Here is a 72,089-nt window from a genome sequence, read left to right as displayed (position 1 = left end):
AAATATAGGTGGTATAGTCTTTACAGGGAGTAGTGCATTAACTAGTAGACTTTCAAGATAAAAAGATAGGCTACATTAATGGAGTCTTGGAAAAGTTAGAGGAAAATCACCTAATGATTGTATTTTGTGGTTAAATTCTTACCATTTTTGGAGGTTTCTTGAGGTAAAACAAGGTTATAGACTTTAGAAAAGGCTCTATTCTTTCTACTTTTTACAAAAGATATTTTACTTTTTTTTCTCTTCAAGCTTCCTCTCACCATATCCATGAGGGGGAAGGATTCTATCATTCTTTGATGACTTCTATCTTGGAAATGGAAAATTGCCTTGGATTCTTCAGGTCATATAGAAGCTAATAACCACCATTATGCATCATCTTGAAACCACATGGGCTGTTGTAGAGTTAGCATGATTTGCACTATTTTCCTAGTGTGTTTGAGATCTACACATTTTTTGGTTTCCTTCCATCTGAAGAGGCAAATGATCAATATCTTCATGAAAGGCTATGACAAGTTTCTTATAGCCATTAATGAAGGTTCTTCTTCTACCATTGGAGCATCAATGAGTCTCTTTTGTTGAAATAACGAGTGCACCCATAGTTTGCATGAGATTTTGTCAAGGATTCCAGCCTTTTGTCAAGGACTTGAGCTCTACAATCATCCAATCAAGTGTTGTGGTACATTTGGAGCTTATACATTGAAGATTGAAGATTTCTCTTCTTCCATTGAAGCAAATTGTGTCTCTCTTGTTGAATAAACCCGGGCAGTATTAAGTATTCTTCTCCTCTTCAAGATTTGGAGCATCAAGAGGACATTTCTAATGTCAAATGTTGACTCAAACCATAGCTACAAGTTCAACACTCCATTACTCCTATCTAAGGAAAGTAATCTCTCCATATTTTGAAACAACAGGAGCCATTGATTCTTCACCAAGAATTACTTCAAGGTAGAGGGTTTTTATGTCTTTAATATCAAGCATCTTACCTATAGTAAGGCTCTTTAATCTTGGTAAGATTTGGAGATCATGGAGCTATGGGATTCAATCTAGAAGTAATAGATTGGGGACTTTGATGGCAACAAGCTAGAAAGCCATTATTCTTTTCTAACGTCTTAGATGATAAAGCATTGCTTGGTACATTGGTTATGGTGATGACATGCTTGTAATGGCATGTAATCATTTATGAAGACACTTAAATGCTTATGCTAATATGTCTATAGCAATGTCTTTCTTCTGTTGAAAATGGTGGTAAGGTGATGCTCATGTTGGAATGCAAACGATCATGTTGGAAATTGTTGATTCATCTTGGCTCAATCCATATAGTGAAATTAGGACATTACTCACTCATTGCAGTCATTAAAATGGATGGTAGGGGTATTTGATTATTTTCTATAGATCGTAAATTGGTGCCTTGGTATCCTAAATAGTGACCTTAGCTATATCAATGAGTCTATAGGGTTAAAGATGGTCAAAGTTGGCTAACTTTGGGCTATCATATCTTTTATGCCTAATCCAAAATTTACTATTAAGTCCTTTGATCAAAGAGGAAAGTGTCAGCTTTGATTCAAATCAAGAAATCTATTGGTGGAAGCTTTCAATCAGAAGTTATAGTTGATTTAGTAACTATAGATACTGTAGGATTGCACTCTCCACAAGCAGGAAAAAATAGTATCATGAGTCTCATTAGAGATATAGATTCTTATAGGATGGATATTCATTTGGTAAACATTATGGGTACTTTGGCACATGTGTTCATGACTTATGATGACTCTAAAATGGCAGTACAGGTGGTAGGTATGAGTTTGATTAAGTAATTTTCCATTATCTAAAACCTCATGCATCCCAATTGGTTCAATAAGGTGTCATGTAGGCTCTTATCAATATTTATGATAACAATTTCTTACAAGGATGTATATGTAATATGAAAGTTAAAAGAATATTGTTGGGATTACTAAGCATGGACAAACTGGAGGTTCAAGTTGATTTATGGGCATCAGTGAAGTATTTTTGCAGTAGTGGTACTACTCTTCTATAGTCTCTTCAAGGCACAGATGTATTACATAGGTTTGTGACATTGCTTAGTTAGTCATCTCAAGAGCACTTAGAATATGTGTTGGTATTGATTTCCACTCCCTTTTCTGAGATTAATGCTAATTAATGATCTATGATAGTTTGTACATCTCCATTAGTTAGGAAGGGTCATCAGCTTCATTAGAAGGATAGCTAGCATGGAAAATTTTGGATGTCGGAATGCTTTCATTGGTCAAACTTCTAGGGAAATGTTTTGCCAAGATAGGGGAAAATGCTACTTTCATGTTGATTTATCTTTGTATCTACCATGATGATCTTTGTGCTTGTGTAGAGATGGCTATAGATGTTTTTCTAAAGCATGCTAAATGGTAAAATAAAATGCTTGCATTGATTGCTACTTGGTGTAGTCACTTCGAGGGTAATGTTCAGCCTACTCTACAAGATGTGATCACTTATTTGAAGCATTACAATGCTAGTCATATATCTCAATCTGTAGAATTAAACCATGGACCACAAGTATACTTTGTACAAAGCCATGATGAGGAGGATTATTCCATTGATCTTGATCATCATGTCAATGGGAATCAATTGAATGCAATGCTGAATTCTTTGTTTCTTCAAGGTAATCATGATCTTGAAGTGAACAATGGGTTTTGTGATGGGCAAGAGGAAGAACAAGAAGAGGCCAATGAGCAAGATAAAGAAGATGAAGACCAACCATATGAAGAAAAAGACCAAGATGATCAACAAGAGGATCATCTAAAAAAAGACAATGTATGTGAGGATCATCCAGAAGAGGGCAATGTATGTGAAGATCACTTAGTAAGTGAGTAGCTTTATGGACCATTTGTGGAAGGATATGAGTATGCTAACAATGAAGAATTTGAAGCTTTTGATCATGCTTATGATGGATCAATTGAGGACATGTATCAACTCACACTCAACTAGGGTCTACATCAACTAGAAGAAGAGTAGTATGCATATGATTATGGTTATGAAGACTTTAGTAATGACTATGATGATTGATATATTACTAATGAGAATGTACATGAGATTCATGATAGCTATGATTTGATGGATGATGGCTATGATTATGGTTGTGATTATGGGGATTTTCATTTCTACCCATTTGAGTTGAGTGGTCAAGATTATGAGTTTGATTACAGTTTTCTTATTCTTGATCATTATTATGGTGGTATACCTTTTGGTCTAGGAGATTATGGGATGGATTTGGCATAGATAGCTTATTATTTTGGCTCAATTTAAATTTTGATTTGATTAAAGAGGAGAACCACCTATATGGATGGAAGTATGTCCAACGAGATTTTTTAACAAAAACTTATAGCACACTTGATTTAGATGTGCCCATTAAAATATATCTCAACTTTACTATAGGAGGATATGTAGTAGACAACAAGCTACCTATTGTTTGCATGTGTCTTTTCTTGGAGTTATGGTGGTCTGGTTCTCAATTTTATTATTTAGAATGGGTGCTCATATGTTCTATTTGATTTTCCACTTCTAATTTCATCCATTACTTAGTACATACTAGTGATTTTCCTATTTTTAAAACCACTTGTAACAAATTAGTACTCTAAATCCCTTTACATTCAACTATTGTAAATAGTTCCCCAATGTTTTTAATGATAAAAACTTATTTTGAGTGGGTATGGAATGTAAGAGATTGGAAATAGAGTACATAGGGGTAGGTATAAAAGGTGAAGGTACTAATCATTTTAAACTAGTTTTGACATAGTACAAGTCTTCTCTTGCTTCATCTCTCCTTGTAGCTTTCATGCTGTCATCTTCTTTTCGTTTCTATGTTTCTCTCTCTTCTTCTAGTGTTTCTCACACCTCTTCCTTCTTTCTCTCTCTTCTTGTAATATTTCTCTCTCCTAGTTCACTTCATGATAATAGCATCTTCCTTCTATTGTCTACAATGCAATCTAAATTTCTAAAACGTTTTCTTGAATCAAGAAATTTATGGCTAAATTATGAGTAGTTAGGGCATATTTCTCTATTGCACATTTTTCTTGTTTATGCTATGATATAACAGACTAGTATACTTGGTTCACCTGGAAGGAAGAAATTTGTAGGAGCAACATATGAAAGCATAGGACTATATTATTTGAAGATCTAGTGTAGGAGAGGATTTAGATCAATTCAAAAAATATTTTAGTCATGTCTATAAGACAAATCATTCCAATTGCATCTTCCTTCTTGAAGTTCTTGTTGTAAGTTCTATTCTGATGCTCTTATTGCAAGATTCATGCAATCATTCCAGTTGCATCTTCCTTCTTGAAGTTCTTGTTGTAAGTTCTATTCTGATGCTCTTATTGCAAGATTCATGCAATGGAAGCAACATAGTGTTGCAATGGTTTGATCGATAGCATGAATAACTCAATCTATTCAAGATTTTTTAATGCTGTGGATTAAAAGTAGTCTAATTCAAGTTAAAATTTTAGATTTATGATACCAAATAGTTTCAAGGATTCATTTTGGGAGTTTCAAGATGAATCCCTAATTTCAAGGCTTCAAGTTTCTTATTAAAATTTGAAATTTCAGTAGAAGAAGATAGAGTAGTAGAAGAAGGTGCAGTCTGTTGAGAGGCAATTGGAGATGATGAGAGAAAAATGACCTTTTTCTAAAAAGATATTATGGTTCATTTCTATAAATGGAGGGTATCATGTTATCCCTTCATAAAAATGTATTGCATTCAAGTTATTTCAAAGCAAATAGAGATCTACACTTAGGCAGATTCTTGCAATTTAGGTAGATTGTTTCAACTTAGATAGTTTCTTGCAATTCAATCAAAATCTTGCAACTCAAGTAGTTTCTTGGAATTTAGAAAGTTTCCTACAATTCACAAAATTGCTTCCAGTTTAATTTATTTGATTTCCTAAAAAATAGATGTTTAGGAGATGGTGGAAAAGAATATGAAGAAAACTAGGAAAAAACTACTACCAACGATGAAGGAGATTAGAAGTAGCTTCAAGAAAATGTTACAATGAGAAATGGATTGGCAAGAAATACTACATAGGCTAATATGATGAATAGGAAGATCTAGAGAATATAAGATAAAGAAGAAGAATAGGAAATTATTTTTCTTTATTGAAATCAATCCGAATGAAATAATCTAAAGTGCAAAAGTATCAAGGATTTGCAAAAAATGATAGGAATAACATGAAATGCAACAATTTCATGTAGAGCTTGAAGTACAAAAGTGTTAGGGAGTTGTAGAAATGACATGAATAACCTATGTTATGGAAGACCTATTGGAGACATCTTGATAAGGTTGAGAAGACTAACCAAAGAATTTTTAATACCTATAAAAGAGTAATTCATGTAGTTTTAACTACAAAAATTACAAGGATAATTTGAATATCATGGGATGAATACTTGCTACTTCATCATTGCAAAGCTAAAGATATTGGTTGAAAGAAAAGTAGATCATTTTCAAACTATAGGCATGTTTTATCATGGATAAATCTAAGAAGAAGGAAAAGAATTGCAAAATCTTTTTTGAGCGTGCATATATTTCAAAATGATATCAATATATTCATGAGTCTTTTGGAAGAGGGAAGTCTTGTAAACAATTCTGTATGATTGATTTATGTAAGTAGTTCAATAGTATCTAGAATAAGTTTTCTTTTCCAAAGAAAGGTTTAGTTTCAAGGATGGATAGAGAATGGAAAAGGTTTTCTTTTGAGAATGTTTTTAATGATGCTTATGAGTGGCAATTCTTATGTATGGTTCGATGTAAAACAACCTATAGACTTCAATAGAATTGCAGTTTTCTTGATGTAAAAGATGTGGATCATGCCATTTGGAGTTTTTACATATAAAAAATTTCAAGATGGATGCTTTTGGCTCTCTATGATGTGACCTAAATCCCTATGCTAGTTTCTTGAAAATTGAATGCCATTTTCAATCATTTTCTCATTCAGGAAGAATGTAGGTTGTTGTACTTTTAGGACAACATCTTCATTCTATTGCTCACAATGCAACCTAAATTTCTATATCATTTTCTTGAAGATTATTTACTATTTTCCATCACTTTTTGGATCAAGAACTTTATGGTTAAATTATGAGTAGTTAGGGTAGATTTATGTATTTAATGTTATTCTTGTTTATGTTGTGATAGAATATTCCAATACACATAACATATGTATTCATGTGTGCATGTGTCTATATGCATATATTGTTCTTGTATTTTTAGGGTCTATGTCCATTTTTGTATGGTTTCAGAATATGTATATATTTCAAGAACATGTTCAACCATTAAAATTATCATCTCATTCCATATATTCAATACAAAAAGAAATTCAACTCTTTTTTAGTGTATATGCATTTGTGGATATTTGTAGAGTATGTACACATTGCATGCACATGTTCAACCATGATTAAAATATCATATCATTTCATATGTCTAATTAAAAAAGATATATATCTCTCTCTTTATCCCCTCTAGAGAGAGGGCCACATATAATTATTTAAAGACTCACATTCCCCTTTCCATGATCATATCATACATTCAATATAGATAGATAGATAGATAGATAGATAGATAGATAGATAGATAGATAGATAGATAGATAGATAGATAGATAGATAGATAGATAGATAGATAGATAGATAGATAGATAGATAGATAGATAGATAGATAGATGGATAGATGGATAGATAGATAGATAGATAGATAGATGGATAGATGGATAGATGGATAGATGGATAGATCGATCGATCGATCGATCGATCGATAGATAGATGGATAGATGGATAGATGGATAGATGGATAGATGGATAGATAGATAGATAGATAGATGGATAGATCGATAGATCGATAGATCGATAGATGGATAGATGGATCGATCGATCGATCGATCGATCGATAGATAGATAGATAGATAGATAGATAGATAGATAGATAGATAGATAGATAGATAGATAGATAGATAGATAGATAGATAGATAGATAGATAGATAGATAGATAGATAGATAGATAGATAGATAGATAGATAGATAGATAGATAGATAGATAGATAGATAGATAGATAGATAGATAGATAGATAGATAGATAGATAGATAGATAGATAGATAGATAGATAGATAGATAGATAGATAGATAGATAGATAGATAGATAGATAGATAGATAGATAGATAGATAGATAGATAGATAGATAGATAGATAGATAGATAGATAGATAGATAGATAGATAGATAGATAGATAGATAGATAGATAGATAGATAGATAGATAGATAGATAGATAGATAGATAGATAGATAGATAGATAGATAGATAGATAGATAGATAGATAGATAGATAGATAGATAGATAGATAGATAGATAGATAGATAGATAGATAGATAGATAGATAGATAGATAGATAGATAGATAGATAGATAGATAGATAGATAGATAGATAGATAGATAGATAGATAGATAGATAGATAGATAGATAGATAGATAGATAGATAGATAGATAGATAGATAGATAGATAGATAGATAGATAGATAGATAGATAGATAGATAGATAGATAGATAGATAGATAGATAGATAGATAGATAGATAGATAGATAGATAGATAGATAGATAGATAGATAGATAGATAGAAAGAATATAAAATAAATATAACCCCTACTCACCCTTCAAGAAAAATCCCTCTTTATTCTTGAATACCGAACTTGTTCTCCTTGTGCCGCATAGGCATGAAGCCTTCTCGTTTGTTTGGGATTCCCAAGGGAAAGATCTAAATAACATATATAATAGATGCTTGTGCAGTGGACCTAAAATGAACATGCGCTTTCCCACATCAAACACTTTCTTATATTACCATATAGTTGGTTATATAAGACAGTTCACATGATGCCTTTGGATACACAACCATCATGTCCTCTCACACTAGGTGGTTGGACATACTCAAGCGATGTACATGCCACAACATTATCGAAGGGGATATTTCCCTTTGATTATTAAAAAAATGATAATCAATGTGTATTGCCTAAAGATTGCTAAGCATAAAGCAAGATAAGTAAGAAACTTGAGTATCTGCGTAACATCAAACCTTCCAAAGCTTGCCAAGATTAAAATTTAGGACAATTTGCACCAAATTAGAGGATAACCTTAAGGCAAGCAAAGAAATGTCAGTGTTATGTTTTTTTGCTTAATAGAACATTAACACAAGAAACATTGTAAATAAAGATAGTTAAGAAAATCTAGGTATTTTATTGCATAGCCTAGAACCTGCCAAGCTAAAAAATAATAATGCAAAATGATATTTTAGTTAAGATAAATTAAGGGGACCAACTATAGAGCACCTAATGAGAAAGATGTAAAACTAGGGGATTTTCATATTTTCCATTTCATTAAAGATATAAATATCCAAGCATATAAGGGGAACTAAGAGGAATTGAATGAGTCTAATGTTAAAATTTTTATCTTTACAATATTTAATACAATTTAAGGTTTATAATTTTGAGAGGTTTCTCAAGGTAGTGCTGCATATGAGCATGTAATGGGACACTTTTAAGAAAATTTAAAACTAATATCTAGGAAAGATTCTTAGTATATTCCAAAAATATGGCCAACATTACCCCCTTGCCCAAGTTTAGTATGTGGAGGAAACATGGACATAAGATATTGAGCCTACACCACCTTGATTACTTTGATGACTCTTTAACCAACTAACCAATCAAATTTTGTTGAATACTACTTTAATAAAATCAAACATTGCTCATCCAGATTGTGTAAATGAGGCATTCTATTTTGAAAGGAAGTTTCCCCCACATCTAAATGGGCCTAAGAATCATGGCCAAAGTCAATTGTGAAAGTGGAGATGGAAAATGGTAGGAGTGATGTAGAGAGAGATGGATCAATCCATAGTCTCCTCATTATGGGAGGATCAGACTAGGAGCATGTTTTGTGGAAAGGACAGAATGAGAAGTGAAGGGCAAGCTAGCTTCAAATGTGAAAGATTGCTATCAATGGCTATTAACCCCAGTGCAAGAAAGCAAAAAGAAAATTAAAAATATGCAGGGCAAAGCGGAAAAAGGCAGCCTACCTGAAGACATAGGAGGTAAAAAGGCCAAAAGCACAAGGACACAGGCAAGCACAAAAGAGGAAAGACACATTTTAAATATAAAAGCTCACTCTAAATCCTTGTAAAAAAGTGTAAGGCTCCCTCTTGTGCAAATTGTAAATGTAGACAGCGGGCATGGGTGAAGGTACAATGCAAATAGGAAGGAAATAGAAAAAGAGAACCTAAGCTAAAATGGCCGGGCATGTAAAAGAGGAATGGACGCTCAAAGGGGATTAGGGTTTTGTATAAAAAGGAAAAAAGTGAATAAAGAAACTCATTCTTGTGTGTGGCCAAAACTAGCTCTCCTCTTCTTCTTTGTCTTCTTCTTGTTCTTGCTTGCTTGAGCTTGTGCTTGAGAGAGGGAGTGTGAGGGAGTGAGTGTGTGTGAGGGTGAGGGACTGTGGTGGAGAAGCTCTCCATCTTCTCTTCTCTTCTCTATTCCTGTCTCACACATGGCAATGGAGCATGGAGATTGGAGCTTGAGGATCAAGCTTGAGCTTGCACCTTGGATTGTGGAGCTACCGGAGTGCTTGAGGGAGGCTCGATCAAGCATGGAGATAAGCTCACTACATCGTAGGTGTGTGTAAACGCCCCGAACAACGTAGTATGCTTAACAATTATGATATTCGCTTGTTTTCGAGATTTAATATAAAAGAGAATGAACACTTAAAGCTGAAAATGAAAATTACTCACAAAATTACAGCCATGAAAATGTAAAAGTAATGGAGACAATATTGAGGGTTGAAGATGGGCAACCCCCCCCCCCCCCCCCCCCCCCCCCGAAGGAATGCATTTCTGCTCAACCCAAGTCCCTTAGGGAAGAGCTCAGTTACAATCAACCTGAGAGTGAGAAGAAGTAATTCTCACTCTCACAAGATCATGCAAAGATGTACAAACACACATGCATTATCTATTATGCAATGATAAGAACTGATTTCTTTACAGTATGAGAGAAGAAAAAGGGAAATTCAGCCTTTCTCCATCGTTGATCAGCAGTACATGGATAGGGCTTGCTTCTTGTAGCTAAAATGGAAGAAAGAGCTCGAGGAGGAGGTGTTGTAATGAATTTACAGGCTTGCTGTCCTGTAAAACAACAGTGATAGAAGAGGGAATATGGAGGAATTTGATAATGGAGAAGTGGGGGATGATGATGGGGATGGATGGGGCCAGTTTCTGGCTATCTACGGGAGCTGTACATGAGTTTACAGCAAAGAAAAATGATGATGAATGAAGAAAAACGAGCTCTTATTTATAGGAGAGGGGAGAGCTAGTACAAAAGGGGAAAGTGGAGTAGCACAAGACAAGTGTCCAGCCACATGTCATGAGATGTGACAAGTGGTGGGACACTTGGAAACTTGTGTGACAAGTGTCTTGACACTTGTCTCTTCTCTATGGCCTTCCTTTTTGGGTTGAATACTGTCAAGAATAGAAACAACCAAATTTAGTAAGCACAGTCAGAGTACAGAACTTACTATTTTTAGAATGACAACCCTATTTTTTAGGACTAGCATTTTTAGGCTAATTCGAGGCTCCTAAAATTTAGGGACCTCCTAAAATTTAGGGATCTCCTAAAATTTAGGGACCCCCCCAATATGGGTATCATATGAAAGCTTTTTCCGTGTACATCGCAAAAATGGTATCCGAATCTTCATGTGACTTTCCTATGCAAAGAAATGTGCATTTCAAGCTTTCAGCCCACACATGCACATTATACAAGCATTTCATGATCATGCCATCTTGTTGATTGTAACTGTCTGTTCTGGTGGATCTAGCCCACACTTCAAGGCATCAATCCTTTCTGTGTGCGAGTCTAACCCTGATATGCGTGAGTTCTAGTCACAGGCGCCCAATCGGGTCATATAGGTGGAAGTGTGAACTATCTTTTCTCTAACCCACGGCGTGGGTCCACCATAACCTGTGACCACTCATCAGTGGCCAACTCCAATGCACTTTTGTTTATATCTAATTAGTGCAAAGGAAATAAATTTAATAAATCATTATATAGACAAATTAATGAAAAAGGATACAAATTCTGTTTCTATAGAGTTGTGACAGCCCTCTGGCTTTTATTCAGCTGTCCTCAGCTGAAAAGCTTCTTGATATTGCTGTAGAATATTTGGGTAATCCTTCATGAATTTTTCATCTACCCACTGTGCATCTGTTGTGGGTAGATTCTTGAATTTTAGTAAGAATTTTCGTGTCACAAGGCCACTTCTCGTGGTTCGATCCTTGAGAAACAAAATCTTTTCAGGTTCCAAGAGTTGCTCTGTTTCTTCAACTTCTGGGGGATCTTCAGTAATGGGTTCCTTTGGTTCTGGTCCTATGTAAGGTTTTAGTAAACTTACATGAAAAGCATTGTGTATTTTCCAATTAGTAGGAAGCTCAAGTCGATAAGAAACTTCATTTATTTTCTCAATCACTTTGAAGGGTCCAAAGTATCTACTGGAGAGCTTTGGAAAAGATGAATTTTGACCAGAACCTTGTTTGAGCCTGCTTTTATCAAACTTTAGCAAGACATATTGACCTTTTTCAAAAGCCAAAGGTCTTCTTCGTTTATCTGCTTGCTTCTTTTGTCGCTCTTGGGAAACTTTGATAGTGGCTCGAACTTGATCCATTGTGGTTTTTAAATCTGAAGCAAACTCATCAGCAGCAAAAATCTTATCTTTAGTGCGAATAATTGGAGGAGGAATCACTTTACCCTGTACTATTTCATTTGGAGCTTTCCCTGTGGATGAGTGCACTGTATTGTTGTAAGCAAACTCCAATAATGGAAGATATTTCTCCCATTGTGACTTATGTTCACTAACATAAGCTTTCAACATATCCAAAAGAGTGAGATTCATCACCTCTGTTTGGCCGTCAGTTTGAGGATGAAAAGCTGAGGAGAACTTTAAAGTGGTTCCCAAATTCTCAAATAAAGCACGCCAAAAGTTACTTGTGAATTTGGAGTCTCTATCTGAAATGATCTCAGAAGGCATACCATGTAATCTGAAGATATGTTGAATGAAAAGTCTTGCAGCTTGTGTGGATTTCAATGTTTTATGACATGGAATAAAATGTGATTGTCTGCTGAATCTATCAATTACGACCCAAATCATATCATGACCTTGAGGTGTTCTTGGAATACCTGAGATGAAATCCATTGTGATAGATTCCCATGGATCTTTGGGCACTGGAAGAGGTTGCAACAATCCTGGAATCTTCTGCCTATCATATTTGGATTTTTGGCATACCAGACAAGCCTCAATGAAGTTATGTGTATCTTTTCGTAATGTTGGCCAATAAAAGTAGCGCTCAATTGCACTTAGAGTGGCTGCCCTCCCTCTATGCCCTGCATAAGGGGGTTCATGACTTTCTTTAAGCACCTTTTGTCGAACAGGAAGAGTGACACAAAGGCGATTGTTCATGAGAAGGTAACTGTCTTTGATGGAATAATCTGGATGAGAATCTCCTTGTTGTAAATTTGACCAAATTGCTGCAAAATCAGTATCTTCATCATAAGTATTCTTCATCATTTGAAAATCTTCATGATGAGCCACTGTAATAGTTGCAATGCGAGGCACTCTAGAAAGTGCATCAGCAACTACATTTTGTTTCCCTGGAGTGTACATAATTTGAAAATGAAACATAGACAAGAAATTTTCCCATCTTGCATGTTTCTCCTGCAAATGCTTTTGAGTCTTGAAATACTTCAAGCTTTGATGATCGGTTTTAATAAGGAATTCATTGCCTAAAAGATAATGTTTCCATATCTTTAAAGCATGAACCACTGCTAAGAGCTCCTTTTCATAAATGTCATACCTTTTCTCCACATCATTTAGACGGCGGCTTTCAAAGGCTACGGCATGGCCTTCTTGATTTAGCACTGCACAAATACAATCACCGCAAGCATCTGCTTCCACCACAAATGGTTTTATCATATCTAGAATGATAAGAACAGGTCCAGAAGTAAGAGCTGTTTTCAGCCTTGTGAAGGCTGCCTTCTCTTTTTCCTTCCATTGGAAATAGATCTTCTTCTTTGTAAGGTCATGAAGTGGAGAAGCCATATGTGCAAAATGCTTGATGAAGCGGCAGTAATAAGAACATAAGCCAAGAAACGATCGCACCTCATGTACATCACGAAGATGAGGCCATTCTTGGATTATCCTGATCTTTTCAGGATCCATCTGAATCCCTTCAGAAGAGATGACATGCCCAAGGTAATTTATTTTATGCATGAAAAATTCACTCTTTTTACCATTTACCAAGAGTTGATTTTGTTGTAGTAATTGTAGAACAATTTTCAAGTGTTGATGATGCTCCTCTTCATTCTTGCTAAAGACAAGACTATCATCAAAGAAAGTACCGACATATTGTCGATGCTCTCTAAAGATGCGCTCCATCATTCGATTAAAGGTGGCTGGTGCATTGGTTAATCCGAAAGGAACCACCAAGAATTCATAAAAATCGTATGAAGTGCGGAAAGCAGTTTTGTGTACATCTTGTGGTATTACCCTAATTTGATGATAACCATTCTTTAGATCAATGCGGCTAAAAACCTTTGAGCCTCCTAGACGATCCAAAATGTCGTCAATTCTGGGAATAGGAAACCGATTCTTCACAGTGATTTTGTTGAGGGCTCGATAATCAATGCACATCCTAAATGTGCCATCTTTCTTTTGAACAAGAAGAACCGGTGAACAAAATGGTGAGCTACTTGGTCTAATTAGCCCACGGTTGAGTAGGTCTTCGACTTGCTTTCTGATTTCTTCTTGTTGAGGACGGCTCACATGGTATGGTGCTATATTAGGAGGAGAACTGCCCGGGATAATATCAATATGATGGTCTTCTGGCCTTTCTGGGGGAAGCTGATAAGGAAGATCTTCCGAAAAACAATCTTTATACTTTTCCAAGAGCTGAAGTTGCTCTTGGTTTTCAGCATTCATATTATCTTTTACATCAGTGACATAAAGCAGACAACATTGAACACAATCCTTAATTGCTCTAGAGACTTGCATATGGCTTACCATAGGTATGGTGTCTCCAGAAACTCCAGCTTGGATCTCGTACTTCTTGCCTTTGTTGGTGAGTTCTACCTTCTTTTTCTGAGAGAAGATGGTTGAATCTACTCTATGATTCCAGGGCATGCCAAGAATCACATCGCAACCATCAAGGTCTCCGATACAGAAGGTATCTTCATCACTGTAGCCTTGAATTTGGAACTTGAGCTTGCCAATGTAGGGTATCACAGTCTTCACTGTGTCACCTTCATCAGCATTTAAAGCTTGGCGAACTTCTGCCGGAGTGTCCATCTCTTCATTCTTTAATCCAAGCTCTTTAGCTAATTGCAAGGAAATGATATTTTCATTCGCCCCAAGATCTATCAAGAATAGTGCTTGCTTACCTTGCAACTGTCCCCAAGCTTTTAATAATTTGCGCGTCTCTGGAGTGTGAGTTGTGTTTGCAACTACATCACTAATAGCATTGATTTTCACTGGCGACTTAGGCTTGTCAGAAACCTTGCTTTGTCCCTTGTTTGGACATTGCTTCGCTATGTGGCCGGTTTGTCCACATTTAAAGCACTTCCCTTCTTTCATGAAGCATTGCTTTTCTTCTTCGGAAAGCTGCTTTGCTTGTGGATATAGATTGGAGCGAAATTGAGGAGCATTAGGAGGTGCATAGGGCTTCATCTTCTTTTGATTTGATGGCTGCTTTTGCCACTGTTTTTGTCCATTTGGGGCTGAATACTCCTCATCATCAGCTACTCTCTTCTTATCATTCTTTTGGAATGATTTGTTGCCATTGTGCTCCATTTCCCATGTCTCAGCATGGTCAATGAGTTCCGTGAGACTAGAACAATGATAATGATTAAGAGCAGTACGAAGTTTAAAATGCAAACCTCCTTGAAACTTCCTAAGCTTTTCCGAACTGGTGATCTTCTTGAAATGTTGGACCTTCAAAAGTAGCTCCCAAAATCTCTTGGTATAGTCACCAAGTGACTCATTTTTCCTTTGCCAAAGCCGATCCCATTCCATTTTTACATCTCTTTTGAAATGAACAGGAAGAAATTGGCTTTGTATCAGGCGAACAAAGGACCGCCATGATTTTGGGGCAGCATGATCATATTCCAACCCCGTCCACCAAGTATGGGCTAAGTCGGTTAAATGTAAAGTTGCAAACTTAATCTTTTCTTTTTCTTTATACTTGTCACGACCATACAAAATTTGAAATTGACGAATAAACTTCAGAAGAAGATCAGGATTTCGGAAACCATCATACATACTGAACTTGATCTTCTTTTCAAGTTGAGATAGTGACTTAGTCTTCTTCTTCTTCTTATGCCTTCGTCCATGCTCGGATCTTGAGGTTGAAGATGATGAAGTGCTTGATGGGGATGGAGATGGAGACAAGGGTGAAGAATGTCGACGCCTTTGACGATGATGAGGTCTTCCACGAGAAGGGTGTGACTCTTCATTACTAGAAGAAGATCCATCAGAATAGGCGCCAGATGACTTTGAAGAAGAGGATGAGCTTCGACGCGATCTCTTTTTTTGTCTTGAAGTAGAATGGGACTGCCTCTTAGAAGTAGTTGGACTTCTTGATCGGCTCCTTTCATTGGTATGGCTTTGTCTCCTTGAAGTAGAGGGGCTTCTTTCCTTGAATTCTTTGGGATTCTCAACTTTTTCTAGTTTGAGAAGTTGCTCACGAATTTGCTGATTCTCCTCTCTAAGACTTTGAATGGCTTGAAGGATAGCACTCGATTGATCCATTGAGACTAAAGAAAAAAAAAAAGCTCAAGCACTCAATGCAAGGGCTGAAAACAAACAAACTTATAGTTGTAAGCACTACCAGTGTTGGGGGTGAGGACCGAGCCAAAGCTCTGATACCATTGTAAAACGCCCCGAACAACGTAGTATGCTTAACAATTATGATATTCGCTTGTTTTCGAGATTTAATATAAAAGAGAATGAACACTTAAAGCTGAAAATGAAAATTACTCACAAAATTACAGCCATGAAAATGTAAAAGTAATGGAGACAATATTGAGGGTTGAAGATGGGCAACCCCCCCCCCCCCCGAAGGAATGCATTTCTGCTCAACCCAAGTCCCTTAGGGAAGAGCTCAGTTACAATCAACCTGAGAGTGAGAAGAAGTAATTCTCACTCTCACAAGATCATGCAAAGATGTACAAACACACATGCATTATCTATTATGCAATGATAAGAACTGATTTCTTTACAGTATGAGAGAAGAAAAAGGGAAATTCAGCCTTTCTCCATCGTTGATCAGCAGTACATGGATAGGGCTTGCTTCTTGTAGCTAAAATGGAAGAAAGAGCTCGAGGAGGAGGTGTTGTAATGAATTTACAGGCTTGCTGTCCTGTAAAACAACAGTGATAGAAGAGGGAATATGGAGGAATTTGATAATGGAGAAGTGGGGGATGATGATGGGGATGGATGGGGCCAGTTTCTGGCTATCTACGGGAGCTGTACATGAGTTTACAGCAAAGAAAAATGATGATGAATGAAGAAAAACGAGCTCTTATTTATAGGAGAGGGGAGAGCTAGTACAAAAGGGGAAAGTGGAGTAGCACAAGACAAGTGTCCAGCCACATGTCATGAGATGTGACAAGTGGTGGGACACTTGGAAACTTGTGTGACAAGTGTCTTGACACTTGTCTCTTCTCTATGGCCTTCCTTTTTGGGTTGAATACTATCAAGAATAGAAACAACCAAATTTAGTAAGCACAGTCAGAGTACAGAACTTACTATTTTTAGAATGACATCCCTATTTTTTAGGACTAGCATTTTTAGGCTAATTCGAGGCTCCTAAAATTTAGGGACCTCCTAAAATTTAGGGATCTCCTAAAATTTAGGGACCCCCCCAATATGGGTATCATATGAAAGCTTTTTCCGTGTACATCGCAAAAATGGTATCCGAATCTTCATGTGACTTTCCTATGCAAATAAATGTGCATTTCAAGCTTTCAGCCCACACATGCACATTATACAAGCATTTCATGATCATGCCATCTTGTTGATTGTAACTGTCTGTTCTGGTGGATCTAGCCCACACTTCAAGGCATCAATCCTTTCTGTGTGCGAGTCTAACCCTGATATGCGTGAGTTCTAGTCACAGGCGCCCAATCGGGTCATATAGGTGGAAGTGTGAACTATCTTTTCTCTAACCCACGGCGTGGGTCCACCATAACCTGTGACCACTCATCAGTGGCCAGCTCCAATGCACTTTTCTTTATATCTAATTAGTGCAAAGGAAATAAATTTAATAAATCATTATATAGACAAATTAATGAAAAAGGATACAAATTCTGTTTCTATAGAGTTGTGACAGTGTGAGAGCACGTACAACTATATGAGAGGTAGCCATTACACTTGGCTTAAAATGCTTGAAGAAATAAGCGGTCCATGGGTCTTGGCAATCGAGCAAGAAGCTCCCACATTTTGGTTTTTCACGACCAATGGATTCAAGCTTTGAGTACTTGCACGCTCCGAATCGAGCATTGAAGTAGGGTTTTCCCCAAACCGATGCTTGAGATAGGTAGAAAGTGAGGGAGTTGAAGAGGTATTTGATCTCCTTTGCAAGTTTTTTTTTTTGGTTTTTTGGATTTAGGTAAGTAGATTGGATTAGTGTAAGTGGTTGCTTGTGATTTGGAAGCATTTAGGTAAGAAAAAAACAAGGAAAATAGAGAAACTCGTAGTAGAGTTTATGTTGTAATAGCACGCCTAAAATAAGGGGAAAAAAAGAAAAAATAGAGCTTTAAGGCATTGGGATAGCAAAGAGAGAGAAGGGAAAAGTAGAGGACAAGAGAGAAAGGGTTCAAAAAGCCAAGAGGGCAAAGAGAGAGCTCATTTGTGTGCAGTCAGTTGAGAGAGACAGCTTGACAGAGAGAGAGAGAGAGCTGCATGGCTAAGGACCATTTTGTGCTTGGCAATCTTCACCACTGCATAAGCTCTAAGTATGTCTTTGTGTTGGATAATTGGTTCCAGGACCATAGTTGAGAGATTGATCAAGTTGCGTATTGTCATTCTGGAACTTTTGGTGCCACACTTGGATGGATTCCACAGATGTCCGAATCCCATTATCACTCGGATTGTTCGAGTCACAAGTCCATTTAGACAACCATAGAACTATGCGAGTCCTAGATCAAATTTAGACAATGTCACTTGGACACCCTAGATCTAATTCGGACTCAAACAAGCCACTCGAACTTAGACTGTCCACTTAGACTTGGATGTCCAAGTCTACAACTTGAACATTTGACCTCAGTCTCGGATGGCCAAATTTGGACACCCCAAAATAGTGCTCTCGGACTCAGACACTCCTATCAAATGGTCTAAGTTAGGCACTTGGATGTTGCAACTCGGGTAGTAGGACTCAAACGGGTACTCAACTCACACATCCGAGTCTGCAACTTGGACACTGTCACTCGAACGAGCTGTGCAGAACCCAGTTTTGGCAAATTGGACCCATCCTAATACATGCAAAGGCTAAACCCAATCTAGATAGCACCCCTGTAGGCCACCTCAAATGCATAGAATGGCTCTCATAAGACCACCAAACTCATGAATCACAATCTAACAGCCCAGGAAATAACCATGGTAGTGACCCTCAACCCTGTGTCCCAATAGAGACCTGGACTCATTGACCAAATATGCTACCCCTCACACCACATGTCTAGGGCATTATAGAGACCAGAATGAACCACCTAGAGTGGTCATCAAATGTACAAAAATATAAGAAAAAGTGTATGTTGCACTGTATTATTTTCATTTGTGAGGTGCCTCCCCCAACAAACCCAGAGGAGTCCTCTTAGTAGTGGACTGAAATTCATATCCATGCACAACATCATCCCATCTACCCAAGGGAAACCTCAGACTTAGTTGAAAATGGAAATCTCAACTCTACTTCACAGGGGAAGCATAGACAAGTCACCCCTAACAACAATCTAAGGCCAACCTAAGAAGGACTATTTTTAATCAATCAAAGGAAAAAGTGAGATTAACACCGTACTTGGTTCAAAGAGAGTGAGAGACGCGGGAGAGTGTAGCTCGATCCCCCTACCCATAAGGTAAAATCTTAGCTCCGGCCCCTAAAAACAATGTTAAACCTGGTAACTAAACCTACCGATATTGGGAGCGTCACAATTTAATCAACTCTAACTAGTGTTGGCCGACTTATCGGGTCCAACCACCTAGCCATAGGCATTCAATCGTCAGGATCAAAGCCTCCCACTTTTCTCGATGTGGTTTGCTTAGTTTTCTAATTAGCAAAGCATACTACCAAACTATTTGGACATATAAAATGAGCTTCCTTTTATTATTCCGTTAAACTAGGTTCGTTAAACTCAATCTTTAGCACATAACAAACAATTCGGAAATCAGATACTTTATTTCATCAATACTCCGCAGAGTGGTACAAAACCGTCTTTCCATAGAAAGACACTGTCTAGCCTAGGATAGGGCCTTCGAATCCCTTGAGATTGGGCTGTATGTGATCGCACTTCGCATTCACGGTCAATAGGGAATTTATTGGCTTAGAGCCCCTCTAAGCTTCCCTGAGCCTTAGGAGCCATCCTACATAACAAAGGCACTTATCACTCAGCCCTTTACCCTCTCGGGTGCTCAAGTGAACAAATCTCAAAAACTCCTATCTCCCTTAGGAGCATAGGACCCCCACCCACTGCAAGTGAGTTTTTTCAAAAACACCTACCTCCCTCAGGAGCGTAGGACCCCCACCCACAAGTGAGTTTTTCCACACTTCATGTTGAGATATTTGCAATCACACCTAGTTCAGTCCCTTTGTGAGAAGTAATGAGGGCTCAAGACCAAAATCCTATATGCACAGTAGGAGAAAGTACCAGCACTCAATTCCTATAAAGCATTGTACTTGCACTCTTTTTCTAATGCAATGATAGTACTCTTTTCTTTCCAATAAAGTGTCATGTCACTGTAAATACACAAGATTGTGTTTATGAGTCCAAGTCTCAATCTTAGAACCTAATTCACTTGTGTAACAATTTGTCGTTGTCAGGGTCAATGTCTTCATGAGTTTCCTTTTTCTCTTTCAACCTCCATAGATCCTGCATCTTCGATGCCCTAGATCCTACGTATTTTAACATGGTATCAAAGCTATGCTGAGCATGGATTAACATGTCTCAGGTCTCTTCTCTGCTTCTTCAGCTCCTCTTCACCCTTGGACAACTCAGGATCAGTGTATGGCCTCATTTTTCAAGTCCATCCTCACGCCAATCTTGTGGCAGCCATAGCCAGCCTGCACCCTGCCTCCTTGGATCTCTTCATGGAGACCATTTCAGCTCACGATGTCTTTTGGAGATCTCTTCATCACTTCATGGCACAGCTCTCTAGCACATTAAATAGTAACATTGATGATCACTAGCCTTAGCATTGCTGAAATTGATTGCGTTGTCCAAACTGTGATTCTGACTGGTCGTACTGCCCGTTCTCTCTCTCTATAGCGCAAATCTTCTTGTGAGCTTAGGGAATTTGAAGCCCTATATCCTAGCTCCCTCCCACTCAGAGGAATCACTGAATCCTCGCTTTTGCACACTGCTATGTTGGAAAAATTAAACAGGCATGTTTAACCCTAGCAGAAGCCATAGCCATTTTGAGCTCAAGCTCAAAACCACTTCATCTTTCTAACTATTCTTAGTCAAGTGGAGTTCCTGCCACTTGAATCAAAGTTCTTACTTAGTAACCGGCACACATTTGGGCAAGAAATCACTAAGGAGGAAAGATCTTGTAGACTTGAAGCAAGCAACAAATCTTAACATCAAGTTCAATCTCATAGTACCTACATAGTGTGTTTTCACACTACCATTGTTTGTGTCTTTTGACACATTAAAAATCAACTCTACTATTGAAAAATTTCAAAGTTTCAAGATTGAGTCTCGATGGAAATTATGAAGACTAAGGGTTGAAAGATCTTGAAGGATTTTCTGAAAGGTTGAAGATTTAAGGATATAGCATCCATTAACACTCACCTAGTTGCTTCTTGGCACTTATACTCAACTCTTCTACTAAAATCTAGTGCTGATTTGCTATTGCTCCAACCTTTAACATCGGAAAAGACTCTCCAATTGCTTGCTTCAAAGGAGTCGGGCTTCATACCTGGCATACCCGCATCAAACTCATCCTGATGAAGAAGGGCCTCTAGGCCATTACCACTGGATAAGAAAAGAAGCCCCGTGATGCGGATCTTGCTGTCACTTGGCAAAAGAATGATGATAAGGCTCATGCCATTATCAAATTGGAGCTAGACAATAGCTATATCCACCATGTGGATAACTGTGAGACCTCACAGGATACACGGAAGAGACTTGACACTCTGTTCGGTGCACAGTCTGAATCATCAAAGTATGATCTCATGATTGAGTTTTTCAGGCTTGAAATGAAGTCCAGCACATCACTTGCCACACATCTAAATTAAATGGAAGTACTTCTAACCCAACTTGTAGGAATCAACATTAAAATGGAAGAAGATATTTGCATCAGTGTTCTACTTAAGAGTTTGCCTCCTGAATACAATAATGTATCAACAACTCTAATCAATATGCAAAACCCTAAACTTGTTGATATCCAAGCATCACTGTTAGAGGAGGAAAAGAAGCTAAAAACTAAGGAAGAACCAAGTACCTCTAGAGATGAACATGCATTATATGTTGGCAACAAGTACAAAGGCAAGAAGGGTCAACTCTTCTATGACTTCTGCAAAAGGACCGGACACACCGAGAAGTTCTGCCACGCCAAAAAGAGGTTACAAAAGGCCTATCTAGTTGCAATCAAAGAAGAAGAAGAAAACAGAGTGAAGGAAGAAGAAGAAGAAGAAGACCACCAGGAGAAGGACAAACCTTATCAGTCCTTCTATTCAGATAGAATTTTTTAGTTTTGTATTTCCTAGCCCTAATGCCTCAAACATAAACTTGTAAACTCCTTAGTTATCCTTGTACTATAGCCTCTGTACACTTTGTGAGGCCCCTTCTATAGCTTCTGGATGTCCATCATGTCTATGGTACCCACATTTAGCCTTTTCTACAATAGTCTTTGGTGTTTTGCCATGTTTATGGTGTGCCCACACTTTGCAGGTGTTGCTTTCACAAAAACCTCTATACACTTTGTACTTTTGGTTGTGATTGAGGAGGGGTGTTGAGATATTTGCAATCACACCTACTTCAGTCCCTTTGTGAGAAGCAGTGAGGGATTAGGACCAAAATCCCATATGCACAGTAGGAGAAAGTACCACCACTCAATTCCTATAAAGCATTGTACTTGCACTCTTTTTCTAATGCAATGATAGTACTCTTTTCTTTCCAATAAAGTGTCATGTCACTGTCAATACACAAGACTGTGTTTATGAGTCCAAGTCTCAATCTTGGAACCTAATTCACTTGTGTAACAATTTGTCTTTGTCAGGGTCAATGTCTTCATGAGCTTCCTTTGTCTCTTTTAACCTCCATAGCTCCTGCATCTGCCATGCTCTAGATCCCACGTATTTAAACACTTTGCAAGGTGTTTAGGGAGCATTGGGTTGGGGACCCCAATGTCCCGAACCACCACAATCTACAACTCATTCGACTATGCAAGCGTGGAATCATAAGATCCATAACTCCTCATTCACAAATCCAAAAGCAGTCATAACCATAAAATGTTTTTAATACAGTTGTCAATGTATGTGATGCATAGAATCTATCCCCTTCATCAATTCCCATGTTCCTTCCTAAAAAGCATTACTAACATGCTTTTACAAGTTTAAGGAAGTTCTAACTAATCATGATCCTTTTCTTATGTACTAACTTTATTATCTCCATTTGGCCATCCATCGTGATTACAATTTATGGCCACAACTTCAGTTTGTTGTGGAATAACTCGTTCTTTGGGTTGAATGGATTCGGGGTTAACTTTCACTTGTGTTTTAGCAGTAACTACTTCCTCACATTGGGGAGCTCTCTAAGAGTGACCTCACTCAGCATCTCGACGTCTCTTGGGAGCCATGGAAGAAGCTTGATGGATTCAAGAAGCACTTCCACTACTTAGGGGGAGAGAGAGAGAGAGAGAGAGAGAGAGAGAGAGAGAGAGAGAGAGAGAGAGAGAGAGAGAGAGAGAGAGAGAGAGAGAGGCTTAGCTGATTGCAACAGAGCTTTGTCGCATCCACATCAAAGAGACTTTTGCATAGGTTCGTTGTGTGTTGTCTATGTATGTACCCTTGACATGACGCTCTATCCTTGCTTATATAGTAATCGAGGGAAGGGGGGGTAAAGAGAGGACACATGCTTTTTAGCGTTTTTGATTATGTCATTGATGATAAAGAGAGAATGATTTCTCTTAGCATTTTTGACGATGTTAGGGAGGGGGCTCCGTTTTTGTAGCGCGAAGATAAAAATTGATGAATACATGGGTGATCACCACACGTCACTCCAAGGCTCAGGAGACTAAGGCGACGACCAAGGAATAGACCTTGGCATACTTGGCAATGGGCTACAAAGGCTTCGTTAGCGATGTTGGATGTGCATGAGAAGCTCCCACTAGCTTGTAGGAAAATCTTCTTGGGATGTCACCCATCTCGATAGTGTCATCACCCAAGTGTACTTAACTGCCAAGTGACTATCCACTAGGCTAGTTCTTTTTGTTGTTCTATACTACAAACATAGTTTTAATAAGCTAGCGTTGGGAGGGTTTCTCAAGTCTTTCTTCCATGAGCTAGCATATAATACCACATTAATAATAACAATTATCTTCATATTTAGAGCTAGTTTTAAAAAATGTACAATTTTGTTTTCAACATAAATAAAAATTTGGAATGTATACACATTGTCTATTAAAATAAACTAAGTAATGGGGATATTACATCATTGGATTTTCACAATGCATCAATTAAACACTTGGACATGCACAAAAAAACTAATAACCTGATTTTGCACAACACACTTTGAAAAGCACACCACTAGTATTTGAGTGCTTGTAATATTGAGGATTGTTTTAAATAACAATGAACTCACCTAAGATGAGATAAGTTGAACAAACCCGCAAGTAGGAGAAGACCCCCGGACATCAAACATTAGCCAAAGACCCCAATCACTGAATATTGAGAGACTTGAATCATTGAGTTGCTTTAGGAGCAACAATGAGAGGCAGAATTAGGGACGTAGCTCTATCCAACTTGATCAGTCTAATCGATACCCTAGTTTCTCAAGAAATCGGCAACATGTCAAGAACCAACACTAACCTAGAGAATAACAAGCTTAACTTGGAAGAATTCCTAGTCAACATCTAGCAACCGATGACCCGATATGACTTGCAAATTAAAATGGAGCATCACAGTAGAAAAGTCGAGGATATCATAACTGATCTAGAGGAGGAGAGAAGGTTGGCAAGGAAAGTGTTGCAAAGCATGGCTGCTACAACCGAGAGCAATGAGCTCAAAAGCTGAGACAAGATATAGAAACACATGAGGTCCAACGTGTCTTATCTCTCACCAATAGGATAGGACCAAGGAACAAGGATAGGACCAAATGTTGAGAGGGAGAGAGTCTTAGTGGTTGATCTTACACTAAGCGAGCTTCTCTCATGAAGCAACTCTTAGACAACACCGCTATAGAATAGAGTGGACCAGCCTTGGTAGCTTTGTTGCTAACATGACTAGGAATCACACAGAGTTCTAGGACCCAGAAAACTTGACAAGTATTAGCTTGATAATGACCCATATAGATTTCTGGAGTAATTTGAGCAAGTATGCGAGGCTAATGGCCTCACGAACCTTGCTCAATGTGCACAAGCTTCAAAATTTTCCTAGGAGACCAAGGACAAATGTGGTACACTAGTCTAGACAATGCCAAACACAATGACTTTAATAACCTCAAGAGTTTCTTCATCAAGAGATTCTTTCAGGTAGGACACTCTAACAAACTCATCATTAAGTTGATGAACATTAGTCAAAAGGACAAGGAGGACATCCGAGACTACATCATCCATGTGCAAAGTCTCTTTAAGAGAATCCTAGCCATAGAGTGACCTAGCAAATGAGTAGTCTCCAACTGTGTTCATAAGCGGGATTTGAAGTGAAGAGCTTTACAAGGCCTTGGTGAGAAACTCAATATTGCAAAGGGATGTGCTAGCTAGGGTCTTTGAAGAATCCATATAAGTGGGTAACCTACTCAAGGAGAGGAGCTCAAGACCCACAACTGGAGACATCACTATCTCTAGAACCTAAGAAAGGGCTACGACCATTGGTGAAAGATCCAACTAGAGTACCCAAGACAAGGGAGTTAGCAGATGTGAAGCTAGAGTTGACTAGGCTTCAAGAGATGATGAGAAGGCCCACATGACCTCACATGCAATGCATGCATTGTGGAGGAAACCACCTTTCCATTGAGTGCATAGATCCTAGATCCAAACCCTGTGCAAATTGCGGTAGGTTTGGCCATGATGCAATGCATTGCCGATTACCGAGGCGGTTGCCATACCCACAACCGTACAGTCAGCCTTTCTACCTAGGGAATAGATCACAACCTTTTGAAAAGGGGGACTCCACTAACTCTCCTGGCACCCAATGATTCAAAGCCAACTATCCCTAGGATGGATATCAACCCCATAGGGATACCTAGACCACTTGGACCCATCATGACCCATCCACTGAGCAATGATCCTATACATTATGTAGAGGAGAAAAAGAAGGATGAAGCATACGTAAACCCTTACATCTCGTACGACAAAGAGGGAAATCCCATCTTAATGGATTTTTGACTAATATATCGGTGATGGTGTGGGCAAGGGAAGAAGTAGAGGTCTAGGAGGACAGAATGAAGAACCCATTGCATGTTGGACTTGTAGTCAAGTAGGCTGATATTTCATTACCATGACCTAGCAATCTCAACACAGCTTCAATAGGGAAGAAAAGCTGTAGAAGAAGGAAAAAGAGAGCTGAGATGAAGATTGTGCTTAAGATAGATAGTGCCACTACATTACCAAAGGGAAAGCAAGTCACGAACATAGAAGCAAAGACATCTGCTCCTAAGACAGCAGAAAAGGGAAGTGCCAAGGTTGGAGAATAACTTGATCCGAGGAACGAATTAGACGTAGTTGATAAGGTCAAGGAGTGGGTGAGAGAAGCCCAAGTGCACCTAAAGGATGCATAACCCATCATGGAAGATGATATTAATGAGCTCTCTAGTGTGAGCACACATCTTGCCTACTCGGTTAAGTTCAAGAGATGCATTTGCACCCCACATAGCACCGCATAGACATAGCCTAGATGCCATAGGTGGGCAGACTGCCCAATATCATTGGACCCTCATTGGTTAGCCCCAAATGTAGCCTATCAATGCTAAACTCAACCCATTTGGGGAAGAGTCCTACTCACAGCCGGAAAAGTGCAAAATAGCGGTCTCTATCAAGACTAAAAGCCTATCTATGATCTTCTATGTGATGCCTACTACCAAGCCCACTGGTAAGGAGTCACTGGTAGGATGCACATTTTAGAAAAAAGCACATTGCATTGTCAACTATGACTCATAGTGCATTCATCTCGCCATTGACAATGTTTGAACAGTGACGGCTTTTAGCAAGGGCAGTTGAGAATTCAATTTTAGGACCCGTTTTTGAAGCGTTTAAGCCCATTCTTGGAGTAGAGAAGTGGTTGGGAGGCGTCAAGGACCAAATTTTCATGCAAAATTGAATGGTGACATATGGCCAAAAAGCTAGAGTTTTCCTAAGTGGATGTCGATGCCAAAAATCCAATGCAAGTTTTTGTTTGTCAATCGGAGATTGTTTGACCCCCCATTTAATCCCCACAAGGTTTAACGCTCTAAAGCAACTATGTGATTCAAGAGCCAAACATTGCACAACGGGGTTAAGATTTATAGATTTCGGCGTCATGGAGCTAGCTGTCCAGATAGATCACAATTCCGAGTCTGTTTGCCCCTCTAAATAGGTTGAAAACCCTCGTGGAGCAATGTGAAAGTGGTTTTTTCAAAGTGGACATTTAATAAATTACATGAAAAGAAATGTAAATGAAAAAAAACATGCAAATTCTTCCCCAATAGGAGGGGGTGTTTTTTTTTTGTGCCCCATTTTTGGATGGATTCATGCCTCTTCAATACACCTCGATCAAGAGAGGGAGAGATAGAAGCATGATCTACATGCCAAGAGCAAGATTTTGACTGTAAGCATGTGAAATATGATCAAGGAAATGAAATTATGATTTCTTAGTCTTTCTCTCTCCTCTCTCCTCTCTCCTCTTGTTGCCCATTCGTATGCTTGATTTTATATGAGAAGGGGGTGGGGTTTGATGAAAGATGCTGATGGAGTGATGGTGTTGGAGCACAAAGGATCGTAGATCGAGCTGTGGAAGAGCATCAACGGTCTCCCAACCTTGAAACACGAGTCTCAAAAAGAGTATTTTTATGGCATAAGCGATCATTCTACTTGTTTTATGATAGATTTTGGTTGAAATTGTTTGGAAATGGTTGTCTTCGGTTGTTATACTGTGATCTATTAGAGATGCTAAAGAAAATAAGAAATTTTAGTCACATAATAATTTATATATAAATCAACAAAACCCGCAACTACGCAGTTTTAGGAAAATGGTCAATTTTGGGATTTTTGTGGTGTTTATGGGGTTCGTGTGGAATAAAAACATAAATTAATTCTTAGTACACATGATCAATCCAAGAAAATAAAAAAGTATCATATTTACGCATAAATAAATAAGAAAAAATAGAAAAATGGTTAAAAATGAGTTTTTTGCATTCGAAAAATAAGAAAAAATAAGATTTATTTGTGTGGATGTGTGACATGATTGGAGCATGAGGGATGAGCCTCAGTTTAGTCTTGTCTTTGTGTTAAAGTGGAGTTTTATCACTTTTATGAGGAAAAACACATTAAAAATGCTTCCTACACCTATCAATACATGCATAAGCTAAGCAGTAGGGAGAAGGAGCAGCTTTGAGGGTGACTAATTACTGATAAGATTCTAAATTGTGATCTTTTGTTGATGCATGGCATATAGGACATTTATGATTTAAGTTTAAGAGGGTCTAGTAGTAGAGAATGCTTGGTGTTGTCCCTCAGCAACACAGCATTACGTGTAGATTAAAATCATTGAAAGAAATATCTTTGCACCTCACAATGTTGATTTCTAAATGATAAAATGATTGAGCACTATGGTTTATACACAATTACATTGCACGCAACTCATGGTATCATTACTAGATGCATTGCAATTGTATTCATGCATATGACCTACATTGAGTATGTAAGACATCCTAAGCTATAGGTTTAGACATGATCGGTTCCCTTGTGGACTATTTAGTGAGGAAAATATCTATATCTCTTGGAACATTTGAAAAAAAGAGTGGAGTTGTGACGTACGTGCTATTTGTGTTAGCAGTGCATCGAGGGGCCAATCCGCGAAGTGTAGGAGAGTTGCAATGGGGCCGTGGGATTCAACGGAGGGGTGCCTCCTCTGTCTATGCTTACATGGTGTTTTACACTGATATGTGTAGGGACTCCCTTTGAGGAGTGTGGGGAAGGCTTAACCATTGGATTACAATCCAAAACAAACACGAAATTTATGGTAGAAGTCAAGGAGTAATTCCCTTAGACGCTCTTGGCCATGAGGCTGAGAGGGTGTGTTCTTTGAGTGTAGAGAGGCCTGGCTAGTGCCTAGAGAGTCAGTGTCAAACCCATTTTGAGTCCCGACAATAGTGTAGCTCCATCACAACAACATGTAGTACCATTGGTAGAGGAACCAAGTGCAACGTCTAAGGAGGGGGGTTGTAACTTGTCCTACCCTACCAAGAAAAACCGACTGCCACCTAAAAGAGCCACACCCAAGTGCACTGAACAATATCTCAAATGGATGCCCAAATGCCAACCATAGATGCTTAGAAGCCAAACCACGTGAACTCGTAACCACAAAGCATCATGCCCTAGCCTAGGAGACAAAGTCAGTAATATAGAAACAGACAAACAGTCAAGCTATGATGGGTGCCCAAAGACCTATTCTGCGCTCAAGGCTACTATGATGGCAACAACTAGATTCTATGAGCAGTACCACGTGCCCCTCAATCTAGGCCCTCTAGCCAATCTCTACCAAATGGTAAGATAGCAAGGACTAAGGAACTAATTAATCTAGAAGGTACCAAACCCATTGAGCCCCAACAAGTCTATCGACCAAAACCACAACCAGTTGTCCCTAGACCAACTCAACATGACACTTCCAGTATTCCCACTTCTCCACAAGTAGTGAGCAGTATATCATTTGAGCCACAAGACCAATCCATTGCACAAGTGGCTAACAAACACCCTATGAAACAGTCAAGGAGGTAAGCATTAGTAGTGGAGTTATCCAGTTCAACCAAACCCCAAACCCCAACCTCTCGCACGCCTTAGACAAGATCCATCCTTGTCTTGGCCTCAAACCTCACCATAAATATGGGGGACGACCTTATCACCTGTATTAGATACTTGGATGCCACGTTCACTATGCTAGTGAAGAGCTATAATGGTTGGGACTTAGGCCTCCTTGACGAGACATTAGCAATGGAAGTGCACCCCTTGCCATGCACTTAGGAGGAATATGAGTTTGTGTTCGTCAAGGTTCCCAAAATGACTGAAGTATTGATTGACAGAGCAAGATCTCTTGAGAGTAATCTTGCACATAACGGCTGATTACATCCTATTGCAGGAGCAAAGTCTTTGCAACACGCAAGAAGCTAGAAGGGCTGATAATGCTAGCCAAGTCTCACTCTTCCTTTATGCAAAAATGGTATGCTCTGTGTCTCCAATGATAACAAGAGGGTTGCCAAATCATGACCAATACTAAGCAAAGATGTGCAATCAAAACTGCTTAGTACAACCCTACCTATGCAGCTCTCCTGCCTCATTTAGAGTCTTGGGCCATCATGCACAAACAACCTTTAGAGGAATATTTCATGGCCCACCCCTATTTTGATCAAATCCTGACTAAGAAAGAACTGCATATTGCTAGTAGGATGAACTCTGATGACTTTCTCACTAATGTCCTAACCTACATTACACACATAGGCATTTGACCTCATGACATGGACCCTCATACCCACATGGAGTATAACCCAAACTTCTATGATTGGCTCATGATAAAGTAAAGCACAACACACATGCACATCGTGCCCTTCACCCTTCATCCTCCAATCCTAGGAAGGACTTTTATCACTCTCATGGGGGGGGGGGGGGGGGGGGGGGGGGGCGGGTAAGGCAGAAAATAAGATAGGCAAAAAGGAAGACATGACTTGAACCTTAACCAAACTTTTAAAAAAGCAAAAAGGACTTATAAAAGTAAATTTGTACTTAAGGGAAATTTTCATGAAATGCTAGGGATACTATGTGGACAGATTGAAGCAAAAGTTTTCATTTTGTACTTGAGCACTTCATCTTTCCATAGTGTATATTCATAACCCCCTCATCTTTTTGTAAAAAGTCGTTTCAAGTAAACTAATAGTGAGCTATCGCATCATGAGAGGAACTCAAGACAGCTGGGTACGACGACAAAGGTAGCAAGCTCCCATTCACGAAAGAAGAACATGACAAATATGACCTAACAATGGAAATAAGGGCCTTCAATTAGCTTAAATTTAGAAGCATTCAAAAGTTAGAGAGTGTGGTGATGAAAGAGTAAGTAGTAAAATAGATGGTCAACTAGGGTAACCTTGGTAAATATATGGAGAAGGTCGACCAAGCCATCAACTACAGCAAGTGTGTAGAATTCCTGCAAACTTTCTATGTGAATAGGAATAGTGGCACCATGACAGTGAGATAAGGAAAAAGAGATTCATAGAGTAGAAGTGGAGTTGAGGCCTGAAATGGTAGAAAGAGATCTAGGGCTGGTCAACAAGCCCAAGAGGCCGCCCAAAAGAGATGTTTACAATATGCTAGGGATGGACAAGGCCCAAGTGTACACAAATTATGGAGTTAGCTTAGTCGACATTCCCGACCCTAACATCAAGCTGCAAGCAAAGACAGTCCATGCTCTATTCTCTAGTTAGAGGTACAATGCCTTAATGAGTAGGATTGGAGTGCCACTGCTCAAGAGCCTCACGACCAAGTCTCTTGATGAGATCAATTGGAATGGCTACATATGCAAGACCATGGAATCCTCAGCAAAAGCACTAGCCATAGGAGCAAAGCAGCAAGTGCGGAGTCTCCAGCTTCCACAACCAAGAGAATAAGGAAAAACCTAGCAGCTAAGGCCTCCAATATAGGCTTTGGAGATGTACTCACCGCCAATATCCAAGAGGGCATTAGGAATTGGAAAGACAATAAGTAGTAGAAGAAAACCTCGAGTGCTCACACACCCACAAATTGCCCGTGTAGTCACCCAAAAAGAGGGAAGCTCCACCCCAAGTCTAGCAGCAATAAGAGGCCTCAAGCGAGAGACTATTAGTGGGGAAGGGAAGGAGGGCTCACTCCCATCGAGCCGAAATACAAAAATAAAAATCAAGTTGAGAATACCAAGGAAGAGGAAGAAACCCATGTAGGAGAAGACCAAGAAGTAGAAGCCGCATAAAAGGAATTGAGGGAATTAGAAGATGAATGGAGAAAGAAGTAGGAAGAAGAGGAAGAGGAACGAGTAAGAAAGGTGGAAGAGGATTCAAGAAGAAGGAAGAGGAATGAAGAAGAAAGAAAATAGAAAATGAGGAAAGGCTGAAAAGAGAAGAAGATGAGCAAATGGCCCTAGCTTTGTGGTTGTCGATAGAGCAAGCCTCCCAACTCAAAGAACTCACAAGGAGAAGCCCAGGTAATGAGTCAGGTTCGAGCACTACAATAGAATAAAGAGCTCAAGGGCCCATTATGCCATGCAAGGGAAAGGTCCCCCATGAACCCATCACCACCAGCTCTGATTGCCATGCGAGTCATCACCTAGGAGATCTCAGAAAGGGGGAGTGGAGCAAAGCAGAGTGGTAGTGTGGGTGTCTAGTGGGGCAAAGCTCCAATAATAGGAATAAAGAAACCTAGTGCCATGGATACAAAATATAGAAAGGACCCAAAGAATTCCAAGGTTGAAGCATCCACAACTTATATGCCATTGGCCATACCTACAATGACCAACTATGACGAGTACATGGAGGAGCTCCTAGGCCAACTTGAAAAGATGAAGGAAGATAGGAAGACTACCATGGCAGGATTGGAAGAGGGAAAGGACGCATTTGCCACCTACCAAAGCTAGAGAAGACAAAGCAAATAACCATCTATTAGAGGCATTTGAATGACCTAAAGAAGGAATTAGAAGCAAGAAAGAAAACGGAAGCAGAGAAGGAAGAAGAAAGTGCATAAGAGCTACAAGTGGAAAAGCTAAAGGGAGAAATGGAGCTAGATGTGGGCTTCTCAAGCCTCATATAGGGACAAAAGGATATGAAGGAGCAATTTTAACAATTAAAGAACCTAGGAGAGAAGCTCATTGAGGAACTAAAGAGGGTAAAGACACAATCCCATGCAAAATTCCAGAAGGAGAGGAGGCAAAAGGAACAACTACTGAAGGAATTGCAAGAGGTTAAGGCCCAAAAGGACACGAAATTAACAAAAAAGCTGCTGGAGATAGAGAATCGACGGGACCCTTCAAGAGCATGAATGGATAAAAGAAGAGTTGAAATATGATAAGAAAAAGATGCTATCAATATAGAAAGAACAAGAAGAGGTGGCGACAATACTATCATAAGAGCTATAGAGCCGAGTCAAGGCAAGCTAGAGGAGAAGGTTGAGGCCTAGGAAGAGAGGAACCTTGGAAGAATTAGGGACCTAGTCAAATGCCTTGCCCCAACAGAAATAAAGAGAATCATGGTGGAAGCAAGGGCCAAAGTAGTGAAGGCAGGGCTAAAGGTCCATCAATATGCCTTCCTCAATACTCTACTTCATGTAACTCAGGTTGAGGATGATGGGCTTGTGGAAGGGCTAAAGAGGAAGCTGGAGGTCTCAGGGAGAGCCATAAAATATGGGCTCCAAGAGCACACCCCAAGGACCAACACTAGCCCTAGCCTAGTGCAACGAAGGAAGCTTTTGCTGCAAGTGGGGCTCTTGATAGAGGAGTTAGAGTAGCTTGGAATTGGAAAACAAGAGCATCGAGAGCAGCCAACCATAGCAGCCCAAGTAGAACTACCAAGAGATGAAGGGCCCAATTTTGAGCAACCTACTAACACAAAGGCACAACCTGGTGAATAGAGCCCTCCTCCATCTTTGATCATAGAAGAAGAAGGCCAAGAAGAAGAAGATTCTACCACAGAAAAAGAATTGTTGAGGCAAAAAGGAAACACTAAGAGTTGGTTAACTTCACGAGGAGAAAGTTTAATGCAGACCACAAGACATGCTTGATGTCCAAATGGCACAAATCGAGGAAAAATTACCTATCAATTGGGCATTGGAATTAAACCATTGAGAGTAGTGGGAGAATGGGTGCACACCATTTGAATTTGAATTCTTGTACCCTTGTGCTGTAAATTGACTGTTACCCCCTCCAGTGGTTGAAGGAGACATCTAGGTCACAAAGAGGCTAGGGAAGCGATGGTTGTGGACTAGAAGCTAGGGAAATGATGGTTGAAATAGAGGGCACGACTAGAGAGCAAGAAAGCCCACATTATGGAGAAGAGAGCCTTTACGGTAGTGGGAGGATAATGTCACGAAAGAGCCAAGAAAGGTCAAAGGCTATGAAGCCCAACCTAAATGGCCTCGAAGAATTTGGGACACTAATTTTGAGACATGGATGGATTTTTGAAACACACTACCATATGAAAGGGATGACCTCACCTATATGTTGAGAAACACAAATCTTGAGCATGGTTGGTTATGGAGGTTGGAAGGCAAAGACTAGAACTATGATGACATAGATAAGAGACATACTATTACTCAAGTGAATTAGGTTCCAAGATTAAGTGCTTGGACTCATAAACACGATCTTGAGTAGGATATGACAAGGACACAGATTGGAAGTACAAAGTACAATAGCATTGCATTGAAATAAAAACCAAGTACATGCTTATGTAGCCTTTGGGTTGTTCCACTCACCTCACTATGCTTATGGGATACATAGCATCTCTTCCTAGAGTATACATCATTTTTCATATCTTTCAACACCCCCTCTCAAATGATGAGTTCCTACACATGCTAGCTTTCGCCCCCTAAGTGATGACATGGCCTAGGAGACTAGCTCATAGGTAGCTTAGTCAACTTAAAGGAAAACAAAATCCAAAATGGCAAAACGCCAGATCCAATATGGGAAAGGTACAACAAAAATTTCTTCAAAAAATTTTGTTAGAGGAGTTGTTGTCAAGAGCACAAGCATATTCTTTATTCATGAACTGATTTTGATGGTTACAATTCTGCACCTCGTGTTCTTGTTTCTTGTGTAAACATTCATTGGCCATATGCCTAGTCTTAATGTTGGCGGTAAAGGTACCTTTGCCTAGCCGCCCGTGTATTACTACATTGATAGTACCCACCATTGCACATTGCAGGTGGCAGGTGCCCATCACCGTCACTTTATTATTTATTCTTTTAGTGACAATTACAGATCCTTCTCACCTTTCAATTGGTATCAAAGCTTTGGATTAGAGCTTGATCATGGAGCTTGGCCCGGCATTACTTCAGCCCGGATTGAAGACCTAGAGCTTGGAGCTTTAATGCCAGCCATGGCTTCTCCCCCCGAGGTAAGATTTCATCTCTCCCGCCTCTCCCCGGTCCTCATAGGCTATTTGCAGGTGTTCCTTGGCTTCATTGGGCACCTTGTATACCCCCATTTACCCCCTTATCCTCAGCATAACCAACAGGCCCCACAGCCAACTCACGTTTTTTTTTGCGTATGTTTCAAAATCTGGCTCAAAAATCCCATTTTTTCTCATATCTCGGGCATCCGAAACCCGATTTAGGCAAGGTAAGAGTCTAACTTGGGGTTTTGGCACGCTTTGGATGCGATAGCGATGTCAGATCTACCAAATTTTGATCATAGCATTTTTTGCAACAAATCCGAGTTGATTTACAGTAAGAAAGTGTCATGCTCTTAGCTTATGTGATGCTCTTGAGGCTTGGTATTTGATGCCTAGATACTTTGGGGATGTTTGCCCAATGTTTTGAGATGCTTTGGGACTTGGTTTGAGCTTCTATAGCTTGCTTTATATAGGGATTTATTGTTGTATATTGTTTGGGCAGCAAGTTTTTATGAGGGACGGCTTATGCATAATGCTCTTTGTTGACTTTCGGGTGTCCTGTTGGATGTATTGATACTTGGTCATCATGGTTTACACATGGATATGCTATTTGAGAGCTATTGAGCCTTGATTTGGATGTGGACACTTTGTTGTTAGTTGGGATTTATGCTACCTTGGTTGACAAGTTATTTTACCTCCAATTTGGTTATGCCTTTTGGTTTCAGGCTATGTCTTTGGGATATGCAATGAAGTATTGACCTTCGGGGTACGACATCGAGCCTTTGGTTTCGGATCTTCATTTGAGCTTGAGCTCGGCTTTGGAATGCATTTGATGCTCCATCTTGGATGTACATATGGCATGTATGTTACCTATGTCTGACCGGTCTTGACATGCTTGGCCTATGCCACTACTACATGCTACTTACATTGTTTGGAGCTGATTACTACTAGTGCCTTGTCTTGGCTTGCATCTGGCTTTCGGGAACTTACTTGGGATATTTCTTGGCTTTCCAGAGTTGTATTTGGGATACAGTTGATGTCTATGGATGCTTTAATTGGAGGCTACAGAACCTATATGCTCATGATGTCTAGTCTTGGATCTTTCATCATTGGTGCTCTCATATGCCCTTTTTGAGCTTCTTGGCTTGATCCATATGGATTTTGTGCTAGTGGGAGCATCCTTGGATGTTTGACAGACATTGAGCAAGTGTTTTATGCTATTGAGCTTTGATTCTTCTGAGACTGGGATCTTCTTCACTTGGATGTTGCATGGTTGATATGCTGTGGTCCGCATACATGTACTTGGGCTGATTTGGGCTTTGCACTCCCTGAGCATACACCTCTTTGTGTCACGTCTTGCCAGTGTTGTGTACACTTTGCCCTATTACACAAGGGGTGTGCCGGCTTACTGACGGATTGGTTTGACATGCTTGGGTGTTTGCTTCAATGTATGTATGACTGTCATATGTTGATTTATGCCCGCTTGATGCTGGTTATGCTTTGACAATCAGTGGTTGACTTGGTGCATTGATTTTGCCTACAGTTTGCTCTCATTGTACCTAACTGTAATTTATTATAGCAAGTAGTTATATATGGACTAATGTGGAATTTTCATGCTGAATCATACTGATTTTATGTACTTTTGATGGTACTTGGTGGGAAACATCATTAGCTATCAGTCCGTGGTCATTTTTCCTTGGTTTTGGTGGTATTTTTGGCTGTTTACAATAGAAAACAACAAGCAGTTTTGAATTGTTTGCACTGTTTTGGACTACATTATGGGTTCTTCTTCCACTGATAGTGCTATCTTCAACATCACTAAGCTTGATGGTATGAATTATGCCTATTGGAAGAGCCAAGTTTGGCAGGTATTGGTGCAGAAATCATAGATAAAGCCACAAAGGATGCATGGCGGGTAGCCTGAAACTATGACTGATGACGAATGGAATGAGCTTGATGAGTTATGCAAGTCCATCCTCATCTTATCTCTCACTGAATAGGTGCATTACAATGTGGTTGAGAAAGCACATAGTGCTTGGCAGCTTTGGGATAAAATTAAGAACCTCTATGACAAGAAAAGTCTAGCAAGTCAGATGTATTGGCTGAAGCAACTTATGAACCTGCGCATAAAGGAGAATATGACAATGTTTGCTCATTTGAGCCAATTCCATGATATTCTCAAGAACTTGACTTCGCAGGGTATTACCTTTAATGATGAGGTTACTCCATTGTTTTTTGCTTGGGACTCTAAGTGAGTCATGGGATGTTTTCTCTGCACTGCCTTATGTGCTCTTGCTACTATTTTGAACTTGCCTGATGTAGAGAGTGCTCTTTTGCAGGAAGAGATAAACCGTAAGAACTTGGATGCCTCTCGTGTATTGCATACTTTGACTATTAGAGGCAGAGATGGTAATGGAAAGAATGACCGTGGGAATGGCCGTGGTAGAGATTTGTAGAAGTCTAGGTCTAAGTCGCGTGGTAAGTTGTACAGCAAGTCTTGCGGGAGAAATGCTAATGTGACATGTCATCATTGCAGCAAAAAGGATCATATACGCCCACAATATCATGAGTTGCGTAATGAGAAGCGCAAAGAGAAGGGGAAGACAAAGTACATGAAAAGTCCTCTAATCGCATCATTATGCCTGCAAAATCTAGTGTGAAAATCAAGGAGATAAATGTCATGCAGACTAATGGCTCCGATGAGGAGTACATACTTGTAGCTAGTTCTTGTGATGCTATGTCTTTGACCGATATTCACTCTATATATGTGCAGTGCTGGCTTTTGGATTCTGGTGCTTCATTTCATGCTACACCATGCCGTGAGTGGTTTCACTCCTACCACACTGTCTCTGGTTCAGTTCGCTTGGGTGATGATAGGTCACTTGCTATTGTTGGCATTGGAGATGTACAGATGCAGTTCTCTACTGGTGGCAGTACTTTTCTGTTATAGAATATACATCATGTACTTGCACTTACACACAATCTTATGGCAGGGCAGCTTGATGATGCTAGGTTTCATATTTTGTTTAGGGATTTTGCCTGGAAGATCACCCGTGTGGCAGACTTGTGCTTACTAGAGGTGCCAAAGTTGGCAGTCTCTATCCTCTTGTAGTTGATGGGTCCTCTATTGACCATGTTTTGTCAGTGGGTTCCATCCCACATGTATCTCTTTGGCATGCCCATTTGGGCCATATGTCCTTGAAGGGAATGAAAATGCTTTCTTGTTTGCAGTACTTATCCCCCCTTAACTACACATGTTTTGATTCATGTGAGCATTGTCTTTATGGTAGATAGACTAGGAATACACATAAGAAGTCTGGTAGGACACGCATGAGTGAGCCCATGGCATTGGTACATTCGGATGTCTGTGGGCCCATGCCTTGTCAGTCTTGGGTGGTAAAAACTATTTTGTGACGTTCATTGATGATTTTTTGCATAAATTCTAGGCTTACCCCATTAAGCTTAAGTCCGATGTCTTGGCTGTATTTCAAAGATGGCTTGCATTTGTTAAAAACTAGATTGGGCATAGGCTAAAATGCCTTAGGATTGACAATGGAGAAGAATATGTGTCATGTGCTTTTGAGCAACTATGTGACAAGAGGGGTATTAAGCGTCAATTGACCGCCCCCTATATCCCACCCCATAATGGTTTGGCTAAGCAGATGAATAGAACCATCCAAGAGTGTGTACATAGTATGCTTAGCCATATAGGCTTATCACTTAGCTTTTGGGTTGAGGCAGTCAGTACAGCTGTGCATGTCATAAATAGATCACCTTCTAGTGGTTTGGATTTCCAAGTTGCAGAGGAGGTATCTCCATCTTATGTGCATCTATGTGTCTTTAGATGTGAGGCATTCTGCCATGTTTCCAAAGACAAGTGTACTAAGTTGGATCCTAAGAGTGTCAAATGCATTTTCCTTGGCTATGGGGATGCAGGCGAGATGGGCTACCGCCTCTAGGATCCACAAGCACAGAAAGTCATCCGCAGCAATGAAGTAGTTTTCCATGAAGACAAGATGCATAGGCAGCCTGAGAAGGTGGTAGAGATACGCAGGATTATATTCCAGGAGGAGCCATGTGCTCCTACACAGCCAGTTGGACAACAACAGCAATTTGGTACACATGGCCAAGGTGTTGGATTGGCCGAAGAGCCTGCTGTCCGATGGTCTACTAGAGATAGACGTCCACCTAATAGATTTGAGCCCTCGATGCATTATGTCTTGGTTACAGATGCAAGAGAGCCTCTCACCTATGATGAGGCTATGCGCAAGGGTGACAGTCACTCCTAGGAGAGGGCTATGCAGTCTAAGATAGACTCCCTGCACAAGAATATGACTTGGGATTTGGTTGCACCGCCTCAGGCCTCAGGGCAAGAAGGCTTTGCCATGCAAATGGGTATACAAGCTAAAAAGTACCCTTGAAAATCCCAAGCCAACTTATAAGGCAAGACTTGTCGCTAAGGGTTTTAAACAGGAGCATGGAGTTAACTTTGATGAAGTTTTTTCTCCTGTGGTCAAGATGACCACCCTACGCTTGGTTTTGTCCTTAGTCACGTAGCTTGACTTGGACGTATACTAGATGGATGTGAAGACTACATTCTTGCATGGGGATTTGCATGATGAGATATACATGGAGCAGCCTAAGGGCTTTACAGAACCTGGTAGGGAACACCTAGTGTGTAATTTGAAGAAAAGTCTTAATGGCTTGAAGTAGGCACCTAGGGAGTGATATCATAAGTTTTATGTCTTTATGCTATCAAGAATTGGGTGGTGGTGGGGGGACTTGCTTGAGCTGCTACACCAAACACACACTGTATATACTAGAGGAAGCTCACTGAAGAATACAAAAAGAGAGATGGAGGTCAAAACGTTTTCTTGCTGATTTCTCCTTCTTCTTCCACACACTATACAGTGTACACAAAGTATAGATAAGATACAACATAAAGGAAAATGGCCTTCTAAGTCAAACAGTGCATAACCGACTACACTAATCGACTGGAGCTATATCTTTGCCAACTGTAGATAGGTGTAACAAACTAAAAATACTAAGTGATAAGTCAATGGCCATATGAGTATCATAATGACCACCAACATGCTAAGTGTAGACATGTGGACTCATCTAGCCAAGCAGTCTATCATCAATGTCTGCACATGTTGAGCTTGCCATCTCAACATATGCAATCACAAGGCTACAACAAAAGTGCTATGGATCTGTGTCTTTACACAAAGAAATCTTGTGATGGCTCATTTCTTATTTTGGTACTTTATGTGGATGATATGCTGATAGCAGGGAAAGCTCATGATGAGCTGGATGCTCTTAAATCTCAACTAAAGAAGAGCTTTGAGATGAAGGATTTGGGACAAGCCTCTCACATTCTTGGTATGCACATTAGGTGCGATAGGCATCAGGGACTACTCTACCTCTCACAGAGGGAGTACATTCATAAAGTCCTTGAGCGTTTCCACCTACATGACGTAAAGTCTATTGGATGTCCATTACCTTCTTATGTGAAGGTTTTACTGGCTGATTGTCTGCAGATCGATGAGCTGAGGGCCGAGATGGTCAAGATCCCTTAAGCATCAGCTATGGATATTTTGATGTATGCCATGATAGCCATTCATCCAGATATTGCCTTTGCAATTGGTATTGTGGCACGCTATATAGCTACACCTGGCAAAAAGCATTGGGATGCCATAAAGAGTATCGTGAGATACCTTAAGGGCACAACAGATATGTGCATTTGCTATGACAGCCAGGATATAGGAGTTGTGGGCTACACATACTCCGATTATGTAGGACATGCAGATTGTAGGAAGTCCACTTCTGGCTATGTCTTTACCTATGTTGGAGGTGCTGTTTCTTGGATATCTAGGGTTCAGAAGTGTACGACTCTCTCTACCACTGAGGCCGAGTATGTTGCGGCCATTAAGGCTTGCAATGAGGCCATATGGTTGGGCCATTTGGTTCATGACCTTGGGATTGATACTATACCTACACTGCATTCGGATTCTATGAGTGCTATTTAGCTAGCCAAGAATCCGGTCTTCCATCCGAAGCTAAAACACATTGAGGTGAGGTATCACTTCATATGTGGGGTTGTGGAGGACAAGTCTATTGACCTTTTCAAGATCTCCACTAATGAAAATCCTACAGATCTGCTCATGAAAGGCCTAACTGCTGAGCGCTTTGCCTTTCTCAGGACATTGATGGGCATTGGATGAGATGACGTTTTTCCTCATCATGTTGTATATGTGTACATTGTATTGTTTTTTCTTTTTCTTTCTATCCTCACTAGGGCAGATTCACCTTTAAGTGGGAGGTTGTTGGGGGTAATGGTGCCTTTGCCTAACTGCCCGTGTATTACTATACTGACAGTACCCGCCATTGCACACTACAGGTGGCAGGCGCCCATCACCATCACTTTATTCTCTATTCTTTTAGTGACGGTTTGAATAAAGGAAGGCCCGATCACATATTGTGATGGGACCTAAAACGGGCCAGCACTGGCTCATGCACTAGCCGGACCTCTATCATGCGCTCAACAATCCCACGGCCTCGCGGCCAGGAGAGTGGATGACACATACATCATCTTCCTAAACATCTTGCGTTTGTATCACGTCTCATAGTCCAACTCTAACCCAATTAACACTCCTCAGAGGAAGTCCCAACACATTGCCAAATAGCACGAACCACAAACATAGGAGGTCCTCCCATAGCTAATTGCCGCTACCTCACTGCGACTCTCCTACACCTTGGGGATTGGCCCCTCGATGCGTCGCTAAACATATATAACATAAGTACACAAACTTCTCTCTTTTATGATCCGCGTATTTCCAGGAGATATACCATGCTTCCTCACTTTACTTTCCCCTTAGACCCAACTCCTAGCCTACATCTTGGGATATCCTTACTCACTCAACGTTGGTCATGTTCCTCTAAAAAGCAATTGCCATGCATCCAGGAGGTATTGCTTGATATCTTTAAGTTTCTTTATGATTTATGCAAATTGTGAATGTCCATGTGCTCAAACAATTAAGAAAATCAGCATTTGTGTTTAGTGCAAAAGCATTCTTTCAATGACTTTGACTATCGCTCGTATGCGGCATTGTATGAACCTAGCACCGAGAAACCCTCGTGCTACTAGGTTCTTAATCTTTAATTATCGACCAACCTAAATTGTATGAATAAAAAACAGCAAGCTTTTCATCATTTCATTCAACATTTACGCACTTTTTATACACTCTACCCCCTCACCCGTTTAGGTTGTGCATATTGCATAGGTTTAGGATTCATTTTTCACATTTTTATTGCATAAAAAGCCATAAAACTCACTAAAACATAGAGGTAGGTCTGAATTGAGGCTAAACCTCATACTTCAGACCCCCCATACATCCGCAAACATGAATCTTATTTTTCCTTAATTTTCGGCACTCAAAATCCATTTTTCTCCTATTTTTTCCTATTTTTCTTATATTTTTCACAATATTAAATAATTGAAAATACAAAATGAGTTATGGGCTGTGGCCCTTAGGTCCATTTGTAGCAAAAACACAAATTTAGTTGGTATGTCTTATTATATTTTCCATTTATATCTCAAAAACACCCAATTTTCCCATATTTCGCGTGTTTTACAGGTTTTACACTATTAATTTCATCCACAACACTTATAATTTTCTGATTTTCTGATTTCAAACAGTTGGAAGTCATTGCAAACAACATTATAATGCATAATCATCCCATGGGAACAAATATTCATGAAGAAAATTTCATAAAACATCAATTTCCTTTGTAAAAATAAAATTACCATTCTTTGTAGGTTGCGGGTTTTTATTTGCCATATCTCGAGACTGATTTCCAGCTGCCATTAATGTCCTTTACAGTCCAAAATCAGCAATCTTCATTCCTCTTGAACCACGGAGCAATCCGGTCTTCATTGGACAAGCATCCGTCATCCATTCTTCTTCTTCTTCTTCACCACATGAATCTGCCCTTAGAGGAGAGAGAGGGAGGAGAGAGAAATACTGAAATCAGAGATTTCCATTGAGGCCACCATTTGATGGGCGAAGACAGGCGATAAGACCAACCAAGAGAGGGAAGATCAGCCCCATGATCGATTGTATGGGTTGCTTTCAGTCTGCATACTCCATCTCCATCATGAGAGGGCGCAAAAAACGGCCGCCATGTTGCTCCACGTTTTTTCTTCATCCCTCATTCTCTCTCCACATTTTTTGCTTCATAAGGTGCATAAAATTTTAGAGGGGGTCCAAACTCAAAAGGCATGCCCAATTTTGGCCTCCCAAGTGTCCACCTTTTCATATCTTGACCATTTTGTGGCCATTTTCCCGTCTGGACTCTGAATTGAGTTCTGAGAAATCCTAGGCATCTGGCTTGGCATCCCGAATTGGCTGGTAACTCTTGTCAACCCGCATGGCAGTCTGAAAAATTATGAAAAATCAACAAGTGTCGCTCGGGCGCCTTTAAAGCACTTTGCCGCTTAAAATCGTCCTAGATCGAGCCGCCGCCTTCGATGTTGAATATTTTTCCCTTGATATTTGTAATTTTTAGCTATTTTTAAGCACTTCTCGGCATCAAAATTCCACTCTCATTGGTGACCACGGGATAGGGCGACTCAGTCCGTCGAATGCCATACCAGATCTGCACAAAACAACCAAAGGAAGCATCAAGATGATACAAAATAGATATATATTAAACACATCACAATGCTCACCCTACCCCCTGACAGAACCAAGGCATGACATCCACAAGGAGTAGGCCTAGCATAATCTGATAAAAGGTTCGAAGCTAGTCACTAACCAACTGCTCCAACACGGCCAAACTAAAAAGAACTATCAAAGAGGTTGCCCTAAGTGGTGGTCTGAACTACCTACCTAACTAAGGACACCACAACCAGGAGCTCCTACTAGGCGGGGACTCCTATAGCCTGATCAAGAAGTGTTTTCCTTTTTAACACATTCCTTTTGTTAGGGTTGTTATTTTTATTGACATACTCGGGTATGTAAAAAGGAGGGAGCTGAGCGTAGTGACCCAAGGAGAACAGGGCATCGGCCTCAGGACCTGTCTCGGTACCCAAGAACCTACCAAGCCCTCGCAAGGTGACACTTAATCCTTTTCTAATGCTCACTTTTATTTTCACTCCAACCTTCCTTATTTTTCTTCTTTTTTAGTAAGATGCCATCCCTAGGAAGACAAGGCATCGGCCATGGGTCCTGACTCGTCCCCAGGAACCTACCAGGCCTTCACTAGGCGATGATCAACTACTCATAAATTTTTCTTTCTTTCCTTTTCGATTTTTATAGGGGTTAGAACCCCTTTTTACACACCTCTGTATATATTTATTGTCTTTAAGATATTCAAGGTTTCTTTTTCTTTATCATCTTTTTTTTTCCTTCGACAGGCTTCTCTAACTGCCTCACAACTAACAAGAACTCCTAGAACGGCTGCCTAGCAGGCTAGCAGAATAGGGTCACTAGGACTCCCTTCTAAAACAGGTCTTTTGATGTCGGGCAATGTCTTTATAGGAGGCAACGACTATTCAAACCTCCCTCAGACATACTTAACCTAAACCTGGGACTTCATGCCTTGGGACTCCGGTCCCCAACAAGAAATGAAAAACCCCTTAACATAAAACCACAGTACTCACAAAGGAGAGATATCACCTGGATAGGGCCACGAGAAGCTTCCACGCAATAAAAGGCTCCTTCCAAGCTCTTCTTCCAACCTGTCTAGCACAAAACTAAAACAAGAAACCATTAACTGCACCTGCACTAAACAGACAACTGGCCCTCTTGGCCTAACGAAATAAAGCACTTCACTACAAAAAGAAAAAAAAAAATCGGCCCTCTTGGCCTAACGAGATCTGGACGTAATCTCCAAAGCAGCTAGCCTTCCGAGCTTAAAACTAGATAGGTCATTTTAGTCCACGTAATACTGATGTCCTTGGCATATACATCACACCCTATCAGACTACCCAGGGTGCCAAGAATAGCATATCATAGGTCGACTAACCCCATGCTACTCATGCAAGTTAGCTAAAAGCTTGATCTTGTATTTTTTTTTCTTTTTTTAATCTTAGGGTTTTCTTCCTGTAGAGCTACAAGTCCAAGCCTTTCCACAAATAACTCATCAATAAGGCCGATCCCTTCTTGGGCACTATGAGCTAAATGAACGGCCTCAGTGGGCTGGCATGTCCTACATTTATTGTAATCCGAATAAACTGGTCGTTCAAGCGGCGAACTGGCCCCTTTGGGAGAAATAATCATAGCTTTGTACTCATTCGAACCTCCTCTATTTGGGTTTTCACATAAATCAATGCTGCGACCCAAACTAGGTAGAGCTTCAAGCCTAGGCACATCACATGGGTGTATCCCAAGGCAGTGTATATTGTCAGATGTATATCCAGTCTTATCCTCTTGGGGGTTCAACAGAATATATCCCGATGGGATCCTTGGCCTTGCATCTGACATTCCTGCCACACTTTTGGAGATTTTGGGTCTCCAAACCCATCTCACATTTCCCTTAATATTCTTGCACTCCCTCAATTTGCTGCACTCGTCTAATGAACTCAATGTAAACTTATCCCTATGGCCAAATGGCCTCACATCCTTATGAACTTTGTGAAGCACAGGTGGACTTTTAGCATTTTGCATCCTCTTTACAAAAGGTGTCTTTACTTGTTTACGTCCATATTGCAAATTTTCTTCCATAAGAACCATGCTTTCACTGGAGGGAACAACATCCACCCGGAAGCATGATTCCAACACCAAAGGTCTCTCAAGAGCCTTACTAGTAACAAAATTAGAACCACACACAGAATTCTTATCAACACTCATAGGCCCATTGGTGTGATCCATATTTCCATCACAACTATCTCTTGTGGAAGTGTTGCAAGCCCTAATGGGATTGACATGGCTTGGAAGCTGTTCACTGAGAGGCATATCATTACTATGTTCAAAGAGTAGAGAGAGAGAAAGGGAAAGACTCCATATCCATGAGCCTTCAGGCTCTGAAGCTCATTCCTTCATTTCCACACACTCAACTGAAAAGCACACACCCTCTACAAGATAAAGTGACCTAGTGTAAATGTAGACTAGACTGACTAACTCTAGTCAGGTCACTGACTGACTAATAACCCGACTTATTTAATGTAGTCACATGTAGATAACTGTACACACTAGCTGTCATAGATGTCGGTCATAGATGAAGACACACTGACGGTGAGCTTGATTTCTAACACTCCCCCTCAAGCTCAAAAACAAAACTCAAATCATCTGCATCACTCCAAGTAGCTGTCTAAAGTGAATGAACTTATCTTTACCAAGTGATTTGGTAAAGATGTCTGCTACCTGGTCTTCAGTCTTCACATGCTCCAAGTCAATCTGATATGCTAAAACCATTTCCCTGATGAAATGGTAGTGAACCTCAATGTGTTTTGATCTTCCATGATAAACAGGATTGCTTGCTAACATAACATTGCTCAAATTGTCACAGTACAGCTTGACTTTGCTGTCCAAGTATACTCCCAAGTCATTCAGTAACTTCTGTTTAGCTTCACAGGCCGCTAAGGCCGCACCACGATACTCTGCTTCCGTACTGGACAATGCAACTGTAGGCTGTTTCTTACTCTGCCAACTGATCATGCTACTACCCAATCCAAATGCATAGCCACTGGTTGACCTCCTGTCATATGTGCAACCAGCCCAGTCAGCATCAGTGTACCCCATCAAGTCAAGGGTTTTCCCATATGCATAAAATAGCCCATGATCTCTGGTACCCTTTACATATCTCAGAATTCTTCTGACTGCATCCAAGTGTGGTTTGCGAGGCTTCTGCATGAACTGACTGATCAGCCCCACAGCATAACTCAAGTCAGGTCTAGTGATCATGAGATAGATCAAGCTACCTACCATCTGTCTGTACATAGTAACATTCTCAATCTCTGTCCCAACATCAATCTACAACTTGACATTCTGCTCCAAAGGCATATTCATAGGCTTGCAATCAGCCATACCATATTTCTGTAACATGTCATGAGCATACTGCTTCTGTAGCAGCCATATGCCTCGAGGTGTAGAGACAATCTCAATCCCCAAAAAATATTTCAGCTCTCCAAGATCCTTGACCTTAAACTCAGCTTGTAAACATGTCTTTATTTCTGCAATCCCATTTTCATCATCTCCTGTAATGATTAAGTCATTAACATAGACAACTAGAAAAACATAGCCACTATCTGTCTTCTTCGCAAACAGACTATGATCAGCATCTCCCAATCGGAAACCTTGTTGTTGTAAATAATTGCTGATGCGAGCATTCCATGCTCTGGGTGCCTGTTTCAACCCATATAATGCCTTTTTCAGCCGACATACATGTGCTGGAAATTCTGGATGTACATAGCCTTCAGGATGTTCCATGTAAACCTCTTCCTGTAATTCTCCATTGAGAAATGCATTCTTTACATCCATCTACCATAGTTTCCAGCCTCTAGCTACTGCCAAAGCAATCACAGTTCTCACTGTAGCCATCTTTGCTACAGGGTTGAAAGTCTCCTCATAATCAAGACCATACTACTGTGCATACCCTTTTGCAACCAGCCTGGCCTTATATCTTTCCAATGATCCATCTGATTTACATTTTACCTTATACACCCACTTGCATCCAATATGTGTTTTTCCCTCAGGCAACTGTACCAAATCCCATGTACAATTTTCAGCCAAAGCTGAATATTCCTCATCCATAGCAGCACGCCAATTCTCATCTGAAACTGCCTCATCAAACTTACTTGGTTCTCTAAACCCTGTTACTTTCGTCATATAAGCATAATGACGGGCTGAATATCCAGTGTAAGTATACCTGTCAACAGGTCATCTGACCCTCTCTGATCTCCTGAGCTGTGGCTTACTGTGAGCTTGCCTCTCATGAGGCGGCACATAACGGCTCTGTCTAGCACCTGGCGTCATAACAGACGGAATCCCCAATTCACTATCTAAGCTATCACTGCTAGATGAATCATAACCTGCAATGAGTGGACCTATTACATCTTCAAAAACCTTTTCTTTTCCCTTATCTGTTCTCCCCCTCACTGACATATCCGTGTCAGTGGATGCAGTAGTGCGACTCCGTAATCGTCCTGTCTAAGGACTCACTGTAGATGATACATCACCTGTCTGATCAGTCATGGAAGTACTCTCTGCAGGAGTATTTTCAGCATGACTCATACTGGGTGAGCCATCAGTAGGCACTGCAACAGGATTCCCATACCAAGATGCTAACTCATCAAATACCACATCTCTGCTTATGAGTGTCTCATGCGTAGAAGGTACATAACACTTATAAGCTTTCTGTTCCTGTGCATATCCAATAAACACACTTTTCACTGCCTTAGGATCCAATTTCTTCCTCTTCTCATCCGGTATATGCACATATGCAATGCTGCCAAATACCTTCAAGTGTGAAATATCAGGTTTATGACCATACAGCCGTTCATACGGAGTGACATCATGAATCCCTGCTGTAGGGGTTCGATTCAGCACATATACAGCAGTCACCACTGCTTCAGCCCAATAACCATTTGGCAGACATTTTTCATTCAGTATAGCTCTAGCTGACTCCATCAAAACCCTGTTTTTCCTCTCTGCAACACCGTTTTGCTGCGGTGTATAACTGCATGTGAGCTGTCTTCTGATCCCATGTTTAGCAAGATACCTGTCAAAGTAGTTTGAGACATATTCACCTCCTCCATCTGATCTCAAACATGATATGTAACAGCCCAATTCATTTTCAGCATGTTTCTTGAAGTCTTTGAATGCATCAAACACATCATCCTTATGTTTCAAGATATAAAGCCAAGTGTACCTACTGAAATCATCAATAAATGAGACATAATATCGTGCACCGCCAAAGGAAGCATTATGTGAAGGACCCCAGACATCAGAGTGTACCAACTGTAAAGGCCTAGTGCTGTTTTTTACATGTCTCATGAAAGGAAACCGTGCCTGCTTCCCAAACTGACATGCAGGGCATACATGACCAAAATCATTATACTTGAATTTAGGTAATCCAAGTACTACTTCTTTCTACTGCATAGATTTCAGCTTTCATACATTGACATGTCCGATTCTCTTGTGCGAGATCTCTACATCTCTGATGGCATTCTCATCATGAGCAAACATAGCTGCTTTAAGTTCAGGAATGGTCGCTTCCAAAGTAAACATCCTGCCATCCCTTCTGCCCTTGGCAATTAGCTTGCAGCCATTTCCATACTCCTCAATGAAACATCCATCCTTGTTAAACCTCACTTGCAGATTCTGTTCTGCCATTTGACCCACAGACAACAAATTCTTTGTTATGGTCGGTACATGTAAGACATCATGCAGGCCTTTCTTCTTACCATCAGGCATCATCAATGGAACAATCCCTTTATGCTTTATGTCATGTTGGGTATCATCCCCAGTACATACATGACCATGTGTACCTGCAACCATCTCATCAAACCACTCTCCATGCGGGGTCATGTGGTTTGACGCTCCAGAGTCAATGTACCCCTGTCATCTCTATCATGTCTCAATGCATTTTTAGATACATGCTGCATGGCAAAGAGTCTATCAACTGACTCATCATGAGCACCACTGGAAGATGCATAGTGCCCATGCTGTCTGCCCTTTGCCTTCATATCTCCTTGCTTCTTGTAACAATCCTTTGCAATATGCCCATACCGGCCACAATAATGGCAGTCCTTGTCCCTGTTGGACTGATCAGATGACTGCCATGAACCAGAACCACCACCTCTACCTCGGGTGATCTCCCCCTGCCTCTAAACCCACCAGATCCACGCTGGCCTTGTACAAGTGTCGCTCGGGCGCCTTTAAAGCACTTTGGCGCTTAAAATCGTCCTAGATCGAGCCGCCGCCTTTGACGTTGAATATTTTTCCCTTGATATTTGTAATTTTTAGCTATTTTTAAGCACTTCTCGGCATCAAAATTCCTCTCTCATATTGTGACTGTTGGAGTTCCCATTTGTGTCTCTCTCTCTTCTTGCTCTTGCTCTCTGCCATAGCTCACTTCCAAGCAAGCTTCGATCCTTCTCACCTTTCACTTACCACAATAATGACATGTGACTCGATGTTATTGGTATTGAAACCTCATCCACATCCTTTTGCTCCATAAGTTTCCTTGGTGTACAAGAGATTGTCATTTAAGATGATTTCTTTTGCATCCATATTTTTAAGTTTACTTTCTCCATCAAGCAGAGAATGCTCAATGTCTTTGAGTGAGAGGTTAGGAACATTACTGAGGGTAGACACAAGGTTCTCATATGGTTCTTGATTTACACTTGCTAGTAGCATTGCTATTGCTTCATCCTCATCTATGTTTTTCTTTAAAGTTGAAAGTTGAGTTTTTAGACTCTCTTAAACTTTTTAATGTGCATGGTCATAGAAGAACTATCCTTTACATCTAGCTTATAAAACTGCATGAGTAATTTTACTTTTGAGTTTTTAGCTTGAGTTCCAAAGATCCTATCAAGCTTAGTCCATGCCTTTTTTGCATCTTTGATGCCAGAGATATGGTGCAATACATCATAAGATAGTCCCTAAGCAATGATGCCTAGAGCCTTATTATTTATCTTTTTCCACTCTTTTGTCTTGAGTTGGCTTTTTCAACGAACATGTCCTCATCATCTTTCTTTCCTACCATCTGCATCTCTTTATCATCTTCAAATAGATCCCAGAGGTCTTTCCTTATGAGATGGTACATTGTCTTTTCTTTCCAGGCATGAAATCCTTCACCATTGAGTTTGACTATTTGCCCGGCTATTTGCCCAAGTTTAGACATTTTGAAGGATGTCTTACTGCGAGTATACCTAGCCAGTGTCTATCCTTTTACAATGAGATAAGGGATTTAATCATTTGGGCATTCCACATTAAAAATCTTCATGTTTGTCATTGGAAGAATTGAAGTAAAACTAGCAAATGAATTGTTCTTTGATGTGTCAAGAAATACAAGTGCCAAGAAGCACTAAAATGAGTATCAAAAGATACTATGCTTTGAAGAACTTGATGTTGACCTTGATGTTATTGGATAATTTCTCCCCTCCTTTCTGCTTTGAAGTGTTGGGAATTGAGTCGAGCACTAGATCAAAGTGGCAAACACTTGAATGAGCTTAGAGGAGTGAGAAAATGAAGTGTATTATAAGTTTGAAGGTCAATGGCTATAACTACCATGTTTTAGGGTTGACATTTCGACTCGTTTCTCACTGACAGGAGTGTGTACATGCAATCATTTCAAGAGATATCTGGTGGGTAGAATGCCTATGAGGTGGGCTTCAAAAGCCCTATGATTTCAGGATAGATGGCATCATGTGTAGGGAGAACAAGACATATGAACAGATGCAGGCATAGAATAGGTAGCAATGATGAAATTCTATAATGTCGGCTCTTATGTCACACAATGTTAAGCTCTAAGGCCACAGGATGGTGCACCTTGAGTCCAACAAGAAGTCTCCAGAAGGAAGATTAGTGAGATTTTTTGTGTAGAGAGAGATATGAGAACTCTAAGTAGGGTAGGTGCACGCTGGCTATAGCAGGCAAGAAGGTAGGGTGAAGATGGAGGTGAGAAATGAAGTCATTTGATGGAGTTGAGTTGGACTAAGGTTGTGGAGTGATGGAGAAGCTATGAGAATAGCTAAACCATACTCACCATGGCTATGATACCATGTTGAGAGACATGGATCTTGAGCATGGTTGGTTATGGAGGTCGGAAGGCAAAGACTAGAACCATAATGACATAGACAAGAGATGATGACTATTACTCAAGTGAATTAGGTTCTAAGATTAAGTGCTTAGACTCATAAACACAATCTTGAGTAGGACATGAAAAGGACACAGATAAGAAGTACAAAGTACAATAGCATTGCATTGAAATAAGAACCAAGTACATGCTTATGTAGCCTTTGGGTTGTTTCACCCTCCTCAGTGTGCTTATGGGATACATAGCATCTCTTCCTAGAGCATACATATCTTTCAACACTACATGGCTTACTTGAGGGGCCATGGTGTTGACTTTGACCAAGGGAAGCATGGTAGGTATGACTTCCCTTTGCTCTGCAATGTCAATGCTACCACTCTTGAAGAATGCCTGGACCTTTGGAGCATAAGACCTCCATTCTTCCATTACCCACTTTTTGCATACGTTTATGCCATGACCCGACCCCACTTTCCTTACCACTTGTAATTACCTCTGTCTCTTGAAAATTCTACTAAAACGAAAATCAATAGCCCAAGAAGAGTGCCTATCACCTCTCTATTTTGATATCAATGTAGGGATAGATAGTTGTGTGTAATGACTCCCCTAATGTTTGTTGAGATGACAAGCTCAACACATGCGGACATTGATGATGGACCCCCTAGTTAGATAGGTCCACACGTCTACACTTAGCACGTCGGTGGTCGTTATGACTCTCACATGGCCATTGACTCATTACTTATTATATTCAGGTCGTTACACCTATTTACAGCTGGCATAGTTATAGCGCCAGTCGACTAGTGTAGTCGGTTATGCATTGTTTGACTTAGTAGGCCACTTTTCTTTTATGTTGTATCTTATCTATACTTTGTGTACATTGTAAAGTGTGTGGAAGAAGAAGAAGAAATCAGCAAGAAAACGTTTTGGCCTCCATCTCTCTTTTTGTCTCTTGAGTGAGCTTCTCCTTGTGCATTCTGTGTGTGTTCGGCGCAGCATCTTGAGCAACCCCCTCCACCACGCGATTCTTGACTGTCAAGATTGTGGGAGAGAAGGAAGGAGTCTCACTTGTAGCTTTCTTGCTTGCACAATGGGGGAATACACACAGAGGTGGAGGCTGAAAACAGTTTTCCTCTTCTTAGTTGTATATGCCAAAAAGAACTCTCTTACAAAGAAATAGAAGAACCCTATATATGGGTCTCAAACCAAACTCAACTAACTAAGGTGGCATACTAACTGAGCCACAAACTAGAGTAGATAAGGATAGCTATCATGTAGCTATTATTCATGGGCGGTGTACCAACCGCGTCTGCAACTGACAAGTCGGTAACATAAATACACAACGATCAACCTGGCGTATCACGAGTGGAGCTCGATATCTCAATACTCCCCCTCGAGCTCAATCCCAATTCCTGCACACCAAGTAGGTCTTTGAACTTGCGCAGCTTCTCTGCGCCCAATGCCTTCGTGAATATGTCAGCTACCTGATCCTCTGTGCTGACATAAACTAGATCAATAAGACCTATAAAACCCTCTCTCGCACATAGTGATAATGCACCTCAATGTGCTTTGTTCTAGCATGATAGACTGGGTTATTTGCCAAGTGTATACTACTCATGTTGTCACAATAAATGACAACTGGCCCATCTGTAGACTGATGCATATCATAAAGTAGCTTATGCAACCAAGCTACCTCACATGCAGCCATTGCTGCGCCCCTGTACTCAGCCTTTGTGCTCGACAAGGCAACTGTAGGCTGTTTCTTGCTGCTCCAAGTGACTGCAGCACTCCCAAAAGAAAACACATATCCACTGGTAGAACGTCTATCAGAAATACTACCAGCCCAATCAGCATCAGTGTATCCATGCAACTGTATCTGAACCCCAGTCTCATAAAATAGTCCATACTGCAATGTGGACTTCACATACCTGAGTATGCGTCTAGCCGCATCCAAATGTGGTTTCCTTGGAGCCTGCATAAACTGACTTACCAATCCAATAGCATAGCTCAAATCTGGCCTGGTAATAGTCATATAAATCAAACTTCCTACTATGCGTCTGTACATAGTAGGGTCTTCTAGAAGCTCACCTGCATCTGTGCTCAGCTTCACATTCTGCTCCAAAGGAACTGAAATAGGTTTACAGCCTGTCATCCCATATTTGGACAGCATGTCCAATCCATATTGCCTCTGCAAGAGCTGTATCCCACTTGGTGATCTAATCACCTCAATGCCCAAGAAATAACGCAGCTCTCCCAAATCCTTCATCTCAAACTTCTGCTTTAATAGCATTTTCACATGAAGGATATCTTCATCACTGTCACCTGTCATATAATCAAATCATCAACATAAATGACAAGTAGCATGATACCTTTCTCTGTTTTTCTCACATGAAGTGAGAAATCTGCCTTGGAAATCTGAAAGTCAATAGTGACAAGATACTGTCCTATCTTGTCAGACCATGCTCTAGGTGCTTGCTTCAAGCCATACAAGGCTTTCTTCAACCTGCAAACAAACTCAGGATGAACAGCATGCACGTAACCTGGTGGCTGCTCCATATAGACCTCTTCTTGCAAATCACCATGCAAGAAGGCATTCTTTACATCCATCTGATGTAAAGACCATCCCTTTGATGCAGCCATAGCAATGACTGCTCTTACGGTTGCCATCCTTGCAACCGGACTGAATGTTTCTTCATAGTCAATGCCATATGTTTGTGCATACCCCTTGACTACTAATCTTGCCTTGTATCTGTTCATAGAACCATCTGCATTGTGCTTCACCTTATAAACCTACTTACAGCCAATTGCATTCTTACCTTTAGGCAAAGGTACTAACTCCCATGTAGCATTTGCTTCCAAGGCATCCATTTCTTCATCCATGGCTTTCTCCCATTTTTCTTTTTCCATGGCTTGCTCAAAAGAAGTGGGTTCTGGTTCCTGTATCACTTTGACCATATATGCATAGTGAATGTCTGTAAATCCATCATATTTCAGCCTATCCACAGGATACCTAGCTCTCGTAGACCTGCGCAAAGTAGGTTCACTCCCAGGTGCTCTCAAAACATCCCTGGTCTTCCTTACTCCAGGTGTAACAATAGAGGGGATACCCAACTCATCATCAATGCTCTGTTCTGAACCACTGGATTCACCATCCACATAAGAGTGACCTGCATTCACATCAAACATGGGCTGATCAACCTTCTCTTTTCCTTTTCGTGATACCTGCATACCACTATCTGCATTGCTTTGAGAAGATTCTCCTGATCTCAATCTACCTGTCCATGGCGAAGAATGTGAACCACTGCTAGAGGACGCTCCAGGTCCACTAATATTTTGTGACTGCTGCTGTGAATTCTGTGCAGCATTACCATTTTGTGCATCTACATCATCAATCACATTTACTGGTTTATACCAGCTACTCATCTCATCAAAAACAACATCTCTGCTCACTGTAAACTTACGAGTAGAAGGGTTATAGCATCTATACCCTTTTTGCTGCAGAGAGTAACCAATAAAGATGCACTTCTCAGCTTTTGGATCCAACTTGGATCTCAACTCATCTGGCACATGTACATAGGCAATGCAACCAAAAATTTTCAAATGAGAAATATCTGGTTTCCTACCAGTATACCTCTCCTCTGGAGTCATTCCATGTATTGCTGCAGTGGGAGTCCTGTTCATTATGTAGACTGCTGTAGCAACTGCTTTAGCCCAATAAAAATCTGGCAAGTCTTTTTCATTGAGCATGGCACGAGATACCTCTCCAATATGCCTGTTTTTCCTTTCTGCAATTCCATTTTGTTGTGGGGTATGACTGCATGAATATTGCTGCTTTATGCCATGCTCCTGCAGGAACCTTGCAAACTCATTTGAGAGGTACTCTCCCCCTCCATCTGACCTTAGGCATTTTATCTGCATGCCTGTTTCTTTTTCAACCATAGCTTTAAGAGTTTTAAAGTGCCCAAAAACTTCACTTTTCTTTTTCATAAAATACACCCAAACTTTTCTGCTATAGTCATCAATAAAAGTGACAAAATAATGACAGCCTCAAAGAGATACAGCTTTAGTAGTCCACACATCAGAGTGGATTAATTCCAATGGCTTCTTACTTTCTTGAACAGGTCTAGGAAATGGTTTCCTTGCCTGTTTTCCGAATTGACAGGCTTCACATATCTTATGCATTTCTGCAACCTTGAATTTGGGCAATCCTACAACAATATTTTGGGCCTGCATTGATTTAAGTCGCTGTACATTAACATGACCAATGCGTTTATGCCAGATATCAATATCTGCAACTACACCGGTCCCATGTGCAAACATTGCTGCACTCAATTCAGACATGTCTGCATCCAACGTAAACATTCTGCCCTTCTTCTTTCCTTTTGCTATCAAGCGACCTTTATTTTTCATATCCTCAACAAAGCACCCATGAGGATTAAATCTGACCTGCAAGCCCTGTTCAACCATTTGACCAACAAAAACTAGATTCTTGGTGATATTCGGGACATGAAATACATCGGACAGGTATTTCTTTTTCCCATCCTGCATAGACAAGGGAATTTTTCCAATCTGCACAATAGGATGTGCAATATCATCACCAGTCTCCACAAATCCTGGTTTTTCCATTTTCCTTGCATCCTCCATCCATTCTGCATGACCTGTCATGTGGTTTGATGCACCTGAGTCAACATACCATACATCATTGCTTTCTTCTGCACTTGTCACAGAATTGTTCATGTGCTGTACCATGAACAAATGCTCATTTCTATCATCACCCTGTCTACTAGAAGATGCATAATTTCCTTGTTGCAGTTTTCCATTCATGATGTCATTCTGCTTTTTATAGCAGTCTTTAGCCATATGACCCATTTTACCACAGTAGTAGCATTCAACATTACTGTTTGCATTTTGACCTCTTTGCCATCCACCACGACCTCTTTGGCTCCCCCTGCCTCTAGAGTTACCACGTCCTCCTCCATAGGACTGGTTTTCTTGAGTTTGCTGCATATTCTGATTTCTACCACGGCCTCCAAATCGGCCTCCTCTACCTCTGCCTCTACCTCTTCCAGCATTTGAGTAGAAGACAGCTTCTTTTGAAGTTCCTCCTGAAGAAGATGCACCACCATTTCTCTGCTCCTCAGAAATTAGAAGAGTAATCAACTCCTCAAAATCAGGAAATCTTTCACAGACGGAAATGGATGTTCGGAACTGTGCATAATCCTTTCCTAGACCATTCAAGGTCACAGAAACTAAATCATCATCTTCCACTGGCGACCCAATGGAAGAAAGTGCATTTGCAATCTTCTTCACTTCATGTGGTAGTCATTGATGCTCATATTTTCTCTCTGCACATTATGCAACGCTTGCTTGAGCTGCATTTTCCTGGCTTGCGTATTTGTGCTATACATTTTTTACAAAGTATCCCATGCCTCCTTTGGCGTACTTGCATCTTGAATATGCACAATCATAGAGTCTGAAATGCTGATAGACAGCCAGTACATAACTTTCCTGGCTCTCTCATGCCATGCTTTAAATGCCTGCATTTGCTGTTGATTGGGAACATCAGGAAGAATTGGTTCTTCTTCATTTCCTGCAACAAATTCCCAATATCCTTTTCCCATAAGGAAATTCGTCATTCTAAACTTCCATGCTTGGAAGTTGTTCTTGTCAAGCTTTTCAGTGACAATCTATGAGAGAGAATCAGACGCCATTACAGAACACTGCAAAAAATTCTGTCACTGCAAAGAACACAGCTTCAGCCTCACAAAGGCAAATCTGCAAAACTGACGAAAGTGGTATTTGACCACACAGTCACTTCCTAGTGACGATTTTGCATCAACAGGCAACAGGGATGATTCTGTAACTCCCAATGTCTCTGCGCACAAGCATATGATTGTTGAGATATCGAGCTCCACTCGCGATACGCCAGGGTGACCGTTGTATATTTATGTCACCGACTTGTCAGTTGCAGATGTGGTTGGTACACCGCCCCTGAATAATAGCTACATGATAGCTATCCTTATCTACTCTAGTTCGTGGCTCAGTTAGTATGCCACCTTAGTTAGTTGAGTTTGGTTTGAGACCCATATATAGGGTTCTTCTATTTCTTTGTACTTGAGTTCTTTTGGCTTACACAACTAAGAAGAGGAAAACTGTTTTCAGCCTCCACCCTTGTGTGTCTTCCCCCATTGTGCAAGCAAGAAAGCTTCAAGCGAGACTCCTTCCTTCTCTCCCACAATCTTGACATGGTATCAGAGCCTTGTTCGTGGTAAGGAGCTCAAGAAAGCAAGCCAAGCTCGCGGTGTTCTGGTAAGAGGAGCAGTGTTGCTTTCATTTTCTATTTTGGGAGCAGATCTCTGCAGGTAGCATAGCCGGAAATTGCAGGAGTGCATTGTCTCAGGTTGAGACGCCCTTCGCGCTGAAGCAAGAGGGCAGTATATGCTGCGAGAAAGAGCTTTAGCTCTAGGCGACCGTGTTTTTTTGATTTGAGGCCATTTCGGGGCCTGTTTTGGAGGCGGAAGTTTTCTGCACGCACTCAGAAAAAAGCCCTGTTTTATGCTGTGCGACCACTGTTCTACAGATCGGTGAAAAGTTACCACAGAAATTGCATCGTATGCTTGTGCGCAGAGACATTGGGAGTTACAGAATCATCCTTGGTTTCTGTTTATGCAAAATCGTCACTAGGAAGTGACTGTGTGGTCATATACCACTTTCGCCAGTTTTGCAGATTTTCCCTTGTGAGGGTGAAGCTGTGGTTTTTGCAGTGACAGAATTTTTTGCAGTGTTCTGTAATGGCATCTGATTCACTTTCACAAATTGTCACTGAAAAGCTTGACAAGAACAACTTCCAAGCATGGAAGTTTAGAATGACGAATTTCCTTATGGGAAAAGGATATTGGGAATTTGTTGCAGGAAATGAAGAAGAACCAGTTCTTCCTGATGTTCCCAATCAACAGCAAATGCAGGCATTTAAAGCATGGCATGAGAGAGCCAGGAAAGTTATGTATTGGCTGTCTATCAGCATTTCAGACTCTATGATTGTGCATATTCAGGATGCAAGTACGCCAAAGGAGGCATGGGATACTTTGTCAAAAATGTATAGCACAAATACGCAAGCCAGGAAAATGCAGCTCAAGCAAGAGTTGCACAATGTGCAAAGAGAAAATATGAGCATCAAGGACTACCATATGAAGGTGAAGAAGATTGCAGATGCACTTGCTTCCATTGGGTCACCAGTGGAAGATGATGATTTAGTTTCTGTGACCTTGAATGGTCTAGGAAAGGATTATGCACAGTTTCGGACATCCATTTCAGTTCGTGAAAGATTTCCTGATTTTGAGGAGTTGATTGCTCTTCTAATTTCTGAGGAACAGAGAAATGGTGGTGCATCTTCTTCAGGAGGAACTTCAAAAGAAGCTGTCTTCTACTCAAATGCTGGAAGAGGTAGAGGCAGAGGTAGAGGAGGCCGATTTGGAGGCCGTGGTAGAAATCAGAATATGCAGCAAACTCAAGAAAACCAGTCCTATGGAGGAGGACGTGGTAACTCTAGAGGCAGGGGGAGCCAAAGAGGTCGTGGTGGATGGCAAAGAGGTCAAAATGCAAACAGTAATGTTGAATGCTACTACTGTGGTAAAATGGGTCATATGGCTAAAGACTGCTATAAAAAGCAGAATGACATCATGAATGGAAAACTGCAACAAGGGAATTATGCATCTTCTAGCAGACAGGGTGATGACAGAAATGAGCATTTGTTCATGGTGCAGCACATGAACAATTCTGTGACAAGTGCAGAAGAAAGCAATGATGTATGGTATGTTGACTCAGGTGCATCAAACCACATGACAGGTCATGCAGAATGGATGGAGGATGCAAGGAAAATGGAAAAACCAGGATTTGTGGAGACTGGTGATGATACTGCACATCCTATTGTGCAGATTGGAAAAATTCCCTTGTCTATGCAGGATGGGAAAAAGAAATACCTGTCCGATGTATTTCATGTCCCGAATATCACCAAGAATCTGGTTTCTGTCGGTCAAATGGTTGAGCAGGGCTTGCAGGTCAGATTTAATCCTCATGGATGCTTTGTTGAGGATATGAAAAATAAAGGTCGCTTGATAGCAAAAGGAAAGAAGAAGGGAAGAATGTTTACGTTGGATGCAGACATGTCTGAATTGAGTCCAGCAATGTTTGCACATGGGACCGGTGTAGTTGCAGATATTGATATCTGGCATAAACGCATTGGTCATGTTAATGTACAGCGACTTAAATCAATGTAGGCCCAAAATATTGTTGCACGTTTGCCTAAATTCAAGGTTGCAGAAATGCATAAGGTATGCGAAGCCTGTCAGTTTGGAAAACAGGCAAGGAAACCATTTCCTAGACATGTTCAAGAGAGTAAGAAGCCATTGGAATTAATCCACTCTGATGTGTGGACTACTAAAGCTACATCTCTTGGAGGCTGTCATTATTTTGTCAGTTTTATTGATGACTATAGCAGAAAAGTTTGGGTGTATTTTATGAAAAAGAAAAGTGAAGTTTTTGGGCATTTCAAAACTCTTAAAGCTATGGTTGAAAAAGAAACAGGTCTGCAAGTAAAATGCCTAAGGTCAGATGGAGGGGGAGAGTACCTCTCAAATGAGTTTGCAAGGTTCCTGCAGGAGCATGGCATAAAGCAGCAATATTCATGCAGTCATACCCCACAACAAAATGGAATTGCAGAAAGGAAAAACAGGCATATTGGAGAGGTATCTCGTGCCATGCTCAATGAAAAAGACTTGCCAGATTTTTATTGGGCTGAAGCAGTTGCTACAGCAGTCTACATAATGAACAGGACTCCCACTGCAGCAATACATGGAATGACTCCAGAGGAGAGGTATACTGGTAGGAAACCAGATATTTCTCATTTGAAAATTTTTGGTTGCATTGCCTATGTACATGTGCCAGATGAGCTGAGATCCAAGTTGGATCCAAAAGCTGAGAAGTGCATCTTTATTGGTTACTCTCTGCAGCAAAAAGGGTATAGATGCTATAACCCTTCTACTCGTAAGTTTACAGTGAGCAGAGATGTTGTTTTTGATGAGATGAGTAGCTGGTATAAACCAGTAAATGTGATTGATGATGTAGATGCACAAAATGGTAATGCTGCACAGAATTCACAGCAGCAGTCACAAAATATTAGTGGACCTGGAGCGTCCTCTAGCAGTGGTTCACATCCTTCGCCATGGACAGGCAGATTGAGATCAGGAGAATCTTCTCAAAGCAATGTAAATAGTGGTATGCAGGTATCACGAAAAGGAAAAGAGAAGGTTGATCAGCCCATGTTTGATGTGAATGCAGGTCACTCTTATGTGGATGGTGAATCCAGTGGCTCAGAGCAGAGCATTGATGATGAGTTGGGTATTCCTTCTATTGTTACACCTGGAGTAAGGAAGACCAGGGATGTTTTGAGAGCACCTGGGAGTGAACCTACTTTGCGCAGGTCTACGAGAGCTAGGTACCCTGTGGATAGGCTGAAATATGATGGATTTACAGCCATTCACTATGCATATATGGTTAAAGTGATACAGGAACTAGAACCCACTTCTTTTGAGGAAGCCATGGGAAAAGAAAAATGGGAGAAAGCCATGGATGAAGAAATGGATGCCTTGGAAGCAAATGCTACATGGGAATTGGTACCTTTGCCTAAAGGTAAGAATGCAATTGGCTGTAAGTGGGTTTATAAGGTGAAGCACAATGCAGATGGTTCTGTGAACAGATACAAGGCAAGATTAGTAGTCAAGGGATATGCACAAACATATGGCATTGACTATGAAGAAACATTCAGTCCGGTTGCAAGGATGGCAACCGTAAGAGCAGTCATTGCTATGGCTGCATCAAAGGGATGGTCTTTACATCAGATGGATGTAAAGAATGCCTTCTTGCATGGTGATTTGCAAGAAGAGGTCTATATGGAGCAGCCACCAGGTTATGTGCATGCTGTTCATCCTGAGTTTGTTTGCAGGTTGAAGAAAGCCTTGTATGGCTTGAAGCAAGCACCTAGAGTATGGTCTGACAAGATAGGGCAGTATCTTGTCACTATTGGCTTTCAGATTTCCAAGGCAGATTTCTCACTTTATGTGAGAAAAACAGAGAAAGGTATTATGCTACTTGTCATTTATGTTGATGATTTGATTATGACAGGTGACAGTGATGAAGATATCCTTCATGTGAAAATGCTATTGAAGCACAAGTTTGAGATGAAGGATTTGGGAGAGCTGCGTTATTTCTTGGGCATTGAGGTGATTAGATCACCAAGTGGGATACAGCTCTTGCAGAGGCAATATGGATTGGACATGCTGTCCAAATATGGGATGACAGGCTGTAAGCCTATTTCAGTTCCTTTGGAGCAAAATGTGAAGCTGAGCACAGATGCAGGTGAGCTTCTAGAAGACCCTACTATGTACAGACGCATAGTAGGAAGTTTGATTTATATGACTATTACCAGGCCAGATTTGAGCTATGCTGTTGGATTGGTAAGTCAGTTTATGCAGGCTCCAAGGAAACCACATTTGGATGCGGCTAGACGCATACTTAGGTATGTGAAGTCCACATTGCAGTATGGACTATTTTATGAGACTGGGGTTCAGATACAGTTGCATGGATACACTGATGCTGATTGGGCTGGTAGTATTTCTGATAGACGATCTACCAGTGGATATGTATTCTCTTTTGGGAGTGCTGCAGTCACTTGGAGCAGCAAGAAACAGCCTACAGTTGCCTTGTCGAGCACAGAGGCTGAGTACAGGGGTGCAGCAATGGCTGCATGTGAGGTAGCTTGGTTGCATAAGCTACTTTATGATATGCATCAGTCTACAGATGGGCCAGTTGTCATTTATTGTGACAACATGAGTAGTATACACTTGGCAAATAACCCAGTCTATCATGCTAGAACAAAGCACATTGAGGTGCATTATCACTATGTGCGAGAGAGGGTTTTACTAGGTCTTATTGATCTAGTTTATGTCAGCACAGAGGATCAGGTAGCTGACATATTCACGAAGGCATTGGGCGCAGAGAAGCTGCGCAAGTTCAGAGACCTGCTTGGTGTGTAGGAATTGGGATTGAGCTCGAGGGGGAGTGTTGAGATATCGAGCTCCACTCGTGATACGCCAGGGTGACCGTTGTATATTTATGTCACCGACTTGTCAGTTGCAGATGTGGTTGGTACACCGCCCCTGAATAATAGCTACATGATAGCTATCCTTATCTACTCTAGTTCGTGGCTCAGTTAGTATGCCACCTTAGTTAGTTGAGTTTGGTTTGAGACCCATATATAGGGTTCTTCTATTTCTTTGTACTTGAGTTCTTTTGGCTTACACAACTAAGAAGAGGAAAACTGTTTTCAGCCTCCACCCTTGTGTGTCTTCCCCCATTGTGCAAGCAAGAAAGCTTCAAGCGAGACTCCTTCCTTCTCTCCCACAATCTTGACAATGATGCAATTTCTACAGTAACTTTTCACCGACCTGTAGAACAGTGGCTGCACAGCATAAAACTGGGCCTTTTCCTGAGTGCATGCAGAAAACTTCCGCCTCCAAAACAGGCCCTGAAATGGCCTCAAATCAAAAAAACAAGGTCGCCAAGGGGTAAAGGCCTTTCCCGTAGCATATATTGCCCTCTTGCTTCACCGCGAAGGGCGTCTCAACCTGAGACAATGCACTCCTGCACTTTCCGGCTGTGCTACCTGCAGAGATCTGCTCCCAAAACAGAAAATGAAAGCAATACTGCTCCTCTTACCAGAACACCGCGAGCTTGGCTTGCTTTCTTGAGCTCCTTACCACGAACAAGGCTCTGATACCATGTCAAGATTGTGGGAGAGAAGGAAGGAGTCTCACTTGTAGCTTTCTTGCTTGTACAATGGGGGAATACACACAGAGGTGGAGGCTGAAAACAGTTTTCCTCTTCTTAGTTGTATATGCCAAAAAGAACTCTCTTACAAAGAAATAGAAGAACCCTATATATGGGTCTCAAACCAAACTCAACTAACTAAGGTGGCATACTAACTGAGCCATGAATTAGAGTGGATAAGGATAGCTATCATGTAGCTATTATTCATGGGCGGTGTACCAACCGCGTCTGCAACTGACAAGTCGGTGACATAAATACACAACGGTCACCCTGGCGTATCACGAGTGGAGCTCGATATCTCAACATTGACATGGTATCAGAGCCGCGCCATTGAGAGAGGCTGATTTCGAAGGTTGAAGCAAAGGAGAAGAAGCAAGGTTCGAGCAAGCAAGCCACGGGTAAGAAGCTCTCCCATCCTTCAACTCTTTCTCTTAGATAGTGCCTGTGGAGGCACCGGAAGCAGGGCAGAGCAAAAATCTCAGATTGCAGTGAGATTTGGTGTGCGCGAAGAGCACTGTATATTGTGCAGATATACCCTTTAGGGCTCTCCAGCAGTTATTTTGGGCATCTGAGGCCGTTTCAGGGCCCGTTTTAGAGCCGCAAGGTTGCAGACAACAGTTTCAGGGTACGCTGTGACTTCAACTGTATTGATCGAAAGTGGGTGTGCAGGTTACAGATTTCAGATCTGTAAGTTCAAAGGTGTTTACCAGTGAGTAAACACAAGGTTTATCTGCAAACAGGTTGCAGATTGCATGTATTGTTGAGCAGACAGTGAAAAAGGCTATCTGGTGTATTGCTGTGCACTAGAAGTCCAAGGTTGCAGAAGATTTGCTTGCTATTGGTTTTAATTTTGTGATAATGGCAGAGAATAGTGGAAGCCCCATCATTGAGAAGCTCGACAAGAACAACTACCCTTCATGGAAGTTCCGTGTCACGAACTTCCTTATTGGAAAAGGCCTCTACGAGTTCATTTCAGGTGAAGAAAAGGAGCCGGAGATGAGTGATCCTCCAACTGCAGAAGAGACAAAGGCACGGAAAGAATGGAATGCAAAGGATAAAAAGGTCATGTATTGGTTGTCTGCAGTAATTGACAATAATATGCTGGGACACATTAGAAATGCAGAGAATTCATATGCAGCTTGGACCATACTTGAAAGTATGTTTTCTGTAAATACAAAGGCACGAAAGATTCAACTCAAGCAAGAGTTGAATACATTAAAGAAAGGGAAGATGTCTATCAATGAGTATGCACTGAAGGTAAGAAGCATTGCAGACGCATTGGCAGCGATTGATGCAATGCCCGATGATGATGATTTGGTGTCGTCTACCTTGGGTGGACTTAACAATGAAAAGGCTTGGAAGTCTTTTGTAACTTCTGTATATGTTAGAAAGCCATTTCCAGATTTCGATGAGTTGGTCTCTCTAATGATAACTGAAGAAATCAACATATAGAGTGAGACATCTGAAAGAAGTGGTGAACAGGTCCAGGCTTTCTACTCCAGTTCAGGAAGGGGACGTGGTAGGTTCTCTTCAAGAGGCCATGGTACAGGACATGGTAGTGATAACCAGCAAAATAGATTGAATCAACAATTTGGCGATATGCAGGTTTCTGGAGGTCGTGGTAATCTTAGAGGCAGGGGGAGCTTTAGAGGAAGAGGTGGATGGCAGAACAGAGGTTCTAACAACTCTGGTATTATATGCCACTACTGTGGCAAAACAGGTCATATTGCAGCCCAATGTTATGCTAAGAGAGATGATATCGGCAGTGGTAAGTTGCAGCAAGGAAACTATGCATCGTCTTCACGACAGAATGAAGACAAAAATGAACGTTTGTTCGTTATGCAGCATATGTTGAATGCTGTTACAGGAAAGGGAACACATGAAGATGTTTGGTATGTTGATTCAGGTGCATCCAATCATATGACCAACCATGCAGAATGGTTTGGAGAGATGCAGGATTTGTAGAATGCAGGTTATGTGCAGACGGGGGTGATGACTCATGCCACCCAATTTCACACATTGAAAAAGTTCCCTTGTCCTTGCATGATGGTAAGACAAAGAGTCTTTCAGATGTATTACATGTGCCATCTATTACAAAGAACTTGGTGTCAGTGTATGCCAAAGGAAAAGGTGTTGTTGCAGACATTGAAATTTGGCACAAACGCATTGGACATGCAAATGTACAAAGGCTGAAATTAATGCAGTCCAAAGGGTTGGTTACAGGTTTGCCTACATTTAAAGTTGTAGAATTTCAGAAGGTATGTGAAGCATGTCTGTTTGGTAAGCAGGCAAGACAACCCTTTTCACATGAGAGAGATGTAAGCAGAAATATCCTTGATGTTGTGCATACAGACATTTGGGGGCCTACACAAAATGTATCTCTTGGAGGTAGTTTATACTTCGTCACATTCATTGATGATTGTTCTAGAAAGCTGTGGGTGTATTTTATGAAGGAAAAGAGTGAAGCTTTTAAGCACTTTAGAACTTTCAAGGCTGCAGTTGAAAGAGAAACAGGCTTGAAAGTAAAGTACTTGAGGTCAGATGGAGGGGGAGAGTACCTCTCCAATGAGTTCAGTGATTTTCTGAGGTCTCATGGGATAAAGAGACAGTTCACATGCAGGTATACCCCAGAGCAAAATGGGGTTGCAGAAAGGAAAAACAGGCATATTGCAGAAGTTGCACGCGCCTTGATGGCTGAAAAGAATATGCCTAAGCATTTTTGGTCTGAGGCTGTTCATACTGCTGTTTATATTATGAACAGAACTCCCACAGCTGTAGTTCATGGTATGACCCCCGAAGAATGTTTTACATGTAAGAAGCCTGATGTTTCACACTTGAAAGTATTTGGCTGCATTGCGTATGTTCATGTGCCAGATGAGTTGCGGAAGAAACTGGATCCAAAGGCTGAAAAGTGTGTCTTTATTGGATACTCTTTAGAGCAGAAAGGGTATCGATGTTACAACCCTGTCACATGTAAGTTCAGAGTGAGCAGGGATGTCATCTTTGATAAAATGAGCAGTTGGTATCCATCTAGTGGTGATGCATTGGATGATGATGATGATCGTGACACTCATGTGCAGGCTGGAAAGCAAGAATCACGAACTCTTAGCGGACCAGAGACATTATCTGGTAGTCCTTGGTCTGGGAGACTAAGGAGTACCTCTACATCTTTGAGTGCATCTAGTAGCACTACAGGTAAAGACAAAGGAAAGAATAAAGTGTCAAAAGGCATTGATGCAGTTCTTGATGGAGACTCCAATGGCTCAGAGAGCTTGGATGATGAGCTTGGCATTCCTTCAGTGAGGACTCCAGGTGTGCAGAGAACACGCGTTAATGCAAAGACTCCATTGAGTGATCCAGTGGTACGCAGGTCTAGCAGGGTGAGATACCCTGTTAAAAGATTTGGTTTTGAAGGTTATGCATCTCACCATTATGCTTATATGGTGAAACTAGTTGAGGATGTTGAGCCCACATGTTTTGAGGAGGCTATTGGTCATGCTCATTGGGATACAGCAATGGATGAGGAGATAGCTGCATTAGAGGCCAATAAGACTTGGGATCTAGTATCATTGTCGAAGGGAAAGAAAGCTATTGGATGTAAGTGGGTTTATAAGATTAAGCACAATGCAGATGGTTCTATTAGTAGGTACAAAGCTAGGCTGGTTGCAAAAGGCTATGCCCAGACATATGGCATAGATTATGATGAAACCTTCAGTCCAGTTGCTAGGATGGCAACTGTCAGATGTGTGATTGCTTTGGCAGCAGCCAAAGGTTGGAGGTTGCAGCAAATGGATGTAAAGAATGCCTTCTTGCATGGTGATTTGCAAGAAGAAGTGTATATGGATCAGCCAGCAGGTTATGAAGATTTAGAGCATCCCACGTATGTGTGCAGGTTGAAGAAGGCACTCTATGGGCTCAAGCAAGCACCTAGAGCATGGTCTGACAAGATTAGAGAGTATCTTGTCAATATTGACTTTTATGTTAATGATGCTGATCACTCACTTTATGTGAGAAAGGGAGATGCAGGTTTGGTCATCATAGTCATCTATGTGGATGACTTGATTATTACAGGTGATAGTGATAGTGGGATTGCTAAAGTCAAGGGCTGTTTGAAGATGAAGTTTGAGATGAAGGATTTAGGTGAGCTAAGGTACTTCCTTGGCATTGAGGTGATCATATGTGATGATGGTATATGGCTGTCCCAAAGACAGTATGGCTTGGATATGTTGTCCAAGTATGGTATGACTGCATGCAAACCACTTTCAGTCCCATTGGAGCAGAATGTAAAGCTGAGTGCTGATGTTGGGGATGAGATAGAAGACCCTACTATGTTCAGGAGGATAGTGGGGAGTTTGATCTACATGACCATTACAAGGCCAGACTTGAGCTATGCTGTTGGTCTTGTGAGTCAGTTTATGCAAGTACCTAGAAAGCCACATTTGGATGCAGTCAGACGCATATTGAGATATGTGAAGTCCACATTACATTATGGACTTTTCTATGAGGCAGGTACAGATGTACAGGTATTTGGATACACAGATGCAGATTGGGCTGGTAGTACGTCTGATAGAAGATCTACCAGCGGATACATGTTCTCTCTTGGTAGTGCAGCAGTTGCATGGAGCAGCAAAAAGCAATCTATAGTTGCTTTTTCGAGTACAGAGGCTGAGTATAGAGGTGTTGCTGTTGCCGCATGTGAGGTAGTATGGCTGCAAAAGCTATTGGCTGATTTGGATGTGCAGGTGGAAGGTCCAGTTGTCATTTATTGTGACAACATGAGCAGTATACAGTTGGCTAGGAACCCTGCGTTCCATGCCAGGACAAAACATATTGAGGTACACTACCACTTTGTGAGAGAGAAGGTACTAGCAGGTGAGATTGACTTGGTGTATGTTAGCACACAGGATCAGATAGCTGACATCTTCACGAAGGCATTGGGTACAGAGAAGCTTCAAAAGTTTCGAAGCTTACTTGGAGTTGCAGAGATGCAGTTGAGCTTGAGGGGGAGTGTTGAGATGACAAGCTCAACACATGCGGACATTGATGATGGACCGCCTGGTTAGATTGGTCCACACATCTACACTTAGCACGTTGGTGGTCATTATGACTCTCACATGGCCACTGACTCATTACTTATTATATTCAGGTCGTTACACCTATTTACAGCTGGCATAGTTATAGCGCCAGTCGACTAGTGTAGTCGGTTATGCATTGTTTGACTTAGTAGGCCACTTTCCTTTTATGTTGTATCTTATCTATACTTTGTGTACATTGTAAAGTGTATGGAAGAAGAAGAAGAAATCAGCAAGAAAACGTTTTGGCCTCCATCTCTCTTCTTGTCTCTTGAGTGAGCTTCTCCTTGTGTATTCTGTGTGTGTTCGGCGTGGCATCTTGAGCAACCCCCTCCACCACGCGATTCTTGACAATGTTAAGGGTTGCTCTCTTGTGAGCTTTTTGAATGAGCCCTTTAGAAGATATGAGTGATAGCACGTTCTCAAAATGTAATCATCATTTCCTCTCTACTACCCCTCTAAAATGAAAGGGTTAACCAAAAGGGCTACATGCAAAGCCATGCATTCCTTAGCAAAACTCTTAGGTCCCCCTAGAAACATAGCTATTGAAGAGCATCAGGATGATGTCTAGCATGCTCTCTCCCAATGTATCTCACAAAAAAAGGGAAAGAAAAAGAAAAGAGAAAAAAAATATCCACACAAAGCAAAAGGAAAGGAACAACGAGCTTTCCCATGTAATATTAGAGTGCCACAAACATTGCACCTAGGGGTTCTCAAGTAAGATGCATCTAGTGTGATCGACTGAACCCCCTAGCCCTCCCTGTCCCCCCACTTCATACTTAGGACACATCAAGGGTAGGATACACCTAGGGAGTTTGCACTCTATGGTTAGACTTGTCTCCCTAAGTCACACCTACAACACCTCCCTTGTACACAAACTCGGTCCTCAAGTGTGGGACAACACCACATGCTCCCTTGAGTGTGGGACAACACCTCCCTTGTACACAAACTCGGTCCTCAAGTGTGGGACAACACCACACACTCCCTTGAGGTTCGAGAACCAATGCCTAGTTTCATTGGCATGGATACCCCTCACTCCACAGTGAGGTAGACACACACCTAGGTAGTGCACTTTCTTTTTCCTTTTCAAATACACTCAACAACTATGATCGACCACCGACATCAGTGGTCCCCATTACCCACTCAAATCTATCCTTGACCTTCACAATCTCTCATTCAATTTTGTGATGCTTCTTCTCCCCCTCTAATCTCCATGAAGCCCCATCACCGACCCACATGACAACCCTTCAACCACTCGAGCCCTCATCAACAAGTGACCGCAAGTGCCATGGGACTCTTGGACCTTAGCTACTACTAGGAGGGGTAATGTTAACCCTAGTGAAAGAAAGAAAAAATAAAATTAAAAAGATGTAGTGTAAAGTGGAAAAAGATGGCCCTCGACTAAAGAAATAGGAGGAAAAAAGGCCAAAAGCACAAGGAGACAACCTTAAAAGTTTAGGGCAAGCGCAAAAGAAGAAAGGCACATTTTTAAATATAAAATTGCACTCTAAATCCTTGTAAAAGAGCGCCAGGCTCCCTCCTGTGCAATTTTAAATGTAGACGGGTATGGGTGAAGGCACAATGCAAATAGGAATGAAATAGGAAAAGAGGACCTAGGCTAAAATGGTCAGGCATGTAAAAAAGGGATGGGAAGCCAAAGGGGATTAGGGTTTTGTGTAAAAATGCAAAAAGTGAATGAAGAAGCTCATTCTTGTGTATTGCCAAAACTAGCTCTCCTCCTCCTCCTCCTCCTCCTCTTCTTCTTCTTCTTCTTCTTCTTGAGCTTGTGCTTGAGAGAGGGAGTGTGAGGGAGTGAGTGTGTGAGTGAGGGACCATGGTGCAGAAGCTCTCCATCTTCTCTTCTCTTCTTCTTCTCTTCTCTTCTCTATTATTGTCTCACACATGGCAATGGAGGATGGAGCTTGGAACTTGAGGGGATTTAGCTTGCTTGAGCTTGCACCTTGGATCATGGAGCTACCAAAGTGCTTGAGGGAGGAGGAAACTCCATCGAGCATGAAGGGAAGCTCACTATGCTTGTAGGTGTGAGAGCACGAACGGCTATGTGAGAGGTAGCCATTGCACTTGGCTTGAAACACTTGAAGCAATAAGTGGTCTGTGGATCTTGGCAATGAAGTGAGAAGATTCCACAATGGCCAAAAGGGCAATGACAACAATATGTGTGCATTTATTCTTGCTTTTGATTCCCAAGGATAGAGAAGTCCTAACTACCTCACATGTATAAACCTATCGCATCATGAAAGGGTTGCTCAACTTTTTTAGGGCTTTGAGCAACTTCTCATCTCTTTTTTAAAAAGATTAGAAGAGCATAAAAATTTTCTACATTTTCTACTACATAAATGAAATTTATGTATGGCCCTTCTCTGAAATGGTAAAACCCCCTTTGAACGGTGTTTTAAACATCAAATTTTAGGTTTTCTTAAAAGGGAATTTATTTATGGTGTTGAAGTAGTAATTTCTTTGTCCCTCTCCTCCCTTTCCTAAATTTTTTACATCTCCCTATTTTTGAGAAGGAGAACCCATGTATGCAACCTTTTACTTTTTGGAGGGTTGCAATATTATGGTAGCCATGCATAATCCCAATTTCTTTGAACTTATAATCACCTCTACCAATAATATACAAGAGTACTACATCTTCATGGGGAGTTTTTTTTAAAAAATACATATGGAGAAAAGAACCTTTGGAGTACATGTCAAAAAATATATTATGTTGTGTGAGGGAGTGTGTGTATGTGTACGTTGTGCGTGTGTGTGTGCACGTACATACATGGTGCACTCTCTCATTAATTTTCCTTGATCGTTAAAGTATACAAGCATACCTCATTTTGAATAACCATATAAGTGATTGTCTACTAGCTACCTTGATTATGGAAGAATAATTCCATTCACATATTTTAGAATGATAAGTCAAAGTAACTTTGTATGTACCCCTCCGTGCTAAGTAATATTATATGTATCTTATGCTTTTTACAATTTCAAACAAGTGTTTATAATTACAAAATGTCATAAATGAGTGTAGCCCCATGAGTTGGATTTTCTAATAACTTTGATCATAATGGAGAGTAGCAACCCATTTGAGCACTATAGGGGATAAAGATGCTACAGAGCCTTGATTATAACCTTTTGCAAAACGAAAGTCATTGGAGCCTCCACAAATTGCAGTCTCCAATCCAGATGTGCCATCAGGAGATTCTCCAGATATGGTAAGGAGACCTTGTTGGGCAAGAGTTCCTTTATAGACCCCATCATTGTATATGATGGTGTTGAGAAGCTCCTCTTGTGTCAAACTGATGCAATGTTAAAGCATGACATCTTAGAATTCATTCTTATGTAAAAATCAAAGGTTGATTAAATGTTTTAAATTAATGGGGTGAAAACTCGCTATGTAGTATCTGATAGTAGTGAAATATCAATGTGCAATGACTTTTGTGAGTAAAATTAATGAGTCATACATATCTTGGTTCATGTTTAACTAACCTTTAAAGGTTTTCATTTAAAATTGTCAAATGCCATTAAGAAATATGTTTTTGAAGGAGATGATGTGATGAATATGTGTAAGAAGAAGAAGAA

General features: G+C 40.7%; 1 protein-coding gene across 1 annotated transcript in view; it reads right to left on the bottom strand.

Annotated features, from left to right (window-relative positions):
- Window positions 1-71,452: 71,452 nt before the first annotated feature.
- The window catches only part of LOC148039430 (dirigent protein 11-like), a 1,723-nt gene continuing 1,086 nt past the window's right edge, over window positions 71,453-72,089 (bottom strand). Inside the window, exon 2 of the mRNA XM_087664962.1 lies at window positions 71,453-71,806. Within this exon, the coding sequence (XP_087521088.1) occupies window positions 71,557-71,806 (250 nt within the window). The 3' untranslated portion in view covers window positions 71,453-71,556. The remainder of the gene's footprint in view (window positions 71,807-72,089) is intronic.

This window comes from Lygodium microphyllum, chromosome 2, assembly GCF_053477565.2.
Source record: "Lygodium microphyllum isolate KBCC chromosome 2, Lygodium_microphyllum_v1.1.10, whole genome shotgun sequence".
In the NCBI taxonomy this organism is placed as follows: Eukaryota; Viridiplantae; Streptophyta; class Polypodiopsida; order Schizaeales; family Lygodiaceae; genus Lygodium; species Lygodium microphyllum.
Note: the sequence above shows the minus strand (reverse complement) of the source record. Positions and strands in the feature narration are given on the sequence as shown.